The sequence below is a fragment of the Dermacentor variabilis genome, unplaced genomic scaffold (assembly GCF_050947875.1).
Source record: "Dermacentor variabilis isolate Ectoservices unplaced genomic scaffold, ASM5094787v1 scaffold_13, whole genome shotgun sequence".
NCBI lineage: Eukaryota > Metazoa > Arthropoda > Arachnida > Ixodida > Ixodidae > Dermacentor > Dermacentor variabilis.
This window is the reverse complement of record NW_027460291.1, coordinates 21,506,350-21,578,438: the sequence shown is the minus strand read 5'-3', so window position 1 is coordinate 21,578,438 and position 72,089 is coordinate 21,506,350. Positions and strand designations below refer to the sequence as shown.

The 72,089-nt window shown below is 46.6% G+C and overlaps 1 protein-coding gene across 1 annotated transcript; it reads left to right on the top strand.

Annotated features, from left to right (window-relative positions):
• Positions 1-30,651: 30,651 nt before the first annotated feature.
• LOC142566704 (leucine-rich repeat-containing protein 20-like) lies at positions 30,652-55,942 on the top strand. The gene is made up of 4 exons (XM_075677543.1): positions 30,652-30,938; positions 48,133-48,276; positions 49,454-49,621; positions 52,897-55,942. Exons 1-4 carry the CDS (start codon positions 30,833-30,835, stop codon positions 53,070-53,072), a joined length of 594 nt encoding a protein of 197 aa, XP_075533658.1. The 5' UTR covers positions 30,652-30,832; the 3' UTR covers positions 53,073-55,942.
• The last annotated feature ends 16,147 nt before the right edge of the window (positions 55,943-72,089 follow it).

The following is a 72,089-nucleotide window of genomic DNA, read 5'->3' as shown; positions in this document are numbered from 1 at the left end:
ATCAGCCTCGGAGCTCAATTGTGTATTTCTGAAAGTTCCATTCCCTAATGTGACCTTATTGCAGTATTATCCTCTATTTCTAAGATGCGGTTTAGGAGCAATTAAACATACGCGACGATCGTAACAGCGTGGGTAACGTTCTGCTACGATAGGAGCTGTGCTGTTATACTTTGACAACCGTTCACACTGTTCGCTGCAGGTTACATTGCGTGACTACTTGGTCCGATGGATGAGGTTTTCACCCATGAATAAAATAGTTTTGGCTAGCAATATCAGTATACCTTACAGTCTGAATTAAGCTTGTCCAGCAAAGCGACCGTTTACGAACTGTGCGATCGTCCTGAGCAGTATTAGGTGCTGGATTACAGATATATTTGTTCTATATAAATGGTCCAAGCACACGGCATCAGCGGTCATACATCGTTATATATATATATATATATATATATATATATATATATATATATATATATATATATATATATATATATATCAGTGGTTATAACAATACACGTTGTGCGGCGTGACTATGCGAGGTCGTATTGCGGCGCTAGCCCGGTTTCTCTTGCTTTTTCGAGAAAGAGGATTATAACCGAATTTTTTCCCCGTTGTGTTCGTTCCGCTCTCTACGACGCACTGACACGTATTACGGAAATTTTGTCCTCAAAAATAGCCATTGCATTCTTTTTATGCGATCCCTCTCATATATTATGGCTGTATACAGGCCAGAAAAGGCAATGCCGAAGCACACACCTTATATATGTATCATGCTGGTTCACCAACCTCAGTGATCGCTGTGTTGAGCAGCGCCATCGGCCTCATGCACGAAGTCTAGCGTAGACATATAGTAATTTCAAGCCTACTAGACTTGAAATGCGTGAGAACGATGCCAGGGTATCACAAATATTTCATAGCGCCTGGCGCTTAGATGTTTCGTAGTTGCCTTAGGTTGGCCGTGCTCGAGCATGCGCTCTTATGTTTTATTTTCTACTCCCTACGCCAAGCGATCAGACAGTGAGCTCATTTACTACTTAATGCTGGTAATATAGAGACACCGGTTTTCTTTGTTGAATTAAAAGCGATTTAAGTAAAATAGTTCACAACATATACACACACCGCTACTGATAATGCGTCTACTGACACCGTGGTTGATTATGCGCGTCACATTTTTGCGCCCCCAAGACATATTTATGCCTACTGTAGCTACAGGTCCACCGAAAGGCTTCCCGGACGACCTTATATGAACGGGCATGGCGTAAATTTTACAGAGTACGATCTAAAACATCTAGAAATCGTTCCGCAGCATGCGACAGCAGTACTTTCCAGCAGCGCCACACCGGATCGCACAAGCCAGAGAGGAGGAAAGGCTCGCCGCGCACTCTTTCCTCCTCGCCCGATGAAAAGGTCTGTACGACAGCGGTTGCGGGGACATAGGATAAGCTTAAGTTCAAGGTACGGTGCAGTACGTTGCTGATATTTCTAAAAAATAAACTCCATGCAATTATGTCAAGCGGGCAACTTACGCATGGCGTGCAGAAGCAGAGCCGCATTAATTAAAGCGCACCGCAGGGTCCAGGAGACGTTACGCAAGCGGTCGACCGTCAAATCAACACTTCTGTCGCCGCCGTGTTAGCTTTGCGGCTACGGCATTGCTAGAGGTCGTGGATTTGATCCCAATCGCGGCAGCCGCATTTCGACGGGGGGTGAAATAGAAAACGCACGTGCATTTTTATTTTGGGACATGTTTGAGTACGTCACGCTGTCAAAATTAATCTGGAGTCCGCCACTACGGCCTGCCTCCTAATCCGAGTGTGGTTTTGGCACCTACAACCCCATAATCCAATTTAAGTTTAATACTTCGGCCACAATGCGATGTGCCATGTGAGGAAATGACAACGCTCAACCCTTTCAGAAGTTATAAAATATGGCGCACAACAACGCCTCAAGCAAACACCTCTCCCTGTGTGTTCTCTGCACTACGCAGACAATCAGCAGAAGTGCGCACGCAAGGTAACGTTTACCATCAACTCACCACTCTCGTGTTAGCCTAAACGTTGAAGAAATTAAGCTTTAGCCGTCAACATCACCGCTAATTATCGTCAATCGAAGCATCCAGCGCGGAAAGCTTTGCTTACATCGATTCCCACAGTCGTGGGATCTGCATAATTTTGCTTTCCGCCCGCATGAAAATGCGACCGCCGCGGCTTCCAACTCAGTAGCGCAACGCCGTAGCCACGGGGCTACGTTAAGACACTGTAATTGAACCACTGAATATTACGCCCCTTTGTATTAACAGATGAGTGTATATCATGAATACCTATCATAGACATCAAACGTTTAGGCATAACACCATCAGACAATGTCTAACTTGCAGAAAACTGATGTACACACTGATACCATTGCGAGTCGGATTTCCTGCCTACATAAGCTTAATAAAGGGAAAATCAGACATCCACCCATTCGTAGCTATTGTTACAAAGAAAACCCACACGCGTTCCTTGAAAGAAAAGCCTCGGAGTTGCAGAAAAATTCATCTTGGAATCCGGGACCACCGCCTTTCCGCGGCAGCCGCTCTACCATATGAGCTAACCAGGCGGCTAGCAGATGGCAGGACGAAGTCGAATTTGTGGACAATACTAAGCCTGTGCACAAGAGCCTGCGGTGTGTACAGCGAACAGGGCCTGTGTATGCGGCGTGTATACGTGTTTGGGGTTGTGTTTGTCTACGCATTCAGATGTTTCCAGTTCCGTTATATTATAATCCATACATTATGTGGAGAAATAGTAGTTCTCATACCTGCTGGCAAATGTGTGCACCTGCTGTGTGTTGTATGTATGAAGTCACTATTTCATGCATCGGTACCCCTGTCTAACATTTAGCCGCATCGCACACAAGCCATATCTACTCCGCTTACACTCTCAGAAATGTTTACGCCCTGTGAGTAGTATCTTGCTAAACAACAATAAACGTCTTCTGTCTTGTCCGCATTTCCTTTCTTTGACGCTACGAGCCCGGTACTTCCCAGTAACGAACGGCATGCGCGATATCAGCATGACATAGCATTGGCGACAGGAGAGTAGCGGGCGCTGTGTTTTCAAGAAACGCAAGCAAGGCACATGAAGATTATTGTTGCGTGGAAGATATACACCCCGAAGAGCGTAAACTTTTTTTAGTGTCTGGCACCTCTGCAAAAACAAATTCTTTTTTTGCATTCTAGTTATGGCCTCAGAGACCGGTGCACAGCGCGTGCGAATCTCAAAGCCTTGTAATGGCGCCCCTAGTAACTTCAATCCTCTGTAGGTGGTGCTAAATACTCCTTGCTTCATGGCGTTAGCGTGATCATGAATCCACGCAGTTAAGTATAGTGAAATGTGTCTATCACTACAGTTTCGCGGTGCCATAGAGTTTCTCACTACATTACCTAGAGGGAAATCTGGCGCTGCTGCGCTGTGGTATGCATGGGAATGCCGGTATATTGGGGATTCGGATTGGCATCGTTCTCGTAGAGACAGGACACCTTGAAGACGCGCTTGGCAAGTACCGTTCCGTTTGTCACAATGATTCACTTTCTACTAAAACAGCACGTGAAAAGCTGTTTTAGCTTTATTATTACGCGAAAACATGTTTGCCTTAACTATGAGAACTTGTTATTGTGTGTACGACTATATGTTACGTAAAAAGTATCAGCGGGCCGCTAAAGTTGGAGGACAGACGACAAGGTTCGCGCTCGCTTTGAAACAGTTGGTCGTCTGTTCTTGCTTTTCTTCGCTTGGTCATGCATCGTGGGTAAGTAAAGATGTAATATGCGTGAATGGAAACATTTTATGAAGATTTTACTTTGAGAACGCGTTATTTGCGTAGCCATATCCACGTTTTAGACGAAGCCTCTTACAACACCAGCCAACACGAGCCTCGCAGACACATATACCGTCATTCCCACGACGGCACCGTGCCCCCTTGAGAAACTCCCATAGACGATGGCGCCAGATTACCCTCTAGGTGTTATAGTGAGAAACTCTGTGCGCGGTGCAGTTCATGCTCGTATCAGTCCTCGTATTTTTCCTTATTGGCGAGTTGATAGCGCGGAAAAGACTACAGTGCACTGTGCGACTGCGTCGCTACGCAGTACAAGTTTACTCTAAAATACTCAGTCATACGAAGCATATCCAGCTTTTCTGGAGACGTACCAACTGGCACCCCAAGCGGCCCCAGCACGAAGCTAGCGCGTTTTCAATAGAACGAGCGGGTTTTTCGCGAATAACAAAAGCTACAGGTCGATTATTGAAAAGGGCAGGTGACAGACACGTTCTGGAAGACAATCTACACGAGCCAAATGCAGTGATCACGCTGTGGCAAGCAAGCATTTTGTTCCCAACGCGGTGAAAGATTCAGCATTGGAAGCCTATGGAAACGACGAAAACTTGTACTCGATTTTCGAGACATAAACGGTAGCTGTGATAAAACTACGGCCTCTATCGTAAAAGTCACTGCAGCGTACGTAGTCCGGAGACTCAGCTTTCGATTGATGCCTATCTTGACTCTCTACACATGGCGTAACACTAAAAGCGATTTTTGACGCACAGTCGAGCAAGGTCACGTGGTATCTATAAAAACCCGAGCGTATCACTCGCGCGAACGTTTGAAGCCGTGGCCGAGTCATTTAACCGCTAGCACCTATCGTTCCGCGTTATGCTGGCAGCGGTTCGATGCCGTGATACCATTTCTGTTAACGCCGCGTAGGACTGAGTTCGGCAGTCTTCCATCAGATGGCCTAAACACAAAACTAACGATTTGGTTTCAGTTTTGGTTTCTTCAGGAGGGCTCTTCAAATGCTGTATTTTCGATTTTTACTTCCCAAAACATTGGAATGGGTTGTTTATTTGTTAAGTCATTGCTTTTATGGTCATATTTTATTCCTCGGAGAACATAACAAGCACGCGCATGCCTTTGTGTTATGTTAAAAAAATATACTATCGTGCCTTGTAGCATGGACATACTCAGAAATTCTGGGCATTGCACCTTGACCATCCTGTGTGTAATTCACATGCGTAACTGAATGGGCAAAATTTGAAACAATTTTATTATAATAGCCGATTATCAACAAGTTTTAACTGCCTGCACCAAGAGGGTAGTCTTTTGTAACAACATATGCATTTATGGCACTTAGTCGGAAGATTGGGGGTGCGTTAAAGCAGCGTTTTGGTCGGCGATAAGCGGTTATGTCACACGACAGGAGCAAATTATTTTGTACCCCATTGGCAGAGGGCACATTGACTTGAAGAAGCGCCAAATTTAAACCATAAAGACATTTATTACAGCTGGAGTTCGAACGGTGATTGCAGAACGAGTGCCATTTAGTCTGTTTGCACGCCCATGTTTTTGTGAGGCAGCAGAGAAGGTGAGGGGAGTGTATATGCGTGTACACGAGTTGAGCGCGCGTGCATGTGTACTTGCATTTGCGTGTGCGCGCGTGTTTGCGTCTCCGTATTTGAATCTGCGCGCGCACGAGTGCGTGTATGCGTGTGCGAACATACGCGTGTTTGTGTGTGCGTGCAGTTCAGTGTGCCTTCGTGCGTGCATTTTTGCGCGTGTGTACACGCATGGACGAGTGTAAATGTGAATGCAGACAAATATGTGCCGTATCTCGTTCTCTCTCTTTCTCTCTCTCTCTGTCTCTGTGTGTCTGTGTGTGTGTACGTGTGCGTGCTTGCGTGCGTGCGTGCGTGTGTGTGTGTTTGTGTGTGTGTGTGTGTGTGTGTTTGAGAGTGCGCACTTCCCCGCTTACGCCTACGCTCCGATTTCAATGGGATAGAGAGTTTATTTAAACTCGTATTTAAATCTACGACACAAGAACGAATGACTGCATTTATAGCACTATCTCTTTCTGAAAGCGATATCAAGGGAAAGAAAGACGCCTGCACCGTCAACATCGCTCCCCAGATGTCACGATGGCACCGTCACCATCCGCGCGGCTCCGTTAGCCGCTACCGGCAGCTCAGTGTCTTCAAACCAGCGACGCGCTAAACCTGCACCATCATTGCGTCATGTGTCGCTTCTACGGCCAAGCAAGCTTTCGGCGGCACACGTTCGCTGGTATATTGATGTTAAAACTGTGAACTGCTTGCCTTCGAATAGACAGCGTTAAGAGGAAGGTTTAGCTCGGGTGCTCCTATCCTAATTCATGTAAAAGGAGTATTCGTCTTTCTGGGCAACCACTGCACCAAATCTGGTGAAGTTTGTTGCATTTGAAAGAAAGATTTAAAATCTAGTGACTGTTGTTTTTGAATTTTCAATTTAGGTCGTTGATTTTTTGTCAAAAAGTGGCGAAAAACGGAAATTTTAAGAAAACGAGACTATCAAGTTTACAACGCTGTAACTCAGCAAATAAAAATGTTGTAACAAATATGTGAATTGCATCTAATAGTGCATCTAAAGCGGACAAAATTGACATGTTTCACATGAATCTCAGGAAATTTGGTAATATGGAAGTTGTGGGGATGCGCGACCCTCGCGCCTCCCCTGATGTTTTTCCCGCATAGCGCGTCTCCTGTATTCCGGCTTCGCCGCGTGGCCTGCGTGATGCCCGCGGCGGTCGATGTGGTTGGGGCGCAGTGCGAGAGATGGCGCGAGTGTTGCGCTGCTAACGCCGCCGACAGGCGAGGTTACTTGGGCGCCGAAAGGAAGGCGCTTGCTCTCTTTGGGGTTCGGGAAGCAAGCGGGACGGACGTGCCGACCTGCGCTTGCGCGGACCCATGCTTCTGCGAGACCGTCTCGCGTGGCCGCCTGGGAACGCGCCACCGTCCGCGTGACCGTACACGCGAATGACCAGGCGTTGGGATCCAGCATGGGGCGAACATATTCGCTCGTTTTCCGGTCGCGGTGAGTCGGACTTCTAGATTTGTCGCGCGCCCATCGGCATGTGTTGTGGATAGCAACTCGGCTAGCAGGCATTGATCTATGAAAGGTGCAATAAATGCCCTTGTGATTGTGTGCACTACTGTGTTGTCGTTCCTTTGTCCCAAGAGCACGGGTGTGAGAGATCCCACAAAGTACAGCTTTTGCGGAACCCTTGTGCACAACGTAAGAAATTCACGTAACATATCAAATGATATATCAAATTTATCCGCTTTCAATGATCTAGTGAATGCCGTTTACAGAACCGCGATGTCTGTTTTTGATGCACAGTTATTAATTTGCAAAGTTCGTGCTTCTATTTTTCTTAAACTTTCGAATTTTTGAAATTTTTTAAAACAAAATTGAAGCCCTAAATCGAAATTGCGCTTGCAACAGTCACTAGAATTTCGCTTTCTCTCTAAAACGCAACAAATTTCATTAAAATCGGTCAGGGGTTATCTCCAAAACAGGTTTTTCGTTTTGCATGTGTTTGAATAGGCCGCGTTGGAGTTGGGCCCGAGCTAAAGCTTCCTCTTAATAAATATCGAAAGGGGACTGGCCACCAGGAACATGCTTACGGAGCCATATTATTGACATCACAAAAGGCTACGTGCGGTCAGGTTGACTTTACAGACTTTCTTTTTCTGCGCCAGTTACGCTTTCCGAGACCATTTAATTGGAAAATATTTCTTCGCATAGCTCTTACAGAAGCATACTTAATTAAAATGTCTTCGCTCGGCTAGATGATCTCGAGCACGGGCTCCCAACTACTAATATTCTTTAGCCATTTAAGATCAATACTTATAAATATAATTTATTTATTTATTTTATTGTACCCTCAAGACCGAAGTATTACAGAAGGGAGTGGGTAAAAAAAAACGTACACAAGTAAATAAACAAAGCAGCAAATAAACAGCAAATTTGAATAGTTAATTGGATCCGGGAGTAATGATGTCTGATAAGGCTGAACGAAACTTTGAGTTGTCTTTGATTGCGACAACTGCGCCGGGAAGGTGGTTCCATTCCTGAGAGGTCCTAGGAATAAATGATTCGTTACAGGTTCTGGTGCGGCACTGAATGATTCCAACCTTATGGCTATGGTCGATACGAGAGGAAATGTAGGTAGGAGATGATATTAGATTATCGCGTATATACGAATTGTGGAAATATAGTTTATGAAATAAAGCAAGGCGAAAGCACTTACTCCGGGCTCAGAGAGGAGCAAGCAGCAAAGAGTTTTTCATGGCAGTTACGCTTGATGTACGGCTGTAATTGCTATGAATGAAACGTGCGGCATTGTTTTGGATTAGTTCAAGTGATTAAGTAAGGGTTTCGAGGTGCGGGTCCCAGATGGATTAGGCGTACTGCATTTTGCTCCTAATAAGCGTTTTGTATAGGATTAATTTTAATGAAGTAGGAGCAGAAGAAAAATTTCGACGAAGATAACCTAGCATGCGATTAGTATTGTTAATTACGTTGTCGATGTGCAACGACCAGGAAAGTGACGAGGTTATGTGGACGCCTAGGGAGTATCATTAAGGTAATAGTTCTGTGGAGGAATATTGCTGCGAGTTACACGCATACATTTACATTTAGTTACGTTAAGTTACATTAGTCATACGTCACACCAGTTAGAGATAGCGTCTATATCGTCTTGGGAGAATTTGGGATCAGATTTGTCCGAGATTTCACGGAGGATAACGCAGTCGTCTTTGAAAAGGTAAATATTGAAACAAACGTCATTGGGTAAATCGTTAATGTAAATTAAGAAAAGAAGAGGGCCGATAACTGATCCTTAGGGCACACCAGAGTCTACAGGATTAGATGGGGACATATGATTTTTAACACAACATACTGTGACCGATTAAAGAGAAAATGTTCAAGCCATCAAAACAGGTGATGATCAAAATTAAGTTTACTAAGTTTAAATAGAAGTAATGTATGACACACTTTGTCGAAGACCTTGGCGAAATCAAAGAAAACGCAGTCTGCGAAGGAACCTTTGTCGAGAATAAGATGAAGGCTGCGAGTAAAAGAAAGAAGTTGGGTTTCACAAGACAAGTTTTTTCGGAAGCCATGTTGTGCTTTACTAAAAAATGAATTATTGTGTAGGTTCTTTGCTAAATGTGAATACAGAATATGTGCAAGAACCTTGCAAGGAAAGCTTGTGAGGGAAATGGGGCGGTAGTTGAGTGGCGAATGTTTGCTACCGGATTTATGAAGTGGGACCACCTTCCCGACCTTCCGATCTGCAGGTAGCCGATGGGTATCTAAGGATTGCTGAAAAATTTTCGAAAGCAGAACAGATGAATAAACAACAGTATTATTCAGGAATTTCGCGTTAACCAAATGAGCACCAGGAGTTTTTGACAACTTGAGACCTTTAATTACATTTTCGACTCCAAGAGGTTCAAGAATTATAAAGTCCATAGGTGGGTAATTGCAACACTCGAGAGTTGGAAGCACATGGTTACTACATACGATAAAGTTGTTACAGAACACAGAGTTAAGGATATGGGGACATACATCTTCGGGTACCGGTGGACCATTGGAATCAATCAACGTGATTGAATTATCTTTGGATTTAATACCACGCCAAAACTTTTTAGGGTCATTCGCAAGCATTGTGGGCAAAGTTTGTACTTGGAATGCCTTTTTGGCAAGTTCAATAGCTTCTGTGTAAGTACTGTTTGCCTCCTTATAAGCGTCCCATTACAATGCCAGTGAACTTTTATTCGCTATTCGATGCAGTCGTTTTTTCGATTCGAAAGCCTTTTTAACTTGGAATTGAACCAGTGTTTCTTAACATTTCAGGATATTACGCTTGATGGAATAAACTTGTCGGTGAGCTCATGTATTTTATTTTTGAAAACGATCCAGTTCTCATCAACCGTGCGATCATCAAATTGGCTTAGTAAAGGATCAAGAAATTAGCTAGTTTAGTATTAATATCTTCAAAGTTTGTCCTATCGTATTGGTAAATTATTTTTTTTTCAACAATTGGTTGTATCAAAGGAGATAATATGTTGAAAGAAAGACCCAGGTGATCGCTTAAGCCCGGTAAGCATGGAACATTGGTAACTATGTCAGAATGAGAGCATAATGTTAAGTCACGGAGGTTAGCAGCGCTTTCCGAGATCCTCGTTGGTTCTAAAACTAATTGTGTTAAGGAAAACAAAGAGCAGAGATAAAGAAAGTCGTTACTTTGCGAAGAAAATGGATAACAGTGCGGATGTTCAGTAGTCCAGCATATGTTGGGGAAGTTGAAATCCCCCAATAATATAATGGGGTTCGAAGGATGCCGCAAAGTAAAGGTGTTAAGCACATCGTGAAGCTCAGTGGTGAAAGTGGAGGGCTAGGATGGAACGCGGTAGCAGACAACAATCGTAATTTTACGGTAACCGATATGAACGCACGCGCACACAACTTCCAGGTTACAGTATAAGTGGACTTGATGACCTTGCAGGGATGTTGAAATAGCGAGTAGTACGCATCCGCCTTTGCGATTAGTGCGATCGCAACGGAAGGTACGAAATCGAGACAAGTCAAAGATTTCACAGTCTTGCACATGGGATCGTGGCCACGTTTCTGTTAATGCAATGATACCAGCATTACAGCTATCGATGAGCCATTCTAGTTCCACGCGTTTGCGAAACACATTTCTAGCGTTTGCAACAAGCACGAAGTCTTGTGGTGTTAAAGATACGCCATTTCCCTTTGCGCATTTCTATGTAGTAGGATGAGGACGCAGATTGGAAGGTGCACTTGCGTTTTCTGGAACACCACTTTTAACTAGCTTAACGCTGTGACTTGTTGAATCATAGATAAAACAGTGTTTATCAATGAAAAGCTTCTTAAAACGTAGTTTAAATGAGGGGGAATTAGCCTAATTTTAACAAATTCGAGAAGCTTTTTTAGAGCGAGCCTTGTCGCAGGCGAGAAGTCCTCAGTTACTGAAATGTTACGACCTTTAAGCTGGCTGCGCGACGAAAGTATGCTCTCATTAACATTGAAGTTTGTTAGTTTCATTATAACCGGACGACATTTCGTATTTGAAAAAGTCCCGATTCGATGCGCCTGTTCAACTGAGTTTGGTGGCAAGGCATTTCCCATCGCTGACGACAGGGCATCCACAGTTTTTTGTTCAGTTTGCAGCCATGACTCATGGGAATCGGGTATGCCGTGAAAAACCAAGTTATTGCGCCTTGATCTGTCTTCCAAGTCGTCTAAGTGCGAGGCTATGGTGTCCTGCTGCTTTTTCCACCGTTCAGCGCTCTCTTGAAGTATGGCGATGTCATTGAAAAATGTGTCTAGTGCTTTAGATTTATTTTCAAGTGATTCAAGACGGCGGAAAATATCAGTTAGCTTGCCTTCGATTGCGTTTTGGCTGGCTTTCACATCCTTCATATCTGATTTCAACTCGGACTGACCTTTAGTAAGCTCGACCGTCGACTTTTTTATGTTTTTTAGCATTAATAGCACGGTACCCATTTGATCAGACTGGGATTCGGGAAGACTACTCGAGGCAGAATCATCTTGAGCCGAACTCGGCACCCTTGAAGGCCCCGAGTTTTCCTCGACATCACCGCATTGCAACAACAACAGCGCCACGTCGAGACAATCACACATAGTAGCATAAAGACAAGTGGGAATGAGAGCAGCAAAAGTGAGCGATTATCACTCCGTTTAGCATACAGGGTCAAATTGTTACGCACCTGTGGAGCGAAGAAAAGTTGCGCATGAGGCATAGTGCAACGAGTGCTGCTCGCATGCCCACAATTAACGTAGCTTCATTAATTACGCACACAACGTCTCAACTTATCCGTATCTAGAGGTTACCAATACGTACACTCGAATGATAAAATGATCTCATCAAGACTTATATTGGTTCGTATATTTATTAGGTGCAGTTAAAACAGCCGGCATATTGATAGTGCAGTAGGCTTCCTATGAAGCAATTGTGGAAGCATGGGGAGGTTTTCTTGGCGCAAATCAAGTTCATGAGGTTAAAAGCACGTGCCCAGCCGTGCACTTCTGCCCCTGCAATGGATTCTTCTACAGTATACAGAAGCACCTCAGCGCTACGGTACATCACAGAAGGTGGGCGAGAACATTGTGTGCGCTCCCGATTACATTTCTGAGCGTTGCTGGCACCAGGCCCAATTTCCTGGTGTCATTAAGAATAAAAAGCCGGGGGACGCTTAAGCTTTGCCTTTAAGAGTGCAACGCGATAGGCTTCAAAGATCCCCGACTACTTCTCATGCTTCCCGGCAACTGCAGCTTATGTAACTGTAATGTTTGCCGGGAAAGGCTGGTGGCGAACGCTATGCACGAAGGCGTGCGTTCTGGCAGAAACGCGGTTCGTGGGCCGATGCCGGAGGTAGTACACAGCCGCGCCAAGAAAATTACATCATTTTCAGGTTTTAACGTTGTTTCGCACTTTTAACATTTCAATTTTAGAAAAAAAGAAAGAAGGAAAGAAGGAAAAATAGAAGCAGAAGGCAGGGAGGTTAACCAAAATAATGTCCGGTTGGCTACCCTACACCGGGGGAATCGGAAAGGGGAAAACAAAGTCAACAGGGCGAGAGAGGAGTGGAGGAAGGAACAAAATGCACAGTGAGTTCGCTGATGCGTGTGGTCTAATATTTGTTGCACTAATAGTCACAGACGTTCACACAAGCCCGTCGCCCTCAAGAAGCACAAAATTGCCTTCACCGTTTTATGGGACCGACGAGCGATGGGGGCGGTGTTCGAGCAGCACCTGCACGGAAAGCAGCCGATTGTCGAGTTTTTGGAGAGCGTTAGCAAGTCCTTGTCTTTCTGGGTCCTATCGTGGACAGTGGCACAGCAGGTGCTCGATATTTTCTTCGGTGCCGCAGACCTCGCATGCTGCACTGTCGGTCACTCCAATTAATGTAGAGTATGCATTTGTGAAGGTAACTCCTAACCCAAGGCGACAGAGAAGCGTAGCTTCACGTCGGGGAAGTCCGAATGGAGGTCGGAGTTGCAGTGAGGGGTTTATTCGATGCAGTAGTTAAGTTTGGCGAGTTCCACTTGGTAAGTTAGCAACTGCGTGCCAGGTGTCAAAACTGCCTTGCGGCGTCTGTCCTCGAAAGCGGAATTGGAACGCTGTGCTCTTCTTGATGTGATGTGCGAGCAGCGTTATCGGCGGAATCATTGCCACTGATTTCACAATGGGCAAGTACCCATTGAAAGACAACCTCGTGACCTTTTTGTTGGACGTGATGGGGATTTTTCACGATTTCGTATGTCAGCTGTTCATGACAACTGCGTCGGAGCACTGACTAAATGCACTGTAATGCCGGTTTTGAGCCGGAGAACACAGCCCATTTTCTCAGTTTAAGAAGATTTAACATAAAATCTATGCGCTGTCGATCTAGCAAGGCATGGCATAGATATACGCCGAAATATGTACGAAAATTTTTTCCTCACTGACAACGCCACCGACGCCGAAACGAGATTTTCTGAGACATGGGGCCCTTAACGCTTTCGCGATAAAACAGCTGCCTGGGGAAAGCATTGTATTTGGTACCGTTAGTCAGAAAGAAAGACAAGACACTACGCTTCTATGTAGATTACAGAAAGTTTACCCGTGTCACCAATATATTCTTCAGTACTTTGCAACAGATCGAGCAGCGCGGACTCATATGATGGACACGCGCGGACAGCGTCGACCAAAGTACTAATGTATTAGGATTGGTGTTTGCGGCATATATTTAGGCTGTCTAATGTTAGGACCTAAAAAAGTAAATACCGTAATTTTGTGACAGTTATTGCTGACATATGTAAAGTCACGTGAAATATGAAGCTCGGACACAGTGCCCATGATGGAACTGGCCCCTGGACTACAGGGCAACATTGACACGCGAAATACTGGTTTAATAACTACCAGTAATCTGAAAGTGTTTAGCTCTGGAACTCTTGGTATGTCTGCGCCTATGTGCAATCTTGGGAGCCCCTCTTACCACGCGCCTAATATTTGAAGCAACAGTACATTATGATTACCCGCCGTGGTTTCTCAGTGGCTATGGTGTTGGGGTGCTGAGCAGGAGGTCGCGGGATCGAATCCCGGCCACGGCGGCTGCATTTCGATGGGGGCGAAATGCGCAAAAATCCGTGTACTTAGATTTAGGTGCACGTTAAAGAACCCCAGGTGGTCAAATTTCTGGAGTCCTCCCCTACGGTGTGCCTCATAATCAGAAAGTGGTTTTGGCACGTAAAGCCCCATAATTTAATAAAGTACATTATTAATATTTTTTTTACGATTGAGCTTCCTTTAGCGTCTCCTCCTCCCCCCCCCCCCCCCCCCCGCCACTGTTCCAAGGTTATCGCTTAGCTCAAGCCGTGCCTGCATGTATTTCAAGCATCCAGAATGTCGTGACGGGGTCAATAGCGATAGAGAGTTATCTAATCAGCTTGCGCACGTGAAGCGAATACTGGCGTATACATTTTCGATCATATTTCCGCGCCCGCCATTGCGCTGCAGTGTACGACCATCCCAATATGATGAACAGATGCCTTGATTCGTAGATCAGATTCAAATGAAGCGCTATTTTGCCCGAAGCCATCGTTGAGCTTTGATTGTTATTTTGGTTTTCAGCGCTAGCTCACCTTATAATGAGTTATGTTCGTGACTCACTCTGTTGGAGCTGCCTTATTCTTCGCATCAATACAACTTGCAAGAATAGGCCTTTCTGCGAATGTTTTCTCTGTGAACCTTCTTTTCCCCTTGCCACCGTTATTCAAGTTGTGGCCAAGTGCAAAATAATGTGATAATGTGTGTTTCAGTTTTTAGCACAATGTTATTTTTTTCTGCCATGTTTTTTTCAATTTGTTCAGCAGTAATGAACATGTCACGCATTTCATATACTTTCGTGCAGATTTATAGGTAAGCTTTCTTTTGGTATGGCTCTCAATCAAACAATGTTAGCATTTAATCTATCTTTCAGGTATTTTTCGTGTCATTGTTTTTGCCATTACCAGTGAGTTTTCCCTTTTTATAGTTGTCATGACTATGTCATACACGTCGTCCAATTTTGTGCAATATCTTAGTGCACATATCAGGAGCTCGTCTACATTTAGGTCTTGAGGACGTTATATAAAAATCTTGTTTTTTTATGTGTGTACATGAAACGGCCTTCGCGTTTTCTAGCGCTTTCTTTTGTTATTTCACCATCTGTGAACTTTTGTCTTCAGTACTCTTGTATATGTCATGCACCTTTCACTTTTGCTCATTTTTTGAGCGTGTATCACACCACATTGTAAGAAAAATCTGTTTTCGGAAACGAAGTCAATAAAGCGAGACTAAACATCTGCTGTGTTGGATGTGTAATTTTTTTTTATGTCCCGGCACATGCTGGTACAATATAAGTATGGGCAAGACTGCGTGCGTGCCAACGCATAGCCCAGGGCGCACCACACGCCAGCTCGCAAGCAATGCCAATCCGCGACGAAGCGCGCACATTGCTTGCGAGCTGGCGCGCCGTAACAAGCGCGCTATAAAAAAAAAGAAAACGCCGCTTACGGGTAAAAAACAAAAACAAAAAAGAGAGCGGCGGGTGCGGCATGGGGGAAAGGGGGAAAGGGAGTAAAGCGGGTCCCGTGCTGTGCGATAACATTTTTAGGCGGCGAAACGTGGTCGCCCGATAAAGATAAGTACACGTGTCATTACCCCCCTCTTAAAAAGCATCGACCCGATGGTTGCAAACAAACGAAAGTAATAAATAAAAGCACTCGTAGCAAAAAAAAAAAATAAGGAAGTTCATCAGCGTCGGTAAAAGGGTTTAAGGCGCAGCACGTGGACCACTTCAGATCGTGCGCGGCGCCGCTGTGAATGCGAAATGCCGTCTGGCACGACCTCATAGTCCAGTGCGCCAATACGTCGGATGACCTTGTAGGGTCCGAAATAGCGTCGCAATAGTTTCTCACTCAGTCCTCGTCGGCGTATCGGGGTCCATACCCAAACACGGTCGCCGGGCTGGTACTCGACGAAGCGTCGTCGGAGGTTGTAGTGTCGGCTGTCGGTACGCTGTTGGTTCTTGATCCGTAGGCGGGCGAGCTGTCGGGCTTCTTCGGCGCGCTGGAGATAGGTAGCGACGTCAAGACTTTCCTCGTCAGTGACGTGCGGCAGCATGGCGTCGAGCGTCGTCGTCGGGTTCCTGCCGTAAACCAGCTTGAACGGCGTGATCTGTGTTGTTTCTTGCACCGCCGTGTTGTAAGCAAACGTTACGTACGGCAGGACCGCGTCCCACGTTTTGTGCTCGACGTCGACGTACATTGCTAGCATATCGGCGACGGTCTTGTTCAGGCGCTCCGTGAGACCATTCGTCTGCGGGTGATAGGCAGTTGTCCTCCTGTGGCTTGTATGGCTGTACTACAGAATGGCTTGGGTGAGCTCTGCTGTAAACGCTGTTCCTCTGTAGGGGATGAGGACTTCTGGGGCACCATGTCGCAGCAGAATGTTCTCGACGAAAAATTTCGCCAATTTGGCTGCGCTGCCTTTCGGTAGAGCTTTAGTTTCAGGAAAGCGGGTGAGATAGTCTGTCGCCACGACGATCCACTTATTTCCGGATGTTGACGCCGGAAACGGTCCCAACAAATCCATCCCGATCTGCTGAAATGGTCGGCAAGGAGGTTTGATCGGCTGTAGTAACCCTGCTGGCCTTGTCGCTAGTGTCTTGCATCGCTGACAGTCTCGGCATGTCTTGACGTAACGAGCGATGTCGGCGGTCAGACGCGGCTAGTAATACCTTTCCTGTACCCTCGACAGCGTTCGGGAGAATCCGAGGTGCCCAGCGGTTGGATCGTCATGTAGGACGTACAGTATTTCTAGACGCAGCGCTGACGAAACAACAAGAAGGTAGCTGGCGCGGATTGGTGAGTTCTTCTTTACGAGCAGGTTATTTTTTAATGTGAACGAAGACAATCCGCGCTTAAATGCCCCTGGTACTACGTCGGTGTTCCCTTCCAAATACTCGACGAGACCTTTTAGCTCCGGGTCTGCTCGTTGCTGTTTCGTGAAGTCTTCTGTGCTTATTATTCCGAGGAAGGCGTCGTCATCCTCGTCGTCTTCCGGTGGGGGATCGATGGGGGCGCGTGATAGGCAGTCGGCGTCTGAGAGTTTTCGTCCGGACTTGTAGATTACCGTGACGTCATATTCTTGTAGTCTGAGGCTCCACCTCGCCAGCCATCCTGAAGGGTCCTTTAAGTTAGCTAGCCAACACAACGCGCCATGGTCGCTGACGACTTTGAATGGCCTGCCATATAGGTAACGGCGGAATTTTGCTGTAGCCCAAATGATGGCGAGGCATTCCGTTTCAGTCGCAGAATAATTGCCTTCCGCTTTTGACAGCGACCGGCTAGCATAAGATATCACCCGTTAATGTCCGTCTTTCTTCTCCACTAGGACGGCACCGAGGCGTAGGCTACTGGCGTCAGTGTGGATTTCGGCATCGGCGTCTTCGTCGAAATCTGCCAGTATCGGCGGTGACTGCATGCGTCGTTTTAGTTCTTGAAATGCGTCGGCCTGCGGCGTTTTCCATTTGAACTCGACATCAGATTTGATTAGATGCGTTAGCGGCTCAGCGATGCGTGAAAAGTCCTTGACAAAGCGCCTGTAGTAGGCACACATGCCAAGGAACCTACGCACTGCCTTCTTGTCGATGGGCTGCGGGAACTTCGCGATGGCAGCTGTTTTCTGCGGGTCGGGGCGTACTCCAGATTTGCTGATGGCGTGGCCCAGGAACAGGAGCTCGTCGTAAGCGAAGCGGCACTTTTCTGGCTTCAGAGTGAGCCCTGATGATTTGATGGCCTCTAGTACTGTTGCAAGCCGCCTAAGGTGATCGAAATTTCCGGCGAAGACGACGACGTCATCCAAGTATACGAGACAGGTCTGCCACTTCAATCCTGCTAAAACCGTGTCCAGGACGCATTGGAACTTTGCAGGCGCCGAGCACAATCCGAATGGCATAACCTTGAACTCTTAGAGGCTTTCTGGGGTGATGAAGGCGGTCTTTTCGCGATCTCTTTCGTCGACTTCTATTTGCCAGTAGCCAGACTTGAGGTCCATCGACGAGAAGTATTTAGCGTTGCAGAGCCGATCCAATGCGTCGTCTATTCGTGGGAGGGGGTATACGTCCTTCTTCGTGATCTTGTTCAGACGACGATAATCGACGCTGAAACGTAGGGTTCCGTCCTTTTTCTTCACCAGGACCACCGGAGATGCCCACGGGCTTTTCGGCTGCTGGATGATGTCGTAGCGGAGCATTTCGTCGACTTGTTGCCTAATAGCTTCACGTTCTCGCGTCGAAACTCGGTAAGGGCTCTTGCGGAGTGGTCGAGCGCACTCTTCGGTTATTATGCGATGCTTTGCAACTGGTGTTTGTCGAATCTTCGATGAAGTCGAAAAGCAGTCCTTGTATCGTCGGAGAAGACTTCTGAGCTTTTGCTGCTTGCTCATGGGGAGACTTGGATTTACGTCGAAGTCTGGTTCGGGGACTACGGTCGGCGGGGCAGATGCGACAGAATCCGAGAGGACAAAGGCATTGCTCGTTTCCACAATTTCCTCGATGTACGCGATTGTCGTGCCCTTGCTGATGGGCTTGAACTCATTGCTGAAGTTGGTTATCATTACTTCCGTTTTCCCTCCGTGGAGTTGAGCGATCCCTCTTGCGACGCAAATTTCACGGTCTAGCAGTAGGCGTTGGTCACCCTCGATAACGCCTTCTACGTCGGCAGGTGTTTTGGTGCCGACGGAAATGACAATGCTGGAGCTAGGCGGGACACTGAATTGACTTTCGAGCACGCTTAAGGCATACTGACTACGAGAGCTCTCCAGCGGTATCGCTAAATCTTCAGACAGGGTTATCGACTTCGACTTCAGGTCGATGACTGCGCAGTGTTGGTTTGGGAAGTCCATGCCGAGAATGACGTCGCGTGAACATTGTCGGAGGATAACGAAGGTGGCAGGGTAAGTCCGGTCATGAACGGTAATTCTTGCCGTGCAGATTCCAGTCGGCGTAATCAGGTGTCCTCCAGCGGTCCGAATTTGAGGGCCTTCCCATGCAGTCGTAACCTTCTTCAACTGGGCGGCGATGCGTCCACTCATGACGGAGTAATCGGCCCCTGTGTCGACTAAGGCGGTGACTGCGTGGCCGTCGAGAAGCACGTCGAGGTCGGTTGTTCTTTGCCTTGCGTTACAGTTAGGTCTTGGCGTCGGATCACGGCTGTGTCGCGTTGACCTGTGGCTGGTATGGGACGTCGTCAGGTCGACTTTCGTCGTCGTATTCTTTGCTTTCACACTTCGTCGGGACGGCGGCGCGTCGTTATGTCGTCCAGGTAGTTCCTTCGGCGTCTTCGTCGGCGGCGGAGGATCTTCGTCAGTTCGACGAACAGCAACCGCACCTCCATCGGTTGCTGCTTTTAGTTTTCTGGATATGGGCTTGCTGACCGGCCCCGGGCTGGGCCAGTGTATGGACGGCGCTGCGGCGACAGGTAGCGGCCTGGTGACGGCGAACGGGACGGTCGTCGAGAGTTGCACTGAGTGGCGGCTAGGTAATCGGCGATGTCACGTGGGCGCTCCCCAAGCTGTGGACGTGGCGCGTTGACGGCGAAACCTCGCAGTCCCATCTCCCGGTATGGGCATCGGCGGTACACATGGCCGGCTTCTCCGCAGTGATAGCAGAGCGGGTGGTGGTCGGGGGCTCGCCAAATGTCCGTCTTCCTCGCGTAGGTGCGCTGGGCGACGGGTGGGCATGCTGGCGGTGGCGGCGGCGGACGACGGAATTGCGGCGTTACAGTACCCTGGCGCGGTCGCGGAGGGGGGCCTTGACGGCGTGCGACGGCGGCGTAGGTCATCGCTTCTGGCTGAGGCTGCGTTAATTGAGGTTGCACCTAAGGAACCCCAAGCGATTGCTGAACCTCATCTTTCACGATGTCGGCGATCGAGGCAACTTGAGGCTGCGACGAAGGCAGGACCTTGCGTAGTTCCTCACGCACAATGGCCCTGATGGTCTCTTGAAGGTCGTCCGAACCCAGTCCTTGGATGGCGTACAGCGGCGTTAGCCCCTGGCGGTTATATTGCCGGGTGCGCATCTCCAGAGTTTTCTCGATCATCGATGCGTCCGCAGAAAACTCAGCCACAGTCTTCGGTGGGTTACGAATAAGTCCGGGGAAAAGTTCTTGCTTGACGCCCCGCATCAGGAAGCGGACTTTTTTCTCCTCTGACATTTCCGGGTCGGCGCGCCGGAAAGACGGGCCATCTGCTCGGTGAATATCGCGATCGTCTCATTTGGCAGCTGCGCTCTGGTTTCTAGAAGAGCTTGGGTTCGCTCTTTTCGCACCACGCTTGTGAATGTTTGCAAGAAGCCGCTTCGGAACACGTCCCACGTCGTTAAGGTGGCTTCACGATTCTCGAACCACGTCCTGGCAGCGTCTTCCAATGCAAAGAAGACATGTCGCAGTTTGTCGTCACTGGTCCAGCTGTTAAATGCAGCGACCCTCTCATACGTCTCGAGCCAGGTTTCCGGGTCCTCGAATGTTGATCCGCGGAACGTCGGAGGTTCCCTGGGCTGCTGCAGCACGATGGGGGACGCTGGGGCTGCCATTGAGGTTTTCGCTACAATCTTCTTCGTCTTCTCAGGTAGAAGTCCGTGCTCCGGGGGCAGCTGTTGAAGACGCCGGCTTGCTCGATGCTCCGGGACTACGTTGGTGTTCTCTTTGCGGTCAGGGCTTGGATCACGGCTTGTCAGGGGCGTCCGGTACATGAACAAAAAGGACCTCCACCAGATGTCACGTGGTGGTGACGTTAAGAACACAGTAGCAAATACTGTGAAAGACAAAACTAACTTTTATTGGGCGAACCTGTGCCCACAAAAACAGGCTGCGCTTATAGCACGACGATAGCGGCGAACACAGTCGGCGATTGTCGAAAATCTGATCAACGGGTCAAGCGCGTCGGCTTTTATACATCAATCGTCGAATGTTCCAGACTAATCGTTGGGACAAGCGTGCCTTCCACAAAGTTCTACACCATTCCCGTCAGGCGATGAAATCAGATAACATAAGGTTCGGCGACAACAGACAGCGAATAGAAGTATCCATAACTTTCCAGAAACTTCGGATACATGCAGGCGCGTCCCGCGCTGTGCGATAACATTTGTTAGGCGGCGAAACGTGGTCACCCGATAAAGGTAGGTACACGTGTCAATACTGTCTCGTTACCCACCGAAAATTGCATTCCTAGAAAACTGTATATGCAGCGCCCAGCCATATGCAACATAGCAGCATTGTTTTGCGATGGCAGATTGCAGGTGAGAGAGAGGATTATTATGGAGCTGAGACGCTATCTTCTGCAGCAATTAAGGATTAAATGAATGAGTGAATGAATTCATTAAAGAAAGGAGAGCCGAACATCGGTGGAAGCACGTTCCCGTACATTGGAAAAGGGCGAGGTACAAAAAGAGAAAAAAAGAAAGTCCAGGTGGCAGGCGAAGTCGCAGTTAAGGGTCAAGAGAACATAAGCGGGAATTTCTGAAACCAGTTTAATTTCAGTGTAGATGTGTGATGTAGCGAGCAAATGATTGAAGTCCAGCATGCGTCCTTTGTGGTAGTATAAGCACCCGCCGTTCTTGGTAATAATAAATACGAATCTTGGAAATTACTTATTCATCGGCCATACCTCGCAGCGTATTTTGTTCAGCATGACGTCAGCGTTTTATTCAGCGTTTATCTCTGAGAAAATAAGTTCAAGCTATGTTTATTTGAATTACAATGGCGGGCGTAATCAAGCAAAAAGTGGAAGCATTAGAGGGTGCCTGAGTACTCTGTGTAGATTACGCACGACGTTGATAGCAAGAATACAACATTATAAGAGAATATAATTCGAAAACAAGTTCACTTATTATTGCAATGCAGTATAAAGGAACTGCCTCTACAGAATACCTGTGGATGACGCAAATAATGAACATACTGAAAAAAAAAGTCTTGTAGATCTGTAGTAAACTGGATAGACCATTCGCGTCTTTCATCGCGCCACATGTGCACAGTGCTCTCTGGAGCTCTCTGGGCATCGTTGTATTTGCCTCTTTATAGCTGTAATTATCTGGGACCCCCACCTCCCCCCCCCCCCCCCGCAAAAGCATTGCAGAAACTGCAGCGCTAACCGCTCTACTAACGAGCAAGTCCTGAGGAGAGGTAAATAGAATGGTAGGGAGGGAGCAAGGAGATGAGGCAGAGAACGGGTAAAATCGGCGACAATCGCGAAACGAATAGCCGCGTTTACATGAATGTGACAGTGCCGCATCGCATCGCATTTCTAGCGCATCGCATTCATGTAGACAGCGGTAATGCGCTAGGAAGGCGCATCGCATTAATGCGCCAGGTGAGGGTAGATTTACGGGCGCGAGTCGACTCTCGCGGAGCATGTAAACGCAGGATCGTCGCATGAGGAATTATGGGCCTTCCCATAATTAGCCGCAGGACTGCCGCGCTAGTGAAGCTGCGAGACAGCAACGTTAGTCCATGCGGACAAAAGTAGCATAAGGTAGAGACGGAACGCTGCATTCCCAATTTTGCACAGGCGTCAGGTTCTCGGTAGTCGGTACAGCCGGCACTCAGCCACCGACGTGCACTTGGCCCACTACCGGAAGCCAGTTACACCGGAAGTCGGATGCGCTTCCCTTATACGACATGTGGCGCTACGTTCTCGCGAGAGTTAATGCGCTCCATGTAAACGGCGTCACATCGCCTTTCCTAAATGCGCATGGAAATGCGATGCGCCACTGTCGCATTCATGTAAATGGGGCTAATAACAGCCTTGCCACTCTTCGCTCGCCGTTCCCATACAGGAGGGAGGGTTGTGACAAAGAAAAGGTTACGTTAAAGGGCCCCTGAAACGGTTCGGACAAATTTTGTAGACGCGTAGCGTACGGCTTAAGTAGAACATTCGCAGCACAATTTGAGTGAAGCGTTACGTATTAATGGAGCTACAAGCTATTACAAGTTACCCTCCTCCCTAGTCATGCTTTTCCTCCTCAACTCGTTCGCCGAGCGATCGGGGCTAAGCTCAGCCTTCACTGGTTCTGCGTCACGATGCGATGTCCCATCGTCCACTTCCGGTGGTTTTGGAGCCCGCCTCCGCCCGCGCGACACCTCTACGCTAGCCGCTTGGCCGTCGATGCTCAAGCGAAAGCTATCGAAACAGCGTGCGTTGCAAGCATTCTGTCGCAGTGCCGAACGTGTCTGGTATTCCGGTAACCACACACTAGCTGAGCGTTTCGACGGAACGGTGGAGGCATAAACTCAAGCTGATGAAGGAACTTTAGCGTAGACGTACGTGAGCTACCTGATCGGTCTCCACGGTCCAGCCACCCGTGGCGCAGAGCTTAGCCAGCCAAAGAAAGAGCTAATATTGCTCTAACCACGTGTAAAACATTTTGAACATTTACAAAAACAACGTGTTAACGATTACACGCCAGCGAAAAATTTACACCAGCAGCAAAGAATAATACATTTTGTTAGTGCAACTCTGTCAGGTTGAGCTCTATGCCACCAGGTGGCTGCACCGTGCAGATCATTCACATTTGCGCTTCTGCTCATGCCATGAAACGACACGCAAGGGGACACGGCCAGGCCCGGTCCCCTTGCACTTCATTATCATCATCATCATCAGCCTGGTTACGCCCACTGCAGGGCAAAGGCCTCTCCCATACTTCTCCAACAACCCCGGTCATGTACTAATTGTGGCCATGCCGTCCCTGCAAACTTCTTAATCTCATCCGCCCACCTAACTTTCTGCCGCCCCCTGCTACGCTTCCCTTCCCTTGGGATCCAGTCCGTAACCCTTAATGACCATCGGTTATCTTCCCTCCTCATTACATGTCCTGCCCATGCCCATTTCTTTTTCTTGATTTCAACTAAGATGTCATTAACTCGCGTTTGTTCCCTCACCCAATCAGCTCTTTTCTTATCCCTTAACGTTACACCTATCATTCTTCTTTCCATAGCTCGTTGTGTCGTCCTCAATTTGAGCAGAACCCTTTTCGTAAGCCTCCAGGTTTCTGCCCCGTAGGTGAGTACTGGTAAGACACAGCTATTATATACTTTTCTCTTGAGGGATAACGGCAACCTGCTGTTCATGATTTGGGAATGCCTGCCAAACGCACTCCAGCCCATTCTTATTCTTCTGATTATTTCCGTCTCATGATCCGGATCCGCCGTCACTACCTGCCCTAAGTAGATGTATTCCCTTACGACTTCCAGTGCCTCGCTGCCTATTGTAAATTGCTGTTCTCTCCCGAGACTGTTAAGCAGTACTTTAGTTTTCTGCATATTAATTTTTAGACCCACTCTTCTGCTTTGCCTCTCCAGGTCAGTGAGCATGCATTGCAATTGGTCCCCTGAGTTACTAAGCAAGGCAATATCATCAGCGAATCGCAAGTTACTAAGGTATTCTCCATTAACTTTTATCCCCAATTCTTCCCAATCCAGGTCTCTGAATACCTCCTGTAAACACGCTGTGAATAGCATTGGAGATATCGTATCTCCCTGCCTGACGCCTTTCTTTATTGGGATTTTGTTGCTTGCTTTATGGAGGACTACGGTGGCTGTGGAGCAGCTATAGATATCTTCCAGTATTTTTACATATGGCTCATCTACACCCTGATTCCGTAATGCCTCCATGACTGCTGAGGTTTCGACTGAATCAAACGCTTTCTCGTAATCAATGAAAGCTATATATAACGGTTGCTTATATTCTGCACATTTCTCTATCACTTGATTGATAGTGTGAATATTGTGCATATTGTGCAATATTGTGTGATAGTGTGATAGTGTGATAGCCCCTTGCACTTGCGTTTACCCTAATACCGGACTCGCGAAACGCTATTGCGTTAGTAAACTTCCGGTGTAAAGTGGACGGCCGTAATCGCGCAAATCCTGGCGCCGATCGGATAGGGCTATCCGGTGAGTTCGCTCGTGTACTGGCTTGCAGAGAGACAGGGTGTCGCAGCTTGACATATTGCCAGTCACTACGTTTGCAGTCCTCAAAGCAACGAATCATAGCGCTCGCGAAAAGACAGACCGACACTGCGGCGGAGCTCTCGTCAAAGACAGAGCACGTTGTAACACAAGCAGACGACACTTGCTGTGTGCCAGAAGTGCTTAAGTGTACTGACAACTTGCCCTTGTGCATGCCCTTTATGTTACTTTCATTGTATAAAAACAAATTAACTAAGATTCCAACTATTACGAAGATCATTTGTTTACCATAAGGCTGGAAAAATTATCGATCACGCGCCCTGGTCAGCCAATCGGATAGTTCGCCCCGCTGACGTCATATGGGTAGGGGCGGCTTAAAATTCCGCCGCGCAGTGTGCTGCGATCGGCAGCGATGTGCATTTTTAAAACCTTATAATAAATTACACGCTTTACGCGCAACACTTAGATGCGTCAATTAATAATCAGAAGGACCTACTCTGACTCAGTACGTTTGTGGAAAATCGTCAAACTCGTTTCAGGGTTTCCCATACAGGAAGGATGGTCATGACAGGGAAAAGGTTACGTTAAGGAAACGGAGATACGGAAACGCTACTACTATAGGCACGACAACAGTTGCGGGCCAAATGGAAGGTACGGTACTGTACGTTTCTGCTTTTTCTCAAAAACAAACTCCATGCAAATTCGTCAAGCGGACTATTGACGCTGAATGGGCAGATGAAAAGCCACGTTAAATCACCGTAGGGTCTATGCAACACTAAGGAAGCGGTCGCACGTCAAATCAACGCTTCTGTGCCCACCGCGGTAGCTGTGCGGCTATGGCATCGCTCGACATCGTGGTTTGGATCCCTACCGCAGGAGCTGGATTTCGATGGGAGCGAAATACAAAAAAACAGTCGTGCACTTAGATTTAAGTGCACGTTAAAGAATACCAGGGTTTAAAATTAATCGGGAGTCCGCCACTACGGCGGGCCTCATAATCTTATTATGGTCTTAGCACGTAAAACCTCATAGTTCTGCCAACACGTCTGCCGCAATACGATGTGCTATGAGAAGCAATGATAATGCTCAACCCTTTCATAAGTTATAAACACTGGCGCACAACAACGCCTCAGGCAAACACGTCTCGCTGTATGTTGTGTACTACGCAGACAAAAAGCAATGGTGCACGCAAGGTAACATTTGCCATCAACTCGCTACTTTCGTATTGCACTAAACGCTGAAGAAATTATACATTCGCAGTCAGTGTTACCGCTAATTCTCGTCAATAAAAGCAAACAACACAAAAGCTTACCCCTCATCGATTCCCACAGTGCGTGGGATCCGCATAATTTTTTAGGCTGTGAATTTATGTGCTTAAGATTGGCGCTCATTGATACAATATATTCACGCGCAGTGAGAAAAAGCGACTGTCGCGTCCACGGTAGAACGGCTTCAATCCCATGGCCATTACATCATTGCCAACTTCCGTGGGATCGTAATCGATCAAATGGGATATAAGTGACAGGGAAATCAGGAAGTTGATCAATGGCAAGAAGACAGAACCTTGCACAAGACCTCAGGAAAATAAGATCACTTTTTAAGCAGCATGGTAAGGGGCCGTGCTATGGTTTCAACGTCTATTACAAATCCCCCAAAATATGAGCAGAGGTCGAAGAAACTGCAGGCCTTTTGGGAAAGGTGAGCCCGCTGGAAATATCGGGACAGTACTAGCCTAAATATTAAAGATGACTTAAAGATAAAATAAAAACATACAGTTGGTAGCCGAAATTCTGGACAAATGAATTGGCTGTTGAAGGAGTTCAGCCGAAGCCCGATGGTGCGAAATAAGGCGAGAATGTCGGCAAGGGTTATAGAAAGGTCAAGTAGGTCCTGTGGCCGACGCCAGCGCCCGGCAACTGTCAGGCGACTGCACATATAAGCGAGATGCCTGGTCGTCAGTCGTATAACATTTTGGGCGCGGACTAGATCACATTAAATACACTCTGCGGTCATTCTTCGACGGCTCGTACCGGTTCTCGCGCCATGACGATGCAAACAAATTGTCTCACGTGCCGATTGTTACCTTCCTCGAACGGCCAACATTCTTTACCCACCGTAGTTGCTTAGTGGGTGTAGTGTTGGGCTGCTGAGCACGAGGTCGCGAGATCAAATCCTAGCCGCGGCGGCCGTATTTTGATGGGGCTGAAATGCGAAAACACCCGTGTACTTACATTTAGGTTAAATAACCCCAGCTGGTCCCAATTATAACGGAATCCCGCAATACCGCGTGCTTCATAATTAGATAGTGGTTTTGGCACGTAAAACCCCATAATTTATTAATTACCATTCCTTAAGGATGCCTTTGAGAGTCGCACAACTCTTTAATACAGGTGTCAGGAGTGGCGCGCGAGATCTTGAGTATGTGGGTAGCCATTCTGGCGTCCGGCATCTGCTAGTCTACAGTGCGGCTATATTACATAGGCGGAAAGGAAACATGGTAGACAAAATGGACAACAGACAAATCCCGCATATATTAGTGCACAATAATCTTAAATAGTGGTCTTCTTTCAAGCACGTGGGTAACCGTGACAGGACAGTACTTTCACAATTGGAAGTACTGTATATGTCATGCCCAATGGTGCACCTGGCCCGGTGGCCAGTAAATGGGACGTAATATTGTGAGCAGCTTCGGCCATAGCATGTTAACAGACGACCACACAGAGACAGTTTGTACAATTCTTTCGTCGCGCCTTTTGCCTCATGGTGCACAACCAACTTATTTATGTATCCATCTACATGGTTATGCACATATCGATTTGGAGATGCTGCGGTAGCCCATGAGTGCGGATAGCAAAGTCGCTAGGGAAATAATTGGGGGCACCCTAACGAAATCGACAAGTCAAAATCAAAAGCCGTCCACGACGGCGTCTCTCATAGACACTGTGCGATGTTCGGAAGATAATGTGCCGACTGAAGAAAGGCTGCTGTGGAGTGCTTCCGGCGATTACCCTAGCTTGTTTACTCCTTAGTATTAAAAAAGAAAAAGAAAGAAAAGAAAAAAAAGAACCGTATCAAAACGCCAGAATCAATCGGTCACTCGTCGCGACTAAACGCTCTTAGGAGGATAAGTCATTTCCAGGCGACGAGCGGCTACGCTTTATCAAGAGCACTGATAACGCCGGCAGGACAAGCATTGTGGCGAAGTTCAATGAGCAGGGATAGCTTTTAATTGTTTTATTTTTGTTTTGTTGATGCCATCACGCGTCAACGAGGGAAGTTTGAAAAGTTGAAGTCCTTTACGCCAGTGGTGGCACTCACGCGAACTAAACCCTTGTGTCTAGAAAAGCTGAATACGGGTGAGCTGTACCTCTCTGCTCCAAGCGCGTTGTTTATGTAGGTTTACCGCCTGTTATCGTCAGCGCCGAATGCCCTGTGAACACGTACGTGACGGACGCCACTACAGATGCCTACACCTTGTGATTCTTAGAGAAATAAAAACAGCGAGCCTTGCGGTCATTGAGTGGCAATTATTTTGCTGTACCCTGGTCTCCGTAAAAAAAAAAATGACATGCTTTCTTGCTGACCGTGCGAAACGTGCGAATTACGTTTCACGAGGTCGTCACCCGGACAAGTTTGTCTTGCTTGCACTTAGTGCATTGCATTGTCATATAACTCATAGTAAGCTGAGCGAGACTACCTGTTTTTCTTACGAGCACGTGAAATGGGCTTGCACGTGAAATGCGCTTACGAAGCGCATATCTTCTATCAGCTGAGAATAGGTGCAGTTGGTAAGCCTATAATCGCATTACTGGCTTCTTTGCCTGATGTCAGCTATCTTGGTTTTGAAGGAGGAGCAACTGTTCCTCTTATGCATAAGGAAGGAAAGTTGCCTCGTTAAAAGACGAACGTTGGGGACATCGCCGTTTCCCCTTTCAAGGAGCAAGGGTCATTCCTTTTTTTCTTGGAGTATAGTCTATACTCCTCAACAAAACATGGACTTCAATCAACAGCGCAGTCGCAAGTTGCATTCCTCGGTGTCCCATTTTTTCCCGCAGCGCAAGAGATGGATTTCTGAAACTGGGGCTCGCGATGCTAAGCTGCAGCGTTTTGCAGAATGGTTGCTGAGAACGCAAGAACGCTAGCAAACTTGGAGCAGCGTCTTCGTAAAAGTGCGCAGGATGTAGATGTTCGTCACACTTGGCAAGCCGTGAGATCATAAATAAACGGGATTTGTATGCGCTTTCTTTCGCTAGTGGAAATTCGTGAAGTGCATCGCCTTCAGCGAGAAGAGCGCGCATGCTGCGATGACATCTTCTGCGGCCCCGATACATTTAGTGCTGCGTGGAAAGGGCGCGTAATCAAGAGGACTCGTGTGCAGAGGTGAAGGCGACTGTCGCCGACGCCTGGCGACGGACAGAAGCGGCAGCAAAAGTGAATACGTGCACAGTTGCGAAACGCGTTGAGAAGCTTGAAAAAGCTGGAGAATAAGTTCACGTCACGCATTCCTTGTAATAAACACAACAAGAAAATCGTAGCTGCATTACACTTACTTCAGATTGAAAAGCAATCGGTGTGACGAGCCCCGAGTTTGCTACTTATTGACAAAGTGAGCGCCTCGAGATATTTCTTTCTTTGAGATGTATTTATTTGGGTCACAACAATATCGGTCTTAGACTTCCAAAAGTGAACTTTGCATTACCTCATCACAAGAGTTACCATTTCGCTTATTAGGAGCAAATCACGTGGCTTTGTCCAGGGTACCCTGCGGAATGTCTGTGACATTGCGTGAATGCCGGCTGCGGCGACCTCTTATCGTTGAGAGGAAATGTGAAAAGGCTCGTTTGTTTATGTGGCCGTTAAGGAATTCAAGTGGCGAAAATTAATTGTAAGTGCGCCTCCATTGCGTGCTTCGTAATAAGAACTTGGTATAACAGGTGAAAGCACGGAATTTAAATTTTTTAGGAGAGGACATTATGTGTAATTACTCGGTTAAACCCCAATTTTAACAGCAATTTATAGCGACTTCCTTCATAAGTGCACTTAATGGAGTGGCGGAATTGAGCTCGCGGTGAAGTCATGGCGCGTTCTTATTCGAGCACGAAAAGGCGAAGCAAGTTCCACTTATCACTGGCCACCATTTTGGCTGTTGCAGGGAGCCACTGAGAAGCTGGGCCCATGCTACAACGGCAGAGAGGATCCACGTGCTTGCGTCACGAGCGACCATGGTGGCAATCGGCGGCGGCAGGAAGTGCGTCGTTCGACGGGCGAGAACCGAGCAGTCTGGCACAGCATGCGTCACGTGCCGCGAGGCGCAAGACGCGATGCTTGCGCACGCGAGGTGTTCCCTGCGCTGGGATGCCGCTTCTAATTCCGGCTCGACCTCGTGTGACACCCGGCAGAGAGACGTGCGCCCGGGTCGGGGCTTCGCGGAAACCGCGCGCGCCGACAGGCCAGAAACCGATGGAAAGACAGGAACAAGCACGCGGTCTGAGTCCAGGTTGCTGCGAAACCCCGGGGCCTTCAAGGCTGCCGACCTTAAGCAAGAGAACGAGGAAAAAAATGAAGCATTGCGCCAAGAATATTACAAAGATGGAAGTAGAAGGAAACAAACGAAAAGAAGAAAAAAAGTGGCCAAAGCCCTTCCAGGATCACAGCCCCGGGTTTTTCGTCGTTGGCACGGGTCCGAGGTCAGCTGATTCTGGTTTTCCGGAGAGAGAGAACGAGGGGGTTTTGGCCGCGGGTTTATATTTGGGCCGGCCCGGGGTGCGGAGCCAGAAAGCAAAGACTCTCGGAGCTCCCGTCAGCAGAGCAGGCCCCGCCACCGTTTAGTGGCGTCCAAAGTGCCCGAAGTTGGTCCTCCTCGCATCGCTGTGTTCTCGCACCAGGCAGGCGTGTGCCTCGTCTCATCTGTGCTGTCGTGCGCTTGACGGACTCTCCGAAAATGCCTCCCCCGGCCCAGCAGCAGGTGGACATCGTCGGTGGCGCCGGCAAGGCTGTCATCAAGGTTGTGCATCGATGCACTGACGCCACGGAGAACCAGAACCTGGGTGAGTGAGGCCGTCTCGCTGCGCCAGTTGATGTGGTACGGTTTGGCCTGTACTATTGCCGCCTCACTCTGCATCCCCGTGCGCATGCTTTTTGGACGCCACGTTGTTCAGAAGGCTTGCGAGAAGGGAAGCACTGCGTCTTTTTCCTCGATAGTTCGCGTCCCCGCAATGTTTATTTTCATGATACCTCGACGGGGCATCTTTTAGCGATGCGACCTGACCACCAAGGAAGCAACAAAATATGCGCGGTTCCTGCGCGGTAAAGTTTAACGTCGCGACATTCGTATATCATTGCCTTTTTAAGCTCTGAAGAATTTCAGGTAAATGCATTTACCACGTTTACATTACGACGAGCGCCCCTGAAACAGCATTCGTGCGGAGGCCATTACTGAGCATTCCACGGGTCAGACGCGTCTGACCAAGGCATGAGACAGCGCGTGCTGCAGAGCTTGTTCGCTTGTTGAAGGAAAGGTCGCTTGAACAAACAGGACTGACACTGTTTCGTACAAGCGAACCTTAGACTATGCTCTGCTACTCACTAGATATGCTGGTTTAAGGAAGTGCGCATCGCTGGGCCAGTTCGTTAAGCATTATCTCTGAGGGGTGAACGAGGATACACAGCGCCTTGCTTCTTATTCTGTCTGCCGTCGTTTCTGCGCTGTTTTCATCCTTTGTAGATCCTGGGTTCCTAGGAAATAACATTCACCTGCGCCTCGTATTTAGAACTGCCAGCCCTTAACAACTGCTGTTCCGAGTACTCCACGATAGGGATCTTCTCACGTAAATGTAGAGCCGCGTGAAATAACTAAACAGCGTCATCACTGCGCTTTATATAGGCATATAATAATTTTGCCAATAAGCTATGGAGCAGACAGTGACAACGCCACAATAGCCCCTAGTAGCTAATCAGGACAAGATCGGGCTTCTTTTTTGAATGACCTCGTCTTCACCGTTTTCGTTTCACCGTTAGTGTTAGACAAAGAGCCTGTTCGCTTGGCTTGGTCCCAGCCGCATATCGCTGAGGGGGAAGTGCAAACAAGCTAGTATTGAGGTTGCTTACCGAACCCAGGTGGTCCCAAGTATTCCCAAGTCAGGCGTGTGCAATCTAGTACGGCGTGCTCCTTAATAAAAACGTGTATGTGCCACCACAGATTTTTTTTCTACTTTACAGCTTATCAAAAGCAGGCTACGTTACAGAACATTTCTTCCTGGTACTTGCTAACCCTTATGACACTTTCTACAAGGCCAACAGCACAACCCATAACTGCTATGAAAGGGACCTAGCGAGGGCTTACACCACTGATAGGTGGCAACACCATTGTCTGCGTGAGCCCTCCTAAAAGCGCTTCTAGAGCTGCTTTAGGCGCACTTGTTCGCTCTTTAGTGTGCGTTACTGGAGATGACAGCTTTACCATTAATTCAGACTGGTACCAACGGTTAAAAAATTTTGAGTGGCTCTTTAAGAAACGCAACGCTATGATTCTTTAGCATATGATAATTGTCGAGTGTAAGTTAACATTTAAATTTGCATAAGCGATATATTTTGTTATTTTTCTCTGATATAATCACTACTTCTCATGCAAATATAAGAAAACGCGCACCATGTCATTGAAAGAGGCCGTGGAAATGTAGTGGCACGGACTACAAGTGCTAGATTTCTGGGCTCTGTGGCTAGAAAACATTCTGGTTCAATTCTAAAAACGTTCCCATTTTGTTTTTAATCCAGGAAGGCGCGTATAGTCCTCATTTTAAAAGGATTGCCCAGGTTTATTTGAAATAAACACAAAAGATGATAGTGCTGTTTAAATATTAGTTGAAACCCTACACTTTCTTAATATGACGCTCAAAAGGAATAAATAAAGCCATGTCTGTCGTACTTATTGACTGCCGCGCTCTACGATCAAGGATGTAAGCGCAACACAAATGGCGCCCCGGTGGGAACTATTCCGTGAGTTGGGCTACGTTTGTCTCTTTGTTTTCTTAAAAGTCAAAAGCAACACAATTTGTTTACTGTGTACTAGCTTAAGATAGTGTAAACATTTAGGAGCATCCGTGCGAAATTCGGCGCTGACAAACGAGAGGAAGCGCCGCGAAAAATGTACCCGTTTCTGCTGCCAAGACTGAAAACGCCGCCATTTCCGCTCTCTCTCCGGAAGTTACGCACGCGGCGTGACGTCTGACATAAAGTGGCGGCTGCGTTTGCCTGCAGCGCGCTGAAACATCTCGGCGGGACGTGCGTCATAGCGAGCACAACTCGGTGCATGCGTCGTCTGCTTGGGTGCTGTTTAGAGGCTGCTAACGAAAAAACTATGCAATTAACAGCCCTGTGGCTGCGCCAAGATTGCTTTCTTGGTTTATTCTACTCATTTATAACCAATTTAGGCAAAGCGAAATTACAAAGCACTAGGCCTTTATTGCCACCTTAAGAATGCGGGGACTGACACCAAATGAGTACGCAATCGACTCCATTTTATCCGATGGTGATTGCCATCATTTCGTTCTAGGAAGACTGCATCGAGAAAACGTTTTATCGCCAAGCTGATTCAGCAAGGGCTGAGCAAGAGACTCCTTGTCGGATTGAAGTGGCGACTTGAAATGACAGGAACACAAAGTCCTGGCACGTTCGTAATACCTGCCAAACGTCTCCTCCTCCAGTGTACCTGTCGCTCCATAATGAATTCTAACCCGCCGTGGTGGCTCAGCGGCTATTGTGTTAGGCTGCTGAGCACGAGGTTGCGGGATCGAATCCCGGCGACGGCGGCCGCATTTCCATGGGGGCGAAATGCGAAAACACCCGTGTACTTAGATTTAGGTGCACGTTAAAGAACCCCAGGTGGTCGAAATTTCCGGAGTCTTCCACTACGGCGTGCTTCATAATCAGAAAGTGGTTCTGGCACGTAAAACCCCATAATTAGTAATGAATTCTAGGTTGCGAGTTCGCATGCAGGATCGCGCCCCTGTACTCGTGAACACTTAGGGTGACTCACGCTCCGATTGTTCAAAATGTATGTAGAAGTCGAGCGCCGGACGAAATCGCATCGGCTCGTGAAGAATCACGGAAAGAAAATTAACCGACGATTACGGCACTGCCTAATGCAAGATTTGAGTGCATCTGTACACGTGTTTTCATTTCGCGATATATTGAGGCATCGCACCGACCCCCGCACCAACTGGCTGAGTCGCGACGCACGGCGCTATATATACACCGGCCACATAGTTGCCGCTTCCCGGCAACTGCATCCGGGAAGCGCTTGCGGCCAACGCTGTGCGCGAAGGCGCGATTTCTGGTTCTTTAATTTCATGCACGGTTGGTGCCGCTGCTGCCGCGGATGAATGGATGAATGGATGGACGTTATGAGCGTCCCGTTTGGAACGTAGTGGTGGGTTGCGCCACCAAACTTTTTCTATTATACTGCCTAATGTCCTACCTAGGTTAAAAATAAAAAAAGAAGAAAAAAAAACACGATGAATTATTCCATAACCAAATTTTCTAACCCCCTATTGTGAACTTTGTTTTTGTACGTCTCCGTTTTTTGTCGTTTCCCTACTTTTCTTCCACCAATCTTAGAATTACAATCACCTCTTACTAATCTCTATTGCGGACATGTTACTTCCCCCTGTTCTCGCTTAACCCAAGGGCTTCAACGTGGCCAGTGGTGCCTAAATCGACCGCTGGGCAGATAGCTTCACATTCTAATAAAACATGCTCCATCGTTTCCCTAGCTTTACCGCAGCTAAGCACATGCTTCTTCTTTCTCCTTATATCGCGCTTCATAGGTGCGTGTTCTAAAGCATCCTGATTTCGCTTCGAAAAGTTATGAGCTTCCCTTTGAGTTATCATAAATTGTTTCTTTCCTGATTTCGTTTTTTCGTCTTAAGTAGTTACTCATGGCAGGTTTCTTTTCCACTGCCGCTTCCCATGCAGTTAAATCCTCCTCTCTGATTTTATGTTTGACGTTGTTTGTTGCCGTGTTGCACACCATACAGGTCGTATACTTCCTGGTAAGCTTCCTAGTTCACTGTGAATCGATGTTTTTCCCGTACAGATACCTCAACACTCCCAGCCCATTTACTTTCTTCCATATTCCTCAGTCGTTCTACATAATCAATTTTACTGTGAGCTTCCTTCACTTCAAAACTTGTCCAGGCCATATCACCCTGCACAGCTTCATTTGTAGTCTTCCAGAGAGCGCCCAATGCGAGGTGTTCCATTTACCTTCGGTTGCCATCAGGTCCTGATTGTACCCCTGATTTCAAGCGAAAAACTGCATTTCGAAAAATAGGTCCTGGAACCATTACACATTGCCACATATCCCGGAGCTCCTCGTACCTATTGCATCCACATAGCGCTCTGTGTTTCATTATGGCTGCATTTCTCTTCCCCTTTACTGTTATTGTTTTTTCCTGTTTACAAGCATATATTTTCTTCGTTTATCTCTATACCGAGGTGTTTATATTCTTTTACCCGAGGTATTTCCTGGTCCTGTATGGCCACTGTCTGTTCACTGTTTTAATTAAATATCATAACACCTGATTTTCGAGCGCTAAATTTCAAACCTAAATTCTCGCCTTCATGTCCACATATATTAGTCAGACTTTGCAAACCACTTTGCTCGTTAGCTAGCCATAGAATGTCGTCCGCACGTCCGCGCATGCGTCCGCATGTAGCAGGAGGAAAGCAGAGGAAGCCACCTTGAAGCATAACCAGATGTGCCTCACGTCCGCGCATGCGTGCGTATGCGCGTACGTGAGCGCCATCTGGTTGTGCTTCAAGGTGGCTTCCTCTGCTTTCCTCCACCCGCTGTATGCTCTCGCTGTTTTTCATCCGCCGCTGCATTCCGCGTTCGCTCTTTTATCCTTTGCTGTGCTGGTTCAGTTGGTCACGCCGAGGAACGACGCCGAGGGACACCGAGGCACGCCGACGCTCAACGCAGGAATCGGTGCTAAGAGAATTTACGCAGAAACTCCTCTGGAAGTTGTCTAAGTATGTGTGCGCATTGTTCCACTTGCTCATCTCCACGCAGCCCGGTGTCATAATTAATGCTATGAACCTTGATCCGGCGAGCACAATGGACAGCGCCGCGGCGAGATGAAGTGCTGCCCATGGCGGTGTAAGGTGAATTGATGACACAAGCAAAGTACTGCAGGGGGCGGCGCCAGGTGCGCTGATGACGTTCCGATCACTACAAGCCGTTGTCGCTCTTTAGCACCTTATCCATCAGCATAGAACCATCATGAATCGTGATCGACAGCACTCAGGCGCCTGCTGTGTCTGGCGCGGCCACGAGTGCCGTATCTTGAAAGCGATCTGCAATGGCGTCTGAGAGCGCCGACTGCTTACAGCCTCGTGGTCTCTGTGTTCTCGCCGTGTAGCTCGTGTTGAGGCGAGAGGCAGCACGAAGGCGCATTCGCTCGCTGCTGCGGACGCGATCTTGAAAGTGATCGTCTTACGGGATTGACGGACGGTTTTTCTCGTTGGGTAAGCATAGATAGCATAGAAATGCTTGCGCTGCTAAACACAACATACGACTTCATAGGCATCAGTTGTGTTTTCTTCGGGATATAATATGTATAAGTGCGCCTGGAGGACACAGGTTAACAAGCGATAGCCCGTGTATTGTAGCATGAAGACAGAATAAACTAAAGTAGCGAAAAGGAAAGAAAAAATTACCGACGATTACGTTACTTCCTAATGCGAAATTTGAGCGCAGCAAATAAGCTGTTTCACCTTTTGGATAGATTGAGGCAAAGAAATCGAGCAACACATGTATGCGCTATCACATAATTTTTTTTTTATTTTTCACACGTATTCCTTTAACAAAGACTCCACTAACAGTTCTTGACAGTCATGAAGGAAGCTTTGTGGTCGGAGAAATAGACTGATATATGTTCGACTTGGTACACCAATGCTTGATTCTCAAAGACGAGATCTATACAAGTGCCTCGCGAGGTTGTCACAGCCGTGGGGGAAGCAGAGGCTAAGCGCCGCCGCCGAGAAGACCCTGCCGTTCGCGCCGCCGAAGCGGAGGCTCATCGCCGCCGTCGAGAGCAACCAGCAGTAAGCGAGGCTGAAGCAGAAGCTCATCGCCGCCGCCGAGAAGACCCTGCAGTTCGCGCCGCCGAAGCGGAGGCTCATCGCCGCCGTCGAGAGCAACCAGCACTAAGCGGAAGCGGAGGGGGGCGGCGTGTACACCCAGCGGCAAACGATGGGGGCAGAAGCGCGCGCAGCAAGCGGACAACACGATAAAGGGAGGAGGGAAGAGATAGCAGCGACTGACTGATGCCGCTGACGGCGATAGTGAGTCAACCCCAGCTATCCGCCACACAAGAACAGGGGGGGGGGGGACCCTTTCCTTCTCTTTCTGCATGGCGGCGACGGTGTTCTATGCAGTCACGTTATCTTGACTCTCTAGCGGCGTCAGCGGCATCCAGCGGTATCAGTCGGTCGCTGCTAGCGCTGGGGGGATGAAAGGGGGGCGGAGCTGGTTACGAGGCCGACGACGACGACGACGCCGACGACGACGCGAAACCCAGGAACGGACGCCAAAGAGCTGCGCTCTAAAAAAAATCACGCAGAAACTCCTCTGGGAGTTGTCTAAGTATGCGTAAGCATTGTGTCACTTGCTCATCGCCACCCAGCCCGGTGTCATTATCAGTGGTATGAAACTTGATCAGGCCAGTACAAGCGACAACACTGTGGCGACACGAACGGGTGCGGACGGCGGCGCTAGGTGCGCTGATCACGTTGCGATCATTACGAGCCGTTATCACTCTTCGGCGCCTTATCTATCCGTGTCGAACCATTGACGAAACGTACTCGGGCGGTGCCTTCGTGTGGCACCACTGCGCGGGCCGCACCTTGAAAGCGATCTGCGATGCCTTCCCGCGCTGTGTACTCACCGCTTACTTAGCGTTGAAGCTTACTTAGCGTTGTTGAATATACGCGCGGGCCCGTACATTGAAAGCGATCTGTGGAAGGGCAGAGTGAGGCGGGTGCTGCGAGCTCTGTGAGCGTTGTGTTCTCGCCGCTTCGTTGATGTTGAAGCGAAAGGCTGCACGAAAGTGAATCGGCTCGCTGCTGCAAGCGCTGTCTCGAAAGCGGTCGTCTTACGGGACGGATGGAGTGACGGTGTTTCTTTAAATGCTTACGCATTTAAAAGAAACACCTGTATGCGACACAGGAATATTACAGAAGAATTTCTCTTTGCCTGGTAAGATTGTGCTCGAGCCACTGCGTAACTTTGCCGGTTTATTCCTGAATTCGCTCCCTTTTCTTTGGCAACCATTTAGCCATTACTGGTTTCATCAGGACACTGCAGGTGTCACGCAGAGGTTGGCATGACGTGCAATGCCGTTGAGCAACGTATTGCACCAGATAGCAGCTTGCACCTGGGGGTGGTAAATGGCGAGTTACAACCATGCAAACGACTTTGAGGGCTGCACCTTTTCAGCGCCGACCATCGCAGAATCCTCTTGGCAGGCTCGAGCCCCCTTGCAGAGAAAAAAAAAAGCCCCAAAGCGTCGGGACTGAACCGGAAACGCGATGTGTCCCGTGCCAGGAACGGGCCGGCTTTTGCGCTCTCGTGTCAGGCGGCACCGCGCCGCTTGCGTCTTGGGCACGGGTTCAAGAACACAGCTTTTTTTCTTTTGTTTTTTCTGTCCCGCGTCGCGACCACGAGACCCGGACTGCGCCGCAACCTCGGCAGTTGCTGTGCTTGGCATTGAGCTTGGCTCAAGCAATACACGTGTTTCCAAGTCTTTGTCAACTCGTTTCTCCAGCAGATTGATGCCCTTCGCTGGCTGCGAAACGACAGCGCCTAAACAAAACGTGAAGCGCTCGCAAATAACGAGGCGAACACACGAACGGATGCGCCCATATTGTGGTTAAAAATGGTGCAATAATGTTGAGGAAAGAAAAGTCCAACATAAAGAGGTCCGTCTGTCGCGAAGAGGGCGCTTTCGAAAGTCCCGTTCTAAAATTAGCGTCCTGTTGCTGGACCACGGAGTGATGGGAAACACCAGACAGGCCAGCGCGTGAGGGCGCGAATGCTGCCGGCGTGCCCGCGCTGGGTGCGCGTTAATCTGTGCGTGCTTTTAAAGTGTAATGGGCTACTGCAGTCCTTCACTTGTGGCACAAACGTCTTCGAGTAGCTTAGGAAACAAATTTCCATGCCACGGGGCACTTTTCCACTTAAGTGAGGAAAGCGAAAAAAAAGTTAACTGTGCAGTGCGTTGTGAGGGACGATGTGTGGCGGAGAGCTGCGAATTAATTTTGACCGCATAGTGCGCCCAAGGGACGTTGGATTTGGGTTCCGCCCGCACCGGAATGCGGCCGCCAGGATCGACCCCGTGGGCACGACGCCACCGCGGCGGGTCAAGTACTTCGCTAAAATCGTAGCTAATTCCGACCCTCTTATAGCCACTGTAAACATCCCCCCCCCCCCCCCCGAGCTTGAGTATAAGCCGGTGCGGCCTGGAAAGGGTCTGCTTCGGTGCACACCGTAGACTGTGAATGGGTGGATTGGATGAAATCACGAAAACTCGCCGTTATGAGTTTTAGTGATATATAAAATTGGTATATTAGAAGGTTAAGTCTTTATTGAATGCCACCGGGACAAATTTAACCAGACGATGCCATGAATCCGATGTCGCTCCGTAAATGTGGCAGTGGTTGTGCCGGGGAAGGCCAACCGGCTGCAGAAGGAGTCTCAGAATGTATAAACCATTTACATGGCGATTCCAGGGGGCCTTCCATCTTTGATCACGTGGCGACGCGTCCATACCTTGCCTGAGCTGCCTCTATGTTTACAATAGATGGGCATGACGCCGGTGCGGCTAAGGAAACCTCTGTTTCGGTGAAACCCGTAGGCTGTGACGACACGAAACTTTTGCCACAGCTTCAGAGGACCTGTAAGCCTTTTCGGAGCTCATTACGTCTTGTCCTAACAGTGCGAGCAGTGTATACGGTGTTTGTACCAAAGTGGAACTAGAAATGTATTTTAAGCTGTCCAAAATTTCCGCTTTCGAATTAAATTAGGATTAGCGTACATTGTTCTGTGTTCTTTATTTTCAAATTACATTGAAGCAACGTCTTGTCATGTTTCTGACTCAGTAACTTCCTCCTGGCGGTCAGTATTTCATTGTTGATATTGTGGCTAATTGGCCGCATGCGTGTTCAGTTGCGATAGATTTATTCTTGCTGCGCACAAGGTTTGCAACATAGACGTTTTGTAAATTACAATAGCTAATTGCAAAGGCCTATTATCACTAGTCACTCGCTTACTGTGTGGACCGTCATGAAAAGTTGAGTTTCGAACATTCGTGTGCTGTGAATGTATAGTCGCCATAAGCCATGCTTTCCACGGAATGCGCCCAGTCACTTATTCTTGAAACGTTTGCGATAAAGTGGGCATACGTTTGCGTGTAGATAACATGCGAGAAACTCATTTCCCAGGAAATTGCGCCACTCCCCTTGTGTAACGAGCAGTGCTCGCTCCTCGTGACGTTCCGGAGGTTTCCTTGGAGGTTAGCGATACAGCGGGTCAGTCATGTCGCTTTTATTCTGTGCATTACGAAGGGCCGGTAACGCAAGCAATCTCTATGTAGCCGCGGTACGTGAACTTAACCATACGGATTCATTCAATTCCTTAGTATGCCAGTCACTGTGTGTGCAGCCAACTATTGCACATATGTTCGCTGTACCGCTCATATTTTGCAGCATTAATGGAGCACAGTGCGTTAACGAACACCCAATCGCATTTCGGATAGCTTATCGCACAGTAGCACGGCAGCAGTGGTAATGGTTTTGTGTTCGTGCGCTTTCGCTGAGGCAACGCTCGGTGCGCCTCCCGAAGTGCCATCTCGTTCCTCTCAAGAAAACTGCTCCGCGACGAGGGTCTGTAGACCTTCGCATCGGGTGAGGAGGAAAGGGCGCGCTGCCAGCCTTTCCTCCTGACAAGCCGTCTCGGCGCTGATTCAATGTGTTGCCATCGTGTGCTGCGGATCAATTTGGAAGCGTTGTAGCTCGTTCTCTGTGGAATTTACGTGATGTCAGTTCATATACGGTCGTTGAAGAACCGCTCAGTTGCCTTTCGGTGCATCGCTAACTACAGTATGGAGACCTTGCTGCGCAAACATGCTAAGTACATCATCAGCGCGGTGCGTGTATGTGCTGTGAACTATTTTAACTGTATCGGTGTTCACTCGACAAAGAGAATCGGCGTCTGCGAATTGACAACATGAATCGAAAAATCTTACTATTATCTGTTCGCTTGCCATGAGAAATTAAACATATAAGTGCTTGTGTACGGCCAACACAATGCAACCCTGAAACAGATTATAAGCGCTAATCGGTATAAAACATTTGCGTCAGCCACCGGCTTCATTCGCGCGCATTTCAATACTTGAAATCACTATGCCATGTCTAGTCTTTCCTGCTAAATCACAGCTTAGAATTACAGATAGATTGCTGCAGTATGGTCATATTCCTGAAACGAATTTTCAAAAATGCACGGCTGATGTCCGAGACTTGTAGTAGGCCCAGAAGGGCGCGCACACATCGTGCTGGGTGCCTCGTCTACCTCGAAACCAACGGAAACTATAACCATGCCGACCTAAACCACTTCTGTGCGTCTCGCATAACCGTTTCGTAAGAAGCTGCGTCATGCTAAATAGGCAGCAAGGTTGCGAAAGCGAGCACCTGAAACTGCCGCCTGGCGTATGCCTGGCATAAAGCACGGAGCGCTCACCCAAGCAAACATGCCGACCACCCATAGGTGGCGTCACTGCCTATACAATATGGCATAGGCGTACGAAAACACAATAGAGGTTCAGAAACTCTGATTATGGGAAGTCATCGTGAGTCTTCTTTCTTTTTCTTTTTTTTTCTTTTTCAACATAGATAGGACATTATGCAATAAAATAACAAGAGCTTGGTGGCGCCACCCACCGCCCCGTTCCAAAGGGGACGCTCATAACATTCATGCATCCATCTATGGCGGCGTCCATGGAAAAAACAAAAGGTTTATATAAGGGACGCGAGAACGTCTTTGACAGAAATTTCGCTGCATTGAAGGATATTTTTTTAGACTATATTGGAAACGGTGGCCGCTGCTAATCTTAAGAAGAGGTTTATCGCCAATATGGCTGACTAGTCTAGGAAGGCTTAGGACGCTAAATTTTTTTGTTTCCCGAGTATTCATCCAGAGTCTATCAGCGCAATAGTTAATGAAAAATGGATGCTTTAACCTGGAACAAACGTTTAGGAAAGGGGACTTGACATCGGATTCACAACGCCTGCGCACACATGAAGATCTTTTTCATTTTTTCGTCACGCGTGCTTCCTATGAGAACCGGTGGCAGAACGCCCCTGTCCCTTCCCTCGTTCCATCGCTATCGCTTGACTCAGTGTTTTTATATGTGTTCTACAGGTGAGTGTCCGCTACCACAACAATGGCCAACCAACTAACGTGGCATTGCGCCATCACAACTAAATACTCCTTGCCACGCTCTGTTTTTTTTTAAACGCTCCCTCGTACTACCCTGGGCGCGCAGGCGCCCACGCTTGTTCTTCTCCTCCATTGGGGGCGGATGAGAGTGAGTGATAGTGAAAGCGGTGAAGCAGTTGCTGAAGAAATACCCTTGGCTCCAGCTTAAAATAGCCCTTCAGCCAATGTTGATAGCCATCGATTTATGAACCGCTGCTTTGTTCACATATTAGCAAGAGGAGCGGGTCGGAGGAAGATGATGGTGAGAGGGGTGGGCAAGTGGTCTTACAGGCTCTTCCGAGAAGCAGAGGTGTTAAAAAAAAAGGGCACTGTAAAACAGTATCATGCGCACGAGGAGTTTTCAGTCCGGGGAGCTTAGTTTTCCCAGAAAGTAGGAAGTAAGTAGACAGATGCTTTGAACTGTGAAAGGAACGAGTTAAAACAAATAAACGTTAGAAACTCTTTATTCAATCAGATGTTCAGTAAAAGTAAACTGTCTGAAGGAAAATAAAAGAAACAAGTGATAATACGTGATTTGTCGAAAGTTGATGAAAACAAAGAGAGAGATTGGCCAAAATAACCATTAAAAGAAGAAAACCACACAAATAAAAAGCGAAAGAAAAGCTCTCAAGAAAAGTAACAAGAGGCTATGACGATTTCTCTGTTCAAATCGGATGTAAGGCTGCAGTACGTTACCCGCTGCCGCCTATATTCTTCTTGTTAGTATAACATGTTATCAGGAGATGTTGAGTCGAACCGTGGCCCAATGAGCAAAACAGAGTCCGATGCTTTCGAATCCGCCCTGGAGGCAATTAAAAACTGGAATCTGGCCTGAAGTCAGCCTTGCTTGAACTGAAGGGTATCAAGGACGAACAAGCCGCTACTAACGATGAAATCAAAAAACTTTTAAAGAGAGTTACTGCACTTGAAGCTAGTGCAACTGTAACTGCTCCCACTGAAGTTGTTCCCACTCAGAATACGCTGTAAGATATTTCAAGCCAGCTACGGCGAATAACATGCAGATGTGACGATACAGAAAACAGATTAAGACGATCAAACTTATTATTTTTGGGGATAGAGGATGACCAAAAAGAAGATTCGGCCACGTCTGAGGAAAAGATTATCAAATTTTGCGAAGAAAAACTCGAACTTCCCACAACCAGTATGCACTACGAACGGATTCATCGCCTGGGAAAATATTCTACTAAAAAAAAAACGGCCCATGTTCGCAAAATTGTCTTCATTCAAGGACAAGCAGTGTATCCTGTCCGCAGCACGTAAACTTAAGGGGACAACATTTTCAGTTGGCGAAGACTTCGCGCCATCAACGCGCGTGGCTAGAAGAAAGCTGGTACCTTTTGCCAGGCCACTTGAAAAGCCTTTTAAGTTGGTGCTCGACAAGCTCTACGTAGACAAACAAGTATATGTCTACGACACCGCTAGCGACTCAGTAATGCGATCTACCAGATAGCTAGATACAAGCCCAAGCTCCCAAAATAACCAGCCGCATTTCTTGCCGCAAGCCGCTCTCTCGCTCTCAGTGGCCTAAACTAACGTCTGAAGTTTTCTACCTAAACGCGATACACTTTGTGCTTTTCTAGATGGTAGTGACTCAGACAGAGTAGTACTAACGGAGATATGGTCGAATCCAGGTATCGACGACAATGAACTTCTGCCAGGATGTTCATTGCAAAATCTTTGCAAAATTTATAGAAACCACCGCATCAATAAGCGCGGTGGGGATGTACTTACCGCCATTAAAAAAAAACCTTCATTCCTATTTTATCGATTCCGGGTCTTCTATAGAGATTATGTGGGCTGCTCTTCATGTGTCCTCCAGCGCTGTACTCATTGGGGCCTGTTACCTGGCCCCAGATTGTAACCATTCCTTTTTCAATGACTTGCGGGACAGTGTTACTAAAGCGCTCCAGCTTCGTCCATCCAACCACGTTTACCTTCTTGGTGATTTAAATTTTCCGCTTATCGACTGGGAACATATGCCATCTTCATTTAATTAATCTCTGGAACTAATGAATCTAACGTTAGATTTTAACCTCTTCCAAATAGTGAAGGCCCCTACACGCGCTTTCAGTACCTTGGACTTGGTTTTCACAAACGCTCCTGACCCAATATCTTCCCTTTCAAATATGAGCGGCTTTAGTGATCATAACCTCATCCATCTGGCTGTTATCATCCAGAATCCCATGCCTGGCATAAAAACACAACAAATTCGCGATTATAACAAAGCAAATTACGAGGAGATTAACTCCCAACTAGAATTTTTTGCCAAGTGCTACTACCTTCATATAATTGTCGATCCGTAGACGACAACTGGGTACTCTACCGGGAAAAATTAACTGCATTAATATGCCGGTACGTCCCGATAGTCTCCATAACTAACGACAAGTCCAGCCCTTGGTTCAACAAGTCTCTTCGCAAACTAAGGAATAGAAAGAAGCGTTCGTATAACAAGGCTAAACGCGTGCGCACTGCTGAGGCTTGGTAGATATACAAATACTGTTTAAAGAATTACTGCTCAGCGATATCTTCCGCAAAAGACAAGTACTATTCTCAAGACCTATTATCGCTGCTAACGTCCAATACCAAAAAATTTGGCAAAAAATATCTCCGGCAAGTGATACTAACACCATAACTTTACACGGAACAGAAAACATACCTATTTCTAGCGCCGATTGCTCCACCGTATACAACACGTTTTCTTTATCTGTTTTCATTTAGGAGGACTTTTCCAATGTTCCAACATATCCCGAACTTGACGCCGCATACATAGAACCAATTGTTATCACTGTTGAAGAAGCTAAATTACTCATTAGTAACCTCAAAATATTCACTTCAGCCGGTATTGACAACATTAACTCCAAGATGTTAAAGAACACCGTCCCTATTTCCAGCAAGATCTTATGCCATATTTTGCAACGAGCTCTAGCATCTGGTAAGTTACCCACCGATTGGTTAATAGGAAAAATGATACCAATTCTCAAATCTGGAGATGTTCACTCACCTGACAACAATTGGCCCATGTCTTTATCCTGCATATGTTGCAAAATGCTTGAGCACATAATCACTTCACACGTGTGCAGCCTTCTAGAAGCTCACAATTTAATTTTTTCTAATCAGCGTGGTTTTTGGAAGGGATTTTCTTGTGACACACAATTATTTGAACCAGTGACTGACTTGCACTTTAACATGGACTGCAATCTTCCAACTGACTGCAGCTTTCTTAACTTTTCTAAAGCTTTTGACCGCGTGCCCCACTGCCGCTTAATTTCTAAATTATCTTCCCTACGACTTGACACTTCAACATTATGCTGGATTCGTAATTTTGTTTCTTTTCGAGAACAGTTTACTGTTGTTAACAATTTCTCTTCTCCGCCTTCTTCCGTTAGCTCTGGTGTGCCACAAGGCAGCGTCTTCGGCCCCTTACTTTTCTTAATCTACATTAACGACTTACCCACCCAGATTACTTCCTACATGCGCCTTTTTGCCGATGACTGTATAATCTGTCGTCCTATTCACACGATCGACTGATGATCACTTGGCACTTCAAGCTCATCTCAACCTTATCACTAACTGGTGTAACAAATGGTTTATGACACTAAACTTTACAAAGTGCGAGGTGATGTGCTTCAGCCAAAAATGTGTAAATTCTAAATTTTCGTATCACCTTAATAACACTATGCTTTCCTACACTTCATCATACAAGTACCTTGGTGTTCTTCTTACAGATAATCTTTCATGGGTCCCACACATTGCTTCTACATGCGCGAAAGCAATACGTTCTCTTGGCTATCTAGGACGCAACTTTCGAAATGCCCCGCTGAGCACGAGGTCGCGGGATCGAATCCCGGCCACGGCGGCCGCATTTCGATGGGGGCGAAATGCGAAAACACCTGTGTGCTTAGATTTAGGTGCACGTTAAAGAACTCCAGGTGGTCAGAATTTCCGGAGTCCCCCACTACGGCGTGCCTCATAATCAGAAAGTGGTTTTGGCACGTAAAACCCCAAATATTATTATTATTACTTTCGAAATGCCCCGACAAACATGCAAAAACTCGCTTTCCAAACATTCATTTTGCCACAGTTGGAATTGGCCTCATCAATTTGATCCCCTCATCTAAATTACCTTATCAATATGACGGAAAGGATATAAAATAGAGCAGCCCGGTTCATATCACATATCTACGGTATAAACTCAAGCATTACACAAGTTAAACTAGACCTTCTACTGCCACCATTAGATATCCACCACAACATCGCTTTTCTGAGCTTATTCCAAAAATATATTTACACTAATAAACGAACCCGGTTACGACTACAAATACCCCACTCTTTTTCACGCATATTACATAATCAGTTCAGTTTCATGCGCATATATGGTAAAATCAATGCATTTAGTTTATTTGCATTACCTCGTGCAATTCGTCTCTGGAATGACCTCCCTGATAACATAGCCTCCATATCTAGCCCCGACACGTTGCGCTGTCAGTCACTGACGTTTTGCCCCTTTAATGCCGTTCCCGAATGCCCAGTCTAGTGCATTTGATCGCGCATTTTTGCAATTTTGTATATTAATTTCATAAACAGTATTCCATTTGCTCTGGTGACGGTAACAAGCGTTCGTGTGCCTTCACATATTGCTTTGTATTCCCTGTGCCTTGAATATTGTATAACACGGCAATCTCTTTATAGCACTGTTCTTGTTGGAAATTTGTACTTTTTATATCTTTACTGTTTAAAACGCCCCCTTACTTTATGCCCAGCCATAGGGCCTTTAAGGTTCTTTTGAATAAATAAATGAATACATTAAAGAGGTCCATTTAAAATATCAATTCTTCTTTGTTGCATAGTATTGAACTTGCGGATGGCATACAATTGTCATCCAATGCTTTCTTCTTTTCTGTCCAAGAACGAATGTTGTGCGTCTGAATGCACAGTTGCATAGTGCCTAAAGAGCATACATTGCACGTCAAAAGCCATATTGAGAGATATTTTTAGCTCGCTGATGGGAAAAGTATGCTCTATTCATGTGTTCGGCATCTTTTAATCATTACGATAACACATTTACTACTCAGCTACTTTCTAAGAAATCTTGCGAGAGTTTTGAACAATGTGAAAAGAAATCATTGTAACTACAAGCCATTCAATATTGCAAATCTGCATAGCTGCTGACGCACCTTGTAGGAAAGAGTGCATCCACCAGCCGTGCATTTTTTACTACCTTTGTATCCCTACCTTCGATCATATAGCACCAGACATAGCTGGTGAAAGCTTGCAGAAAGTACACAAATATATACTGTCCACTGAAACAGAAGGCGTACAGGATAGAAGTCGGGACGCATTACGTTTGCCGCCATTTCATAAAGCCCAGCGTTTGTGTCGAATGAGGCAAAAAGATTGCTGATGCTTTTTTCACTGTCGTTAACTGAATTGGTGCTCTATTATTAATATTTTACAAAAGTTGAGTTTCAGCGTAAAGCCTGCAGTATATTCAGTGCTGAAATAATACAGGTATAAGAAAAGCAAAATCGCCCAAAACGTTGTAAGTGCGGAAGCATGGAGTTATTATCAACTCAACTCAGGGCGCACACACTACTTGTCGTGCGCGCTTTGCAATTACTGCCGCTGTAAAAGTGCGCACTGCCAGGCGCAGGTAACAACCCTTTGACTTTGACACACCCTCCTCGCAGACCTTTCCGAATGCCAGCTGATGTCGTTCCCGGACGCCATCTTTCATCTGATGAGGAACACTCGCGTTCTGGCTTGCGACCTCTCCAGCAACGTGCTCCGCAAGATTCCGCCCAAGCTGCCGCTCAAGTTCACTCACATCACAGGTGCGTGAGCATAGGCGATCTCCTTTGCTAGCTATAGAATGTGTGCAGTATGAGACTACCAATAGACCTTCAGCCACTAGTATAAAGTGAAGTTTATACTTCACCGGATTTATGTTGTCACTCGATGGTAATTCTGCTACAACTTTTCGTATTTTCACCCTGTTTTAGAATTATTCACGGCTTAACCATACGAATAAGAACTGGAATAACAATTGAAAGCAGTCATCGAAGGCCCTTGAGGGGTACACAATCTTCAATATTTGTTTGGTGAAAGTTTTTCTCTTGTATAACAAGCATAGGCAGAAAGTGTGTCCTGCGATAATGACAAATAGCCGGGCAAGGGAACAATATTTCAAGATCGCAAATCAGCCTCTAGAGTCTGCGAAGGAGTACGTTTACCTAGGTCAACTAATCACAGGGAACCCTAACCATGAGATGGAAATTCACAGGAGAATAAAAATGGGTTGGTTCGCATACGGCAGGCATCGTGAGCTCCTGACTGGGAGCTTACCGTTATCATTGAAAAGCAAAGTATACAATCAGTGCATTTTACCGGTGCTGACATATGGCGCAGAGACTTGGAGACTGACAAAGAAGCTTGAGAACAGGTTAAGGACCGTGCAAGGAGCGATGGAACGAAGAATGATCAGCATAACTTTAAGAGACAGAAAGAGAGCGGTTTGGATCCGAGAGCAAACGGGTATAGACGATATTCTAATAGACATTAAGAGAAAAAATGGCGCTGGGCAGGTCATGTAATGCGCAGATTAGATAACCGTTGGACAATTAGGGTGACAGAATGGGTACCAAGAGAAGGGAAGCGCAGTATAGGACAGCAGAAGACAAGGTGGTGCGAAGCAATTAGGAAATTTGCGGGTGCTAGTTGGAATCGGTTGGCGCAAGACAGGGGTAATTGAAGATCGAAGGGAGATGCCTTTGTCCTACAGTAGACATAAATAGGCTAATGTTGATGATGATGATAAGCCCAAATTTACAAGCAGGACGTGAAGCAGGCAACAGGACACATGGCTGTAATCAGGACCAAGACGTTATCATGAACATCAGTAGAAACAGTTGTTGCATGTGCTGTGTGGTCGTGTGTGGGCAATGCCGAATAACCATCAGAGATTGGTATGTGCACCTGCCCTTGAAGCTAAGCTCTGCCACGTGTGCGCAGAGCTGAATTTGTCTCACAACCGACTGAGCAGCCTGCCCGAGGAGCTGAAGGAACTGCCGGAGCTCCGGCGGCTGGACATATCGTACAACGACTATATGTCTATGCCGTGGGTCATCTTCCGCCTTCCGAGGCTCACATACCTTGACGCCCGCAAGAACTACATCTCAGGTCAGTTCCCTTGAAGTTGTCTCCGAATAATTCTCGGCATCAGTGTGTATGCGGATGAAGTTTCACTGGTCGGTGCATAATTCAGCGAAGTAAAAAGAATACGAGGGCGAAGTACGCAGGTCCATTCTTGTATTGTCTTTGCTAGTGCTATTTCAATGTTTAAATATAAACCGCCTAGCACAGCAGAGTGTGTCGGTTACGCGATGGTTTTACATACGGCTGAAAACGAAATTGCCAGAACCACGCTTTCTATGCATTGCATGCATAACCGATTCTCTCATCGTATTTGCGTCAGTCATACAGCATCTTTTTTACTAAACATAGCCCGACGCGGTAGCTTAATGGCGCTGCTACATTGAGGTCGTAGGTTTGATCCAGATCCCGGCAGCCGCATTTCATGGGGGCGAAACGTAAAAACGTTATGGAGAATGCTTAGCGCTGTAAGAACAAAGGACACGTTGAGACAGGAACAAAGGACAGGTCATTTTCCAGCGCTTGTCCTGTCTCGACCTGCGCTTTCTCCTTGCTGCGCTGTGTATTATGTAAAACGATGAATTACCAACATGTCAAAATGCAAAACTTACTTGTACTTTGGTGCTCGGCAAAAGGTCCATCTGATGAAAACTGTTCCGGTCTCCTTCAATACAGCGTGCCTCATCATATCGTGCTTTTGACACGTAGAATCCAAGAATTGAACTGTTTTATTGTTTTAGCGATTATATGAACACACCAGGCGCAGTTTTGCTGTCGCCGTCACGTTCCATTTGAAGTCCAAGGGCGATAACTCAGTCATGGCGCGCCGTGTGCTGTACGTGCGAGAGAAAGCGTGCGAGAGTTTGCCAACGATCGCAGCTCGACTTTGGACGCGCAAGGGAGGAAAGCGGGGAGAATGCGCGCCGTCTTCTGTCGCGAGGACGAGGAAGAAGGGGGCGCTGTACTACGACAGCAACTGCGTATGGTGCGGCCGCTGGTGGTCGCGCGAGCTTTATCTCGAAAGCGATCTGCTATGGGGGCAGAGTCTAGGCGGGCCGGCGGCTCATAGCTTTGCGTGTGGTGTGTTCTCGCCTCTCAGTTTGCGTTCAAGCGATCGATAGCATGAAGGTATCTTCGGTCGCTGCTCATGCCGCGCTTTCCGAGGCCTGCGTTTTGTCAGCGAGTGTCCGCGGTCACCTATTGCGATGTTTGCCCGTGCGCGCTGACACCATGCTTGTTAATTTAGTTAGTATGCCTATGTTTAAAAGATTATACGGTTGATAAAACTGCTATTCTTCGTATAGCTAGCTGTCCCCTGATTTGCTATCGAAATCGATGATTTGCCTTTCGGGCGAAACTGCGACTTTGCTGTATATCAAGAAGAAAAAAAATATAGGACATCTACAATGGCAGAGAAAGTCTAAAAAGCTGTAAGCTTCAGGTTTCGTGGCGTTTAGCTTCTCAAAGCAAAACACGGTACATAAGAGAGGATGTAGGAAGGGGGGGGGAACAATTTGGCCACCTGCTGTTTTTTAACGCATGGAAGTGCACACACGTTTTCCATCAGAGTAAGACCGCCGTAGCGGAGAACTCGCAGGAGCAGAACTGAGCAAAGGCGGCGGGAACAGAGCAACGCATATGAAGCAAGCATATGAAGTCGATTGAAAATTAGGTCGCTCCATAAAACGCCCTAAAGTGCCCGGTTTTTTCCTGAGTAAATAACGCGGCGTTTTCAGTACGAATAATTAGCTCGAACAATGGTCGAGTAGTGAAAAGCCCGTATGTCATTATGAAATTGTCATCGGTGGCTCTTATATATCGAGTCAACTCTAGTGAAACGCAAGGGGGAATCTGAAATCTAAATGCCAGCTGTAGAGAGGCTTACACCACTTCTGCACTGTTTTATTTATTTTATTTTATTTGTAAAATATTTTACAAGGTCCCCACATGGGGTATTGAGTAAGAGGGACATGAAACAAAGTACACACATAAAAAGTGACAATCTTGTGACAATATGTAGGTCGAAAAAAAAAACACCAGCCAGGTGCACAACCTAAAAATTACAGAAACACATTATCACATGCAGCTGCGTATCAAAACAATAAAAAACAACTCGATAAGTTTGTAACAAATGTATTACAGTGCAAGGAAAAAATAGGAAAAAGAAAACCAAAAAACAGTGAATATGATAGTAGGGGTTAACAAGAGTTAAGCGAGTTGAGTGAGTGCCTGAGTTTTTCACGGTCAGTTTCCGCACGTATGTTATCGGGGTGTCTGTTCCAGAGACGAATGGCAAGTGGAACTGCAGACGAGTTGAATGCTTCAGTTTTACCGTAGATGCACGTGAAGCTAAGATGATTGTGTAAACTGTGTGACATGTGAGATGAAGTTGCTGGGCGTAGGGAGGATATGTTAGTGTGGCGGGCGTACTTATGAAATAATGACAAAAGGGCTATGTTCCGTCGATTACTCAGCAGCTGAAGTGAAAGGTCATTTATTTGTATTGCACTAAATGTGTAGCCGTAATTCTGGAAAATCAACCTTGCGGCTCTATTTTGGCATGATTCCAGCATGTTAATTAATTAATTTTGGTGGAGAGGCCAGACTGGAGCGGCGAACTCAAGCTGTGGGCGAATGAATGTTTGAAATACCAGTTTGCGGATAAGTCTAGGTGAGTTTAGCAGGTTGCGGCGGAGGTAACAAGTGATAGAGAAGCCCTGACAAGGACGCTCGTAACGCGAGAAGTCCAGGAGAGGTTTGCCGAAAGATTTACGCCTAGATATTTTAATGATGAGGCCCGTGATAATGGGACACTTTTGATACAATAGGAATAGTACGAGTCAGAGCGTTTGCAGCTGAAGGACACGGCTTTACACTTTGATGAATTTAGGGTCATTAGCCAGGTGTCACACCAAATAGTAGTTTGATTGAGATTATTTTGGAGGATCAGGTGGTCGTCAGAACTGTTAATGGGACGATAGATAACGCAGTCGCTAGCGAATGTGCGCATGCATTTTATGCGCTACCGAAGTGGTCCTATGATTGCAGTAGGCTAACGAGGTGCAGACATATCTTGAAAAGTGGTTAGAACCTGCACTGTAATTCTTGGTAATCGAGTTGCTTTTCGGAAGTGTGAGCTAGAATGCGTGCGATGAGCTAACGTGGCAGATCATGCGAGACAGAAAAGAAAAAAATAAGACAAACGCAAAAAAGTGGTTTGTAATGTGTGAGATGCGTAATTAAACGAGCTTCGTGCCGGCTATGCTCAAAGAAGAGCCCCTTGTGCACATTCTCCTTCGCAGATGTGGAAGCACCTCGGCTGCGCTCCGTGAGCACTCTGCGCGAGGTTCACCTGGAGGAGAACCCTCTGTCTGAGGACGCTTGTCGCCGGTTGGAGAACATATCGCAGATGGTGATCCACGTGACCCCTCCGGGTTCCTCCGACTCGGACGACGAATCGTCGGGCGACGAGAAGTGATGGCTGACCAATGTCGCCCTCTCGCTGCACACTTCCCAGCCGCGTGTGGCCCTTCGTCGCCTTCGGGTGGACACTGTGGGACCTTACGAACTGTGCTGATTTCCGGATGTGCCATTGGCCACCATTGTGATATCGCGGTCGCTGGCTCTTGGAACGCCACCCTTCGTACCTAACGCGCGCCATCCATGTCCTTCTTTTCTGAGTGTCCGTAAGATGCGTGGCCCTGCTAGGCCACTGACCTCCCCGTCAAGAATGCCGGACACTTGCTGCAGGGCCCTGCTGGGATAAACAGCGTAGCGTGCCAGCGCACAATTTGTGTTCGCCGGCAGAGGAGGCGAATGCTGACGTCACGAAATGGTGGTCGTGCTGGTCCTTCAATAATGCATGTTGCCGTGTTCGTGCCTAGGACCTCGGTGTCACCACTTAGCAATGCACTTAGTCAAGATTACACAGGGGTTACAAGACGGCACATTACTGTGAGAATTATTATTCTAGACATAATGTCAGGATCTTGTTAGAGTTATAATTCATTTTTCGTTTGGACGATGGCCACAGTGGCGCTCTGCCGTAAATCACCGTAGATTATCACCGTAAATGATCGGTCGGAGTGCTGCGTTATTTCTGGCCCTGTGCGGCTATGAAAACATGCGAATGCAACCAAGAGCTTTCTGGCCTGAGCTGCCATTTCGTCCTCGGCTCTTTGCTCTGGGAGCCTCTCGACATGGAAAGCCTACAAGTCATAAATATGACCCAGTAGATGACTGCTCCTAGGCGCGACTATATGTCTAGTGACCAGTCCAGTTAAACTATGTGTCCAAGGTCTCAGCACGAAGGATTTACCCCCTCCCCAAGGAGATCTTACCGTATCTATGAGGAAATCGTAAGACTACCCTTGAGCAACAACCTAAAAAATGAGGTAGCCTACATTATTAAACTGGTTAATGTTAAATTTAGGTGACAGATATCGTTCTTCATTTTTTCAGCTTCTCAGTGCGTTAAATTAAGTTATCCTTGACTTTTCAGTGTAAGCAGATCGTATAAACTATTTGCGTTCACGGAAGTTCGTTGCAGGCTCACTGCATGTTTTTTTTTAGGGCTAAGCGAAAAGCAGCTGTGTGGAACAATTTCTCCGCCGAAATAAAGCTACACTTCGCGGAAGGCCGTGGATGCTCAAAGAAAAAAAAATCTAAGTGTCTCAGGTCTTGGAGGACGGATTGGACAGGTGTGAGTGGTCATACATTGTGTAAATACTGAGGTCGACAACTCGGTGGTTCGTTAACGGAGAGCATTGTACATATACTTGTAGAGGCAGTAGAGATATTTATTTCTCTGTACATACAGATACTTATTTTGCATACGATATTAACAAATATGAAGACTGAGAGCTTTCAAGGGCGAATATACGGTGCCTTTTGAATATCCATGTCAATGTTTGGCCTTTCGTGACAGGTTTCGGTCAGGAATGATAGACCGCTATCTTCCATAAGGTGAAGACTGAGCAAACGGTGCATTAAGCTTTCTCCATACTCTGTACTGTGATTTCCTGAACCTTTGGTGAGGATGTTGTGAGCCGCGTAGCTAACTTGAAAAAAAAAAGCCAAGTGTTTCCATCAAACTTTTAAACCTGGGTTAATGCTTTGCGTTAGAGTGCTGATGCTATAAATTCGAGTTTTTCAGGACTCGAATATATCAACCGAGCAGTCAGTATTTCGAAAAGCCTTTGCCACAAAAAGACGTACATCGCTATAGTACTTCGAGATGTTGCACGAAGCTTTAAGTTCTATGCAAGAAAAATCGTCTGACCACAGTGGCAACTGTACACGGCTGGAATGACTCACGGTGCTTGTGTATCAAAAAAATTAATCGGTAGCTTCTTGGTTCGAGCGCTACTTAAAGACGCAAAAACACGTATTAGCAGCCCTCGCAATGTCTGCTCGCGACGAAAACAACATGTTGGCTTTGCTATATTATTGTAAATAGGAACCGAGAGGCATACACAAAGCCCGCCGGAACGCCATTCCATGTCATAGAAGACAGCCGCGTGTATCCCGAGAGTGATGAGCACCATTTGGGATGCGACGCATGGTACTGCGTTGACGAAGTGACGAATCCCCAAAGCAAGGCCCACAATGTTGTGATAATTGTTGTGGTCGTTCCTTCTGTTGTACATTGCGCGCGCATCGTGGGCACAGATTTGCTGCCGCATGCTCTAGTCTTAGCTGTGTTGCCGCAATAAGACAAGTGTTTTGAGCCAGTGAGTCGTTGCAAAAAAAGAAAGGAGCTGACGAGCTGAAACAGTCTCGTCTCTTCTGGCAGCTCGGAACAAAGGTGCGAACACATGCACCATTACAGTTGTTCTGTGACAGCCCTGTTATAGGCACATCGATGTTATGTGATCCAGCGAAGAGCTCACTACGAGTCAGTCATTCAGACCACTAAGCTATGGAATGTAGATATTAAAAATGGCAAAGTCTGAAACGAATCCTTGGCGCAGCAGTTTCCACCGATCTCTACGATTATGTCACGGAGAGCTTCGCTACTTGCCGTGTTCAGCTGACTGGGTTCTTCTACGGTTTTTCTCAAGAGAAAATACTCAGAGACAGCAGGTTGCAGGAGGCACAAGTCGTGTATTTTGTGTTTAGTGGTTACAATTGGTGTGCACGTTTTCTAGTTGCGTTATGTTATTTTTTGTGTTCATTGTACGATCAGTTGTGACTGCGTTCAGCTTTGTATGATAGCGTGATTAAAAGGAGGCTGATAATAGGACAGTGACTTTCACTGGTCTTCCATGGGACAGCAACGTCTGGAGAGCGGAAAAAAAAAACGGAGAATGACATTGAAAGTGCAATAAATGAATAATTTATAGAAAATTACTGTGTCATTGCTGTGTCACCCGAGGGAAAGCATGAGCCCCATAACAGCGTGGAAATTACTCCAGAAAGACGCAATACCTTACTCAGAAAATGCACCCCATGCATCAATTGCATAAAGTGATTGAAAGCTATTTACAGCATAATTCAAAATGCTAACTCTGATACGATACTACAGAGGCGCTGGCAGAATTCTCTGTACTTGACTAAAGAGCTCGCTCCCTCTTATCTGCAATGTTCAACTCTCAAGACTTCGCCACAACATTTTTGTCAAACATCCAACTTCTATTTAGCTAAGGTTAATTGCATATGTGGACAGAAGTAGTGCCAAATGCAAATTAAAAATATGGGGCGCGCATCACAGTCGAACTTGGTGCTTAAGGGACGCTTTACAAGAATCTAACTGATCGAAAGTGGGCGAACGAAGGAACCTGCAGACTTGAGCAATGGTTTCAAAAAGGGTACTCTTGTCATCGGAGCGCCGAATCCGTCGGCTAATTTCTGGCTCTAACATAACTCCCTATACTCGGACACTGTTGATCAGTTAAAGTCTACGTGCAATAAGTACTCGATTTTGGCGGCTTGCTTATACTTTCTACTGGATATACAGGCTTCCCTGGCTAACAGACTCCAAGTTAAAACACACATTTTTTCTACGAAATAAGATCAAGCGCATGCAGTTTAGCGCCTTGTGGAGAAACCACCGGAAATGCTTTAGTCGACGAAGTTCCATTCGTTAATTAAAAGCAATGATCAATCTTTTTGGTTGTCTTATTTGACAAGATGCCAATTACGGTGTTTTCATTGATTACAAGAGAAGTAGTTGTTTCCAACTAAGACTGTTTGGGAGTGCTGCTATCCGACAAGCGTGCGACTAAGCGACCAGATTATATGTTTAAGGTTGCGCGGCCTTTCTCTCTTCGTTGGGAATAGTAATTACATGATGTGTACCTTGCTAAAGGAAACCAATTTTGATGTCTCTTACGATTTTGACTTTCTGTACAACCCCCTAACTGACCCCCCCCCCCCCCAATCTTGACAATTAGCGCAATAAAAAGTTGCGTAATTTCTTTTATTTGTCTAAATTAATGCCAGTGGCACAAAGCTACTGTAGGTTTCCGAACAAGACTCTAAACAACATAAACTTAGTCTTACACAAATATAATGGTTTATTTCTCCCTAAAACGTTGCCCATGACAGCAGTGACAGGGCACATCAGCGCACAAACAAAATACAAAACAACGTGAGAAATAAGTCAGCGTTTCATCTCCACGTAACCGGTTGTTGCGTGTTCTTGTTGACTTCATTTATTTATATCTACTGTTAATCCATCACTGTGATCATTAGAGAGTGTAGAGTAAATCCATGACCCAAATTTCACAAAAAATTACGCTAACCATAGACTACACGCGCAATACAAATGATAGAAATATGCGAAACAAACCTTCGCAGGAACGAAATCCCGCCGGTGCTGATTAAATTGCTTTTTTTCCACGTGTTTAGCAAGAATTTCTAAAACGTGCTGAGCAACAGTAATTTCACGCAAAACATTCCATTCTCCAAGTGCTTGTGGAAAAAATGAAAAGCGAAACACGCTATAAGCAGAAAGAATTATTATAAAGTGAATTTCTGTTGATGACGCTTTGATCTGCTATATGTAACTATCGAAAAATGTGGGATTGACCATAAATCCACCATTTACCAACTAGGAAAAAAATTGAGCACGACTCATCTACAATAAATGTCCAACTATGCCAATTGACGAAAGGCGTCATGTATGAGGTTTGTAGTGCAGCCGAGCGCATGGATGGACGGATGGATGCCATGAGCGCCCCCTTTGGAAAGGGGTGGTGGGTTGCGCCAACAAGCTCTTGTTACTATATTGCCCAATGTCCTACCTATGCTAGCAAAAGAAAGAGAAAAGGAAAAAAAACCACGAAGAATTCTTATCACCAAACTTTCTGAACCCCTATTGGGAACTTTATTTTCGTACGCCTCCGCTCCTTGTCATTTCAATACTTTTCTTCCACCAATCTTCCAATCTCCTCTTACTAATTGCGGACATGCTTACATTCCCTCTGCTCTCTCTGAACCCAAGCACTTCACTGAGGCCAGAGGTACCTAAATGGACCGCTGGGCAGATATCTTCACATTGTAATAAAATATTCTCCATTGTTTCCCTAGCTTTGCCGCAGCAAGCACGCGCTTCTTCTTCGTTCTGATATCTTGCTTTATAGGTGTGTGTTCTAAGGCATGCTGATCTCGCTTCGAAAAGTAATGAGCTCCCCTTTGAGTTATCGTAATTTTTTTATTTCCTGATTTGTTTTTTTTCCTCTTAAGTAGTTATTCATGGCATGTTGCTTTTCCACTGTCGCCACTAATGAGATTATTCTTGCCTTTCTGACTTTCCGCTAGACGTTCTTTGTTGTCATGTTATCATACCGGTCGCATACTTGTTGGTAAGATTCCTGGTTCTTTTCCCCCGCTGTGGATCAATGCTTTACCTTGAAGCTGGCTATGGATAAAATCTGTAAAAAAATTTGTCCCCCCCCCCCCTCCAAGATGTTGACAAACAGAAATCATCATGTGGATCCATCCTGGTGGCGTGCAGAAAGGGTCCAAACTCAATTGCACATGTAATGCGCCCTTGAACTACCCTTGTCACACGTGGGAACCGAAGAAATCCCAGGCACAAGGGCAAGAAGATATGTATGTGCAAAAATGTTTTGGACAAGTTTCTCAAAAATGACAACAAAAATTATCCCCGCCGACCACGCAAACACGCTACTGCCATTTCCTGCGCGTTCGTCCTCGTCGTCTTCTTCCACAGCTGGTTCGGTTGTGCAAAAAACTATCATCAGCAATGGTTCGAACGTGGTCGTCGTCACATCTAGCTCCGTTACCGCCCTTCATTTCAGCGTAGGATTGCGCTGACCAGCCACGACGGCTGACTCGGCGGGCACGCGGAGTGGCGTGAGGCAATGGGGCCCTGAACTAAGGGCTCCACCCGACGAGGAAGACACCCCACCTTATTAGAAATAAATGTTTTCTCGCTCGCTCTCACTACTCTGCTGTCGTGGTAATCGGGAGGCCGCGTTTAAGGGGATGTGAGCCACTGCTTAAGGGGGTGTGAGCCATTCATTCTCTTACGTGAAGGACACATATAATAAGAGAGGTGGTACACGAATGTGTGCGCTTACCTATATTACAACGATGACCACATATTAGGACAATAGATATGTCCATACTTTTGTTCAACATTCCAGGTCACGTCCGTGTCGTGCACGAAACAGCTTGGCTGGTCATCCACTTTCACACATTAGAATGGCTCTAAATTTTTTCCTGCACAAATACCTGAACACCCTCCCAACCCGTTTACTTTCTTCCATATTCCTCACTTGTTCTTCATAATCAATTTCAATCTGAGCTTCCCTCACTTCAAAATTTGTCCAGCCCATATCTCCTTCCACAGCTTCATTTGTAGTCTTCCCGTGAGCGCCCAATGCGAGGCATACCACTGACCTTTAGCTGCCATCGAGTCCTTATTGAACCCATGAATTAAAAAAAAAATCAACCGCATCTCGAAGTGTAAGTCGTGGAACCATTATACCTTTCCACATACCCCGGAGCACCTCGTACCTATTGTACCCCCATATCGCTCTGTGTTTCATTATTGACGCATTTATTTTCTCTTTTGCTGTCACTGCGTTTTCCTGTGTTTCCAGATGTCTATTGCCTTCGTTTATCTATATACGAAGGTATTTATATTCTTTTACGCGAGCCATTTCCTGGCCCTGTATTGTCGCTGTCTGTTCGCTGCTTTCAATGAACATCATACCACCTGATTTTTTAACGCTAAATTGCAGACCTAAGTTATCGCCTTCCTGCTTACAGATATTAGCCAAAAGTTGCACAAAACTTTGCTTGTTAGCTTGCAACACAATGTCGTCCGCATAAAATAAACCTGGAAACTGCTGCTCTACTACTGTACCCGCCTGTTCGTGTCAGGGATTAAACCCGATATTTCTTTCCTACAGCGCCCTTTCTATCCTTACCATGTACATTATCAACTGCAGTGGTGATAAAGGGCACCTCTGGCTCAGCCTGTTGTTAACATCAACCTGCTCCTCGCTCCTCATCCCTTCCCATTCAACGCAAATAATATTTTCTAGATAAATCTCTCTCAAGAGCTCTAGACAATCGTCTCCTAACCTTTCGCCTTCCAGAATATCCCACAATATATTGCGGTTTATGTTGTCATACGCTCCGGTAATGTCTAAAAAAGCCATATATAGCGGTCTTCTTTCTTCTCCCGATATCCCGTTTCTTCTCTCTCTTCCAGTTGAAATTTATCAGCACCAGCTCCTTTTCCTCCTGGTTCTCGTTCATGCTTTTTTTTCCTCAAATACAACCTCGTCATTGCCTTGGAAGAATCCGGCTGTTATTTTTAGGATATAATTTAATGCCGCAGCCCTTCCAGTTCGTTTCCACCTTCGTCTAGATTATGTTGCTGTATTGTTCCTGAATTCCTGCCTAATAAGTTAATGGCCTTCTTTTTCTCACTTATTTCTGAAAACTGATATTCAATTTCACCTTTTATCTTCGCTTGAACCAGTTTTGAACCGTGGGCTTTTCCCTCGTATATTTCCCATTTACTGGCTACTTCATCCTGCGGGAAAAGCGTTTTTTTTTGTCTGCCTGTGTTTTCCCCAATCTGCCTGTTCAACGAGCTTTTCGGTTTATTTTTTTTCTTTTCAGCGAGCACATTGCTTGTCTTCCGTATTTCTGTCTTAATTATACTTGGAAGCTACCTATATTGCCACTCTTTGCTTGGCCAATTGCCACGTTCTTCCTTCACTCTTGGGATTATATTTCTTATTTCTTCAGCAATCAAGTTTGGACTAGCCATTTTGCACTCCTTGCTGTCTTTTCCAACTACATATCCGATTTTCAAAATGATGCGTTTATTGACACTCCCTATGCTGCTATACGCTTCCTCGTCAATGACCATTTCGCTCAACTCATCATGAATTCCTTCTGTCGTCAAATAGTAATAAATGGTTGAGTGACGGTTTTCCACTTCCCACGTGATCTGCCCATCACACTTAGGCCCTGTATTCACGATAACGGGGTATGTTGCTCACAACGACCTAGCGTTGGCTTCCTGTTGTTGTTGGTATTGGCTGCGAGGTCTTAGGGAGTCGCCATCTGTCGGAAGCGCCTCGCTTGCGTAGTATGAGGGATAATCCGGCGCGCTCGATCTGCTCATAGGTTCGGCTGTCGGCGCTCAATAAAAACACCACGCGGGAGCACTCCTAGACATTTCTGTAAGTACTCCGGAAACAAAGCAAGCTTTTTACTGTCAAAATAATTATCTTGGACAAACAGAAATCACAGAATGGTTTACAGACTCTATCTGTAATATGCACAGTGAACGCCCAATATGCACAGCGAACTCCCACTGTGCGCTGTCACCGCGATGCTGTCACCCAAACCGGCTTCTTCCGTGAAAAATCGGCAATCGGTGAGAGTGAATTATGTTAAGTATGTTCTTACAGTGGGCTGTCTGTATAGCCAAATGGAGCATAACAGAATGAAACCTTAATGTAGCTATCACACGGGTTCGCAGCGCCCGACTGCGCCTCTGTGTGCATGTCCGCGCACAATGTTTCGCTTCGTGCCGTGAGCTTTATGCCGCAGCGTATGAGTATTTGACCGTACACAAGCAATGTACTGTGGACGCTATCAGAGCTGTTCAAAAATAATTTCGGTGTAAGTAGGGACTTCGACGCCTACGGCTACTTTTTATATGCCGTCGGGATGAGTAAAACTTTTCTTCCTTTCTTCGTAATTATAGGACATTTCAGTATCATTATTTCTCAAGTTGTATCGCACTGTATGTTTATCAGTCTTCTCAGCGAGCAATTTCCCGCTGCTTTTAAAAAAAAAAATCAAGCACATTCGTTGTTTGGTGCTAACACAAACATGAGCATATGTCTTGCCTCATTAATGTTCGTCTCGCTATTACCTTTCCATTCCAGTGAAGTTGCCAATGTTTAGCATAAACAAGTTCTTAAACCACAGCTTCATGACATTAGCCGGGTAGCGCACGCGGGCGAGCGCCTCAGTGCCCGCTTCTGCTTACTCGCCGAACATATCAGTCCCGGCGCCGTAGCAGAAATCTTCCTCGCGGAAGTGCTTACTGCACACCCAGAGTTGTAGCCGATGGCTGGTGACCGGTTTTAAGTTTCGCAATCCAAGCTTCACGAAGGTGCTTATCCTGTGGGTACGTGTGAACGCTAACACCGGGCTCCGTTGCGTACGTCTGGCACTGCGGCGCCGAGCAGTAGCCTGCCATGTTGGACGCGTTCGAAGGCATGCACTACCTATTACCCTGCGTTTAGGTGTTGTCAAGCAGACACTCGAAATCGGAAAAGCTTCCCATTTGACCAGTACTGCAGCGCAGGTGAAACTTTAACATTTCGCTTTCAGCTTGCTTCGGCGCTGCCGAAGCAGCCGATGCAGCAGCTGTGTCCACGTGATCCCTTACACCACGTCACGCCGACGGCAGTGTCAGCTTTTCCAGTGGTGGAGCTCGCCCCCAATAGTCATCCAGATCCTGTATGTGGACATTGATGTCAGGTAATAGGACAATTTCTGTGTCATTCCCGAAACCTCTAGTACCAGCACTTACGCATTTCAATAACTCTTCATTCTTTTCTTTGCAATTATTTCCAGTTCACAAACACATTACCCACAGCCAAGTTTTCTTTCCGCTCATTGTGCATGATAATCAAAGACCGTCTTGACATTTTAAATTTACTCTTTCCCATTTGGCTCCTTGATGGATGAGCATTCCCACTTCTCCTCCCCTTCTTTCTGATTTAGTTCTGTTGCACCCTTCTCAAACATCATCGCCATCCCTGGCGGCTCTTCCGAGTCTCTGATGTGCGTTTCCCTAACCGTACACACCCTCATTTGCTCTCTAGTAAACTGCTCCTCAATCTCTATCCACTTTTCCTTCTGCTGCCCTGCGTGTTTATGTTGCCTATTGCATGGCGTGTTCTCTTTCTTGTTTTCTTCCTTTTTCTGTTGTTGACTTCGATGCTATTCTGAGGTTCCCCTAAGGGACCTTCTTCACTACTGCCTACCCTGGCCTCCTGAGTGCTAATGGGCACCTCTATAAATCAACTGCGCGACCAGCATGTCGCCAGCTCACCTCTAGTCCAAGCCTATGTTTCAAGTGGATCCAGTCTCGTTGAAAACTACCACACCTTCTCCCTTCCCTGTTTACTTCGACAACTTCGAAACCTTTCTCTTGGCTGAAGTTCCATATGGCCCCATTTGCAGCCACAACAGCTTTTTGTACGTTACTGTCCCGCAAAGACACCTCCGGCACTGTGAACACCGCAATCTGTACCTGAGGGGACATCTCGTGCAAGTCGTCTAGCCCCTTGGCCAAGTGCTGTGCTAGTGCTGCCCCTTTTCTGTTTGAGACGTAATTTAGCCCACCAGCTACTACTACAAGGTTGCGTTCGTGGGCATTTTCCGCGAGCTTTGCTTTCGGTCACTCCATGACAGCGCCCAATGTCCGCCCTAGAAATGTCCCTACTGCCACCCTTTTGCCGCCTTTCACCTTCTCTACAATTGCTTCTGAGCAGCTAGCCAGGTTTCAGTCACCGGCGATAATAACCATTTCACTCTCTCCTATTTCCGAGGCTTCTCCCTGCTTCCCTTTGTCATCCTTTTCCGTCTGATTCGTATTTGACAAGCGGCATTGACCCTCTGCTTTCCTGCTTTTCCTTTGTGACGGCTTAAAGATCGGTCATGCTCTTTCCAGCTACCGTCACCCCATGTTGCACGCATTCCACGTGCTTTGCTGGCACTCCCTGTCCTGTCACGTCGGGAGACTGCGTTTCATTGTCACGACCATTCTCGTTCACAATGGCGGCCCTGTTCAGCTTTTCCTCGGCTGCTTGAAGTCTTTTTTCCACTACCTTTCGTGCATCACGTTCCATATTTAGCTCATTTTTGAGCTCCTCGACCTGTTTGACAAGCTCATCCTGGAAATGCTCCATCTTCTTTAGTCCAGAATCGACATCACAGTGCCTGCCGATTGAATCGATTTCCTCGCCATTGTCATTCTTCTCCTCATTCACTTTGAGGGAACCCTCGCACACTACACGCTTTAGCGTCTTTCTTGCCATGTGTTTCACTTACCTTATTCTAATGCAAACATCGCAGCTTTGAGAGCATGTGCGTACTATTAAAGGCCGATACGCGTAGACATAAATCCATAAAATGCCGTAAAGTAATTATCACCAGTGTTTTAAAAGCAATAAATACCGTACAGACTTAAGGTATGACACATGTTCGCACGTTTTCAAACACGCGGCCATGCTCTCACTCTCCTGTCAAAGCAATATTCCTGATACCGATGCACACACACCGCAACCACTAATAGCTAATACTCTTGTCACTTCCAAACTACTATTAACGCGATAGTGTTAAAGAGTCCATGTCGCAAAAAATCCAGCGGCGGCGTCGACGTCCGGCGTCTCGCAACGGTGTCCCGCATCGGACACCGCATCAGTAAAAAGATTTTCGAACCACACATACCCAGGCCATTCATGTGACGCCAGAAATACACTGAACTAATTGAATTTCTGAGGCTAAAATGCGCGGAAAAATCGTAAACTGCGACTTACACACAACCTACAGACATGAATTTGAATATACGAGAAAACATAGTTCTGTTACGCTAAAATTCAAACAAACCCCTTTTCCAGCGTTTCTACAATTAATAGACCGGAGACGGTGTCCACCATTTCCGCACGCTGGCGCGTGAATATCTCAGCGTACACGGAGCGGCGCACCCGCTTCCTTGAAAGATTTCCAGATGGCGCTCTCCTTCGCCCCTTCGCGGGCCATGAAAGAGGCCGCGTTTTGACCAGAAGACCCGTTCCGGTAAACATTACGGTTACATACGCTGCAGTTGCCGGGAAGCGTCAGAAGCAGTCGGGGATCTTTGAATGCTCTCGCGTTCCACTCTTAAAGTTGAAGCTTGAGCTTCCTCCAAAGTTTCAAAGGCTATACAGACTTAACGTCCCACACGGTGCCATGTGTTTAAACACGTGGCACGAAAGGAAGCTCTGGCTATCCTGCAAAACCAAATATACACGGCACACAACCGCGCACACGAAAACAAAAAAAGCTAGCAAAATACTATTTAAAGACTGAAATACCAACCATTCCCCTACAGGGAAAGGGGGGTAAGAGAAGCTTCTCCTGCGTGCACGTGACCTTCGTTACGGTTGAGTAATCTACAGGTAACGGTGCAGGATTGCTTTTACCTTCAGCTCCCTCAGCTTTGGATGTTCTCGTTGCTGTCGGATTACGTGGGCTCGGGTGGCTCTAATGGCGCGTTTATAGCCCGACGTTATCGGCGCATGGGCGAGCATCGCTCGACGCCGGACGCGTCGCAGCGTGTTCGCTGCGCCAGTGCGTCGAAATATAGAAGCTGTTATTCTCGTCAACGTAACGTAAAGAGTGCGCGCGATGGCGCTACGTCGGACTATATTTAGCCCTTAACGTCTGGATTGGCGCGCCGACGGCAAGCCCTTTGCCATATAAATTCTCGTCGCCGCTCGTCGAAGGCTGCCTGTTTCTCTGGAGAACGCAGAACGCATGGCCGTCTCAGGCGTTTTCCGAGACCAAAGTAAACAGAAACGAAGCTGGTGCAGCGCGCGCGATACCCTTTCCTGCCCTTTCCCTCCCCCGCGGAAGCGAAACGGCTCTGATTGGTTGCGCACTTGGCGTGAGCGCGCGCCTCTGCAGCTGAAATCCTTGCTAGTGACTCACGCTAAGGTGCCGGCGCAGCCGTCAACTCATGAAACCGCCCTTCCCTACAGCTTCTCTGCTGTGGGACCAACTGGGTTTCTTCGTTACCAGACTGCCACCAAAACTTGCGAGCCAATTTCGCTTGAAATGCCAGTTTTGCTTGAAAAATCAGCTAATAAAAACCAGGAGCAAGCTCAAAGCATGCACAAAAACCTTGTGCTTTCGTCGTTGCCACGTAGCCCTGGAAAAACATGCACGTCCATCGGCCACAAACATTACCGCTGTTGGCTGGTCGCGTACTCACTTCTGCTCTACTTACTGAAAGGTGCCTACGTTGTCACTGGAAGCGACCTGTGAGGCTGCTATGGGTAACGCTAAACGTTTTCGATCGAGGTGCCGGAGAAAGATGTGAATTTTCTTGAGCAAACTCGAATTCCCGCGCGCTCGCGAGAGCGTCCTAGAGCTCCACCCAGGCCGAGCTCTGGGACGGAGCCCTAGGCGAGCTTGACTACGGAGCGCGGGCGCGGAGAGACGGTACGAGAAGCCTCGAGTTCTTTGAAGGAGAAAAGGGGGAGAGACAAGTGAGTGCGCGCTGCGGCGCCTACTCCCTGTCTCAGCGCCACCGCCCGTTGCTAGAATTTAGGGCCATCATATCCAGCTTTTCTGGACAAGTACCAACTAGCGCCCTAAGCGACCGCGTAAAGAAGCTAGCGCGCTTTGAATGGAACGAGTTGCTTTTTTGCGAATAATTAAAATTAAAAATGCAGGGTGATAATGGAAAAAGGCAGGTGACACGAGTTCTTGAAGACAATTTACACGAGGCAAAGGCAGTGAGCATGGTGTGGAAAGCTAGGATTTTGTTCCCACAGCAGCTTTCTTTATTGGCGCCAGCATGCCCTACGGCAAAAATCAAATAGATTTAGCTTTGTTTTCAGGATGAAGTCGAGGAGCGGCCAGTGCAGAGGTACGTGCGTCTAGCGTGTAAAGTCAGGTGGTCGACCTTGGTGGTAGACAAGGCCGCGCAGGTGGCGGGTGCGGGCCTCGTGAATGCCTGAACAGGTCCGCAGGAGGTGATCCAGCGTTGCCTCTGTGGCTGGTGTAGTGCAGAAGGGGCAGAGCAGTAGGGGAGGCTGTACACCGGACGTACATGTGGCAGCGCCCACGCGGGTCCTCCCGAGAGCAGCCTCCTCTCGGTGAGTTAAGCCGCCAGGAAGGTCCAATCCACGCGGAGGAATAAGTGCAGGCATGGAACGCCGGAGTGATTCTTTGTGCTGGAGCAACTTGTCATTTGGGGACAGACGAAGCAGAGGCAGAGGTTTTTAGACTTCCACTGGATGGCAGGCGGCATCAGTGTCCCGTTGGGCAGGGGCGGACCGACGGGTCCACACTACCCGGACAGAACAGATGCAGGAGTCGATAAGGCGGTGTATGTCTGTAGCTATCTCAAGGGCGCTGGTCCCTTTTCGTAGCACTCGAACAGCCTGACAGCATGACAGTATGCACTAGTGCCAATTTCAACTAAGAAATCGTTAAAAAGGTTAGCTAGTTCGTTTCCACGAGCCCTTTTGTTATCTATAACAAGGTCATCAATCGTGGCATCCTTAGTTCTCTTGTTTAATACCTAATTAATTTTCCTCCACACTTTGCCGCTATCATGCAAGCAATTGTTGTCAAATACACGCTTGTAATATTCGCTTATTGATATTTTTATATCTTTATTCAACCTATTTCGAAACATTCTAAATTCTTTTAATTTTTCCATGCTACGTGACTTAAGAAAGTTGTCAAAAAGTTTGTTCTGGTACGCGAATGAAATGGTATGCGAGGTGGAGGTATCACAGTCTATGCCGAGGAACACTTGAGCTGCAGTGCCATTTCTAACTATTGCCAAATTAGTCCTCATTATGAAACAATTATGATAAAATGTGTCAATACATTATGTGTAGTGGTATATTGACCTCCTTCGGGAGCATTTTCTGTGTTTTTCGATTTTCTTGAAGCAATGTTAGAATGTTGTGTAGAACATAGTTCGTCGGTTGTTGCCATCGGCAATTTTAACATAGATGTCCTATGGTCTCATTTCAATAAGCAAAAGCTTATTGATATGTTTCTCTCATACGATTATGAAAATGTCATTCATGTGGCAACAAGGGCAACAAATACATCCGGAACTCCACTAGATCTTTGTTTCATGAACTGTAACTCGACCGACATAGAATCTGGTGTCTTATTAGCGGATCTGAGCGATCACTTACCTATATTTATTTTTCTAACACATATTGCACAACATGCAACACGAACTTCACACCAATCAATAAGGTACACAGTCATTATTGACGAAACAATTCAATTGTTCCAAAGATGAACAGCAGAAACCAACTGGGATCATGTTTACCATTCAGAAGACCCGGTCGTAGTATAAGATTTACTTATTGAGGAAATTACTGATATTTGCAAAAACATTTTCTGTGAAAGAATATAGGAAAAATAGATAGTTAGGAAGCCATAGAGTAGTAGAACACTTTTAAAAAGAATTAAGGACCGCGACAGACTATTTGCCCTACTTATAAAAACTAGAATTCTTGACTGCCTCTGTCAATATAAGAAACTGAGAAAGAAGTTGGCGCATGACATTAAAGAAGCGCGCCATACGTACTACGAAAAGAAGTTAGCATGTATAACTAACAACCCGAAGAAAATATGGCAAACCACGAACTACCTTATGTCAAAGTATTCCAAGAAAGAGCCCCAAGAATTGATTATTGAAAGCGTAATCTATACTGGAACCTCGTTAGCTAACCAAGTTCATAATTAGTTCCTCAATTCAGGAGCATTTAATACAATAACCACAGATAGTTATAACCTGGATTGCAAATTATAGATGCGCCCTGCCATTGCGAGCTCAATATATATGGCTCCTACTACGGAAGCCGAAATCTGTTCGCTAATGTTAAAGTTAGATAACAGTAGTGCTTGCAGAATGGCTAGTTTGAAACCGCAACCCATAAAAGCAGTATCGCACATTATTAATCGTCCACTATCACATATATGCAACCTGATCCTACGCTCGGCTGTTTTTCCTGATGAGCTCAAGATTGCAAAAGTAGCAGTAATTCATAAGGGAGGCGATAGTGTTGTGCTGAGCAAATATGAACCAATTTCTATCTCGCCAACGTTCTCGAAAATAATAGAGCAAGTTTTCAATGTACGCTTTCTAAGTTACTTTCAACAAAATAACGTTCTAGTAAAGCAGCACTATGGGTTTCATAAATATAAGTCAACAGAAACGGCTCTGTTTATTATTAAAGATAAAATAATCGGTAATTTTGAGCATAATTATACACCCTAGGATTGTTTCTTGATTTTAAAAAGCATTTGACTCCATTAAACCTGATATCATAATGCAAAAGTTAACCAATTAGGGAATTAAAGGGGTTGCCCTAGATCTAGTTACCAGTTACCTGACGAACAGAACCCAGTATACTGCGGTAAACCAAGCTCCGTCTGATATTGGTGTTATCTGGTTTGGGTCACCACAAGGCTCTATACCTAAACCATTATTATTTCTTCTCTGTATTAATGACATCGTACATATTCCGCTAACCCCAGAAATTATCCTCTACGCTGACGACACTAACACACTTTTTTCTGGGGCTAATATAGGGGACACAGAGAGACAAGCGAATACCTGGCTTGAAAACTTATCACTGTGGCTTGGCGTGAATAAATTGAACAAACACGAACAAAACAAAATGTATTGTTTTGAGACCAAAGAATAAATGTGTGAGAGACTCTACACTTCGGTGATCAGCAAATCGAACGCGTTACATCTCATAAATTTCTTGGTGTAGTCTTTCAAGCACACCTAGGTTGGTCAGCACATGTCGCAAAAATACAAACAGACATCTCACGAACAATCGGAGTCACTAATAAACTAAAGGATCTGTTACCACCTTAGTTAAACTCTCCTCGGCACTACTGCCTTTTCGTATGGGGTACGACCACGAAAACAAATTTAGACAGCCTACATGTACTACATAAAAAAGTGTTGCACCAAATAGAGAATGTCCGAGCTCAGCACGCTCTGCCCAATTATTTCAAAAGCACCGAATGTTGACTATCACAAGCACACGATGTGAAAAATAAGCGTTAGTTATATAGAGTCAAATAAAAGAGAATTTATCATTGTTCTTAGAAAAATACGTCCATAAAGAACACCCGTACAACCTCCGGCATACCACTTATAACAAAGAAAAGATTCGCATTAACTACGGTTCACAAAAATTATCAACAATATTCCCGACTTCTTGAATAGAAACAAAACAGCTATGACCGTTGTTACAGACGGTGTCTCAGCGCAAGCATTTAAAAAGAGCATAAGCAGATAGCTTTCTGGTACACAATTTTACAATGTTTTTCGTTTTTTCTCTCGGGGTGATAAGTGAGCCCGAAATGTTGGTTTCAGTTGTTAGTTTTGTTTTCTATTGTTCCTGTTTCATTGTTTCAGTCGATTTCATGTATTTCATGACACAAATGTCATTCATTCATAAATGCGCATTTCTCGCGATACAGAATAGTCTTGGTTCACATGTTTTCGTTTTGGTGCACTGTTGCCAGTGCTTTCCACTGATTTATGTTGAAAGTTTTACTGACAGGCAATGTAGCAATTATTACAGTGGTGTTGGGTGAGATGTTTTGGGAGTAGGGGGAAGGGGGCTGACACTCTGTCAGGCATTATTTGCCTTTATGTGTGCCTCCTAGGCAACCGCTTCTGATATCTAAATAAAATGCTTTGACTTTGGCTATCAAGAGCTGAAACAGCAAGTAGAACTTTATTCACTATAGGCCTTTAAGTCTTCACTTGCGCTTTTAACTTATTAGCGTGGAAAGACGCGCTGTGAACTCATGTAAATGCAGATTCTTTCCCACGCATGAAAGAAAGTGTGATTACTTGAGTTTACGGCTTCTATTTCTGCGCCGATAAGTTAAAAGCGCAAGTGAGGACTTAGGGGCTGTTACGACTTTGCACCGCTGCCACCACTATTACGACTTTGAGGTGGTCCCGTTGCGCTCGTCACCCGTTTCGTGACAGAGCGTTGGTAGCGAAGACTCCGAGTCAGCCGTCGGTGAGAATAACAAAAGGGACTTTATACACTATATACAGGTCATTATACAGGACAACATCGGATCGGCACTGGGGCCGAGAGCTCACAGCAAACGCGACTGTTCCCGCACGGCGACGTCCGGCGAGACTGCAATGCGTGACACATCTCACTCCACTCGAGAGCGGCACTCGGCTCCCGGTGGGTCGGTGGATCCGGTTTTCCAGGCGGCGGCGTCGGGACTTATAAAGCCCCGAAAAACGATTGTTACTCAAACGGCCCAATACAAAGCCAGCACTCGACGGTCGTCCGAGAGGTCAAACCAGCGACCGCGCTGGCCACCCGCTTCCAAGTTGCCGTGCGCGGTGACCTCCAGGGAAAAGGAAATATGGCGCACTTTGTTGCACGTTTGGACATGTCGCTTGCCGATGCTTCTCCGGGGACGCCGCTGCCTGACGGCTCAGCGTCTTGACTTGTCAAGGGAGAATTAGGGCGCTGTGCCTTTCGGCCCCGGGTTTGTCCAAAGGGCGTTCGCAGGATAAATTCTGCATCTTGTAGATTCGGAATCCGGGCTGGTGGTAATGTCACAACAGGGCCTAGAGTGAATGAAGTTGAACATGTAATTTCAGCTCTTGAGAGCGATTGATTATCGCACCGCACTCGATAGGAGGAAACTCGCGATTCTCATACTACGTCCGAGCTCACAACGGCCAGCTCCAACTAATGATAGTTACGAACAACAATAGTTACGAACCTCAGCAACCAAATACAGCTTGCCAAAAGAACATTTATTGCCCATTGTATTCAGGAAATAGGACTGCTCCTCATCACAACTCACAAAGAAATTGCACATAACTGAAACTAAAAAGTCGCTGATAAAAAAAATGTTTGTAGCAAGGTTCTCAATGCAAAATTCCGAGCACTCGACGCAGTTTTAGCATTTTCATTCGCTCTCGTGTTTCTTCCTGTTTCGCGTTCCCAGGCTTAACGTAGAAACGGGGCCTTGTGAGCACATATAACTTTGTTATTCTATTCGTGAGTGTTTTGTGTTCAGTGCAGCCAACGAGGTTCAACTTGGTTTAGCTGGAGAAAAGATACCAGATCCATAAAGCTGCCGTTTCTTACTTGCTTAACACGGAATCAGCAGGGGACAGTGTTTTCCAGCGTTGTCACCAGTATATTCAGCTGATCTGACGGATATCAAA

Bases quoted from the DNA above. Each gene is read 5' to 3' on its own strand.
- LOC142566704 (XM_075677543.1), top strand. From the start codon at position 30,833: ATGCCTCCCCCGGCCCAGCAGCAGGTGGACATCGTCGGTGGCGCCGGC. The intron at 30,939-48,132 runs GTGAGTGAGGCC...CCCTCCTCGCAG, and splicing joins CACGGAGAACCAGAACCTGG to ACCTTTCCGAATGCCAGCTG. The intron at 49,622-52,896 runs GTCAGTTCCCTT...TCTCCTTCGCAG, and splicing joins CCGCAAGAACTACATCTCAG to ATGTGGAAGCACCTCGGCTG.